Source organism: Pinus tabuliformis, chromosome X (assembly GCF_031772625.1).
Source record: "Pinus tabuliformis cultivar Carrire ecotype Pingquan chromosome X, CPIR1, whole genome shotgun sequence".
NCBI classification, from domain to species: Eukaryota; Viridiplantae; Streptophyta; class Pinopsida; order Pinales; family Pinaceae; genus Pinus; species Pinus tabuliformis.
In genome coordinates this window covers 517393477-517465565 of record NC_142308.1, presented here as the reverse complement: position 1 = coordinate 517465565, position 72089 = coordinate 517393477, and the positions used below count along the sequence as shown (strand labels likewise).

Genomic DNA, 72089 nt, shown 5'->3' with positions numbered 1-72089 from the left:
CTTTGTCTGAGACGAGTTGTCATCAAGGAAGATCTTGATTTTTATAGGAATAGTCCACAATTTTTGCTTCACAAGACTTCGGCCCAAAAGTTAATGTGAGATCTTTCAACCTCGTGCAACCTATTCTTAATATTTTTTGGACTTACTAGAATAGAGATAATTTTTGCCTCTTTAAAGCTGATGATTTTTGTCTTTTAGCATATGAATATAGGTTGAGGTCATTTGGATCAAGCATATTAATATTTATTATCATTTATTCAAGGCCTAAGGTCTTTAATAAGGACTTCAACCAAGAATCAGTTAGAAAAAATTCAACCTTCAGTTACGGATTTGAACTTCTTTCAGATAATTGAATTTTTCATCTTGGACTAGACATCTAACATACTTTTGATCTTCTTCTTTAATGAGATACTTGAACAGATAGATCAAAGCCTAGATATTTGCTTGAATCTTTTGAGACTTCTCTTACATCAAGCTCTAATACCATGTTCATTTTCAACGAGTCTTTTATATTGATAATTGTTCCTAATAATTTAATTATTTTCTCATTCTTATCCATAATATCATTATTACAAATTATATAGGAGACATCAACCATTCAACATTTATTAACAATAAGATCATGAAAATACATCCACACAAAGAAACACAATATTTTACCCTGGGAAAACCCACATGGGGGAAAAACCATCAACCTTTTTAATAGAGAAATCTTCAATTCAACAGAGATGCATATTTTTCAACAACTAGGTCAAACCTGGTCCATCGTCCATCCTCCTAGTCAAGTCAATCTGGCCACTAAAGTGATTGATTAGTTCTTCATAGAATTATGCTTTCTTCCTTCTATGCAAATAGCCCTTCTACAAGGATTCACTACTTATGATATTAAGTGTTCTTACCTCAAACCGTGTTGCCTTAGATATTCCCTATTTGTTGACTTAGAGATGCAAGTTTTTCTAGCCTCGGAGGAGGACAAAATGTCATATGTTTATATTCTTTTCTTGGAGTTTGAAGGGGTGCAACTATACTGGAATAGAACTTAACATTTGAGGGGACGACTTGACTAGGAGGAGGTTGACAGAACATGTTTTGGAGCTAAAACAAATTCCTTTCTAAAAAATCAAGTATCTCCTTTTTCAACCGACATGAATAACATGTCTTTACAATATTTTTCCTTTTAATTCAAGCATGAAGAACATGCATTTCAAATTTATCAAGGACAAAATAATTATGAAGACCGACCATAGTGACAAAATTCAACATGACAGAGGGAGAACCCAGTTAAGGTGACCAAAAAGCAGTCATAACACAACATGTGTTGAGGTACCAGCATTGTACAATTGGATATGAATTGAGAAGTACAGTTACAGAGATATACATATTCATATTAGGGAGAGAGCGTTGAAGACAGGAAGAGCACATCAAGATGATTATTTAGTTTGGATTCTAAGTAGACATATGTCACACTCAAGACATTGAAAACCAAGTATATTACAGCTAGTTTGGCGAGTTGTGAAGCAATGTGGCTTCAGAAGCTACTCGTAGTGTTGTTTGATCAGGTGCAAGAGATGACCGTGATGACAGGTCAAAGCACATCGAGATCATGATACCACCACATCTGGGACATGGTACATAAGGGAGTAGTGAGGCTCCAATGCCTTTTTATAGACAAGCAGGATGCAAACATTCTCACAAAGTCTTTGTCACAGGGTGAAGTTTGTATACTTCGGGGACAAACTTAGATTAGTTGAGAATGATTCCCTTAGTCAGAGGGAGTGTTGATGTTGTAGCATCAAGGGGCAGAAACTATTCCTAAGGTCAAAGGTATTGAGCAGGAGCCATGTAATGTGGCTAGGGATAATGTTCCAGAAAGCATGAACTCCCTTAGTGCTCCCCCGATCAGGGGTTCCCTAACCATATTGTCGAGGGTTAATTGGCAATGGGTTGAGTGACTACCTTATAGCATCAAGCGGGATAGTTACCATTCAATCAGCGTGCAAGAGGGGTAATAGCCTAGGGTTTCACCATAGGTCACAGGTGTTGACCAGGTTCCATGTGATGACTTGTTGAGCATTATGTTGATGAAGGATGTTTTCCACAAGTAGCGCATAGATACATCAACATAGTTGGTTCATTCAACCTTTTCCTAGAGAAATTTTTCAACAAGAGAACATCTAGATAGTCATTATGAATACCTTCCTAGCTAAGAGGGAGTGCTGATTTTTGTAGCTATGGTCAGTCTTCATAATTAATATTTTATCCCTTCAAATATATATGTAATAATAAATACAAGACATGCTCTTCATGTCATTTTTCAAAAGAAAGAATTTGAATATTTTTCCACGACGAAAGTCAAGTCGACCCTCCACATGATCAAGTCGGCCCACCTTGTTGTGCCACCCATTTGGCCTCGCAAGAAGTTTATATATATGACATTCGACCTCCTCCTCTTGGAACCATTCAATCACACACACAAAACATAATATCTTCTAATCTAAGTTTAGGAGAAAAGGACAAGAAGGACAAAGACAAATTCAAAATCTTCTCTCTCTAATTTGACCTCGTACGTGTGGCTTTCTCTCTTTATTGACCTCAGACATGCGGCCGAGTTTCTGGGCATATCTAGAAATAGATCTAAGTTTTTATGGGTACAAAAGAAGGCTGAAATTCATCCCTAGAAGAGCAGACTAGGCCGAGTCTTTTTGGGAAATTATGTGACTTGATAAGAGGGCAATTTGACTAGGTTTGACCAGGGATTTCTTGTTGGTCAATTTGACATTCATTTTGACTAGAAGGATTAGATGTATCTCTTGTTGAACTGAATAATTTCTCTAAGGAAAAGGTTGTTTGGTTTTTCCCCAAGTGGGTTTTCCTAAGGTAAATCTTGTGTTGTCTTTGTTGTCTCATTGTGATCTCTACTATCCCACTGATTTTTATGGTTGAATTTAAAGTATAATTGTTTAATGATTAACTAGAAGTGTTAAAAGATAATCTTTATATCAATGGAAGTAATTATTAGTTTCAAAAATTAGGTTTTGTATCTATTGCATTGGAAAAATCAACAATGGATATCTATCTTATGGTTGTACCAAGGTATGAGTGAGGTCAAGAAGTTGGTACTCAGAGATAAACTCAAAAATATCAATATGACTAAGTCTGAATTAGTGATTTATTACCTAACCGGATTCATCCAAGTGAAGGTCGAGTTAGTCGGGGTTGGGGAGAGATAGAGAACTTGTCATTTTTTCACTATTGGGATTTCCTAAGTCTTGGGAAGACTTCACTAATGCAGTTAGTGGAAAAGAAAAGCTTCCATATTGGGAACAGCTATCGAGTGATTGTGTGGAAGAGGAGATCCATAAGCAGGATAAATCTAGGTCTCAAGTAAAGACTAAGGAAGATGAAAACTTCGCCCTATCTCGCAAAGGGAGCAAGGCCAAGGGCAAGAAAAATCCAAGAGGGATCGAGTCCAGTTCAGGAGAAAAAAAAGAGGAAATATCTCAACAAAGTGAAGTGCTTCTCTTGTAATCAGTTTGGCCACTATTCCACCAAGTGTCCAAACAAGAAGAAGGGATCCAAGAAGGATCATGTGGTAGCATCAGCAAATGTGGAGGAGTTCACTTCTCAGTTTGAGAAGGACTTTTCGCTCATAGTTTGCATGGAAAGCTCAGTGGCCAGCAACATGTGGTATATTGACAATGGAATGTATTGTCATATGACCGAGAACAAGGGATGTTTTAGCCAGTAGATAGAAAAGGATATGCAGTTTCATATAGATATGGGAGATGATGGCAAGTACCAAGCACAAGGTGTGGGTAGACAAGTTTGAGCGGGAGTTTGAGCATCCTCTCTACCTTAGAGATGTCATATATGTCCCAGTGTTGAAGAAAAACCTTGTTTCAATCCCAAAATTGGAAAACAAAGGTTATGAGGTTATCTTCATCAAAAGAAAGGCTTTCCTCAAGTCCTTAAATTCTAGAGTTGTGAAGCATATTGAATTTAGGGTGAAGAACCTTTAATTGTTACAATTTGAGACAGAAGTGGCCTTGAGTAGTAGAGAGATCAATGCACATAGATGTGACCTTAGGGAGATTTGGCATAAGCGTATGGGTCACTTACACCATGGAGCGTTGAATATTTTGACGGGGATTGGCACAGTTTTACCATAATACAATGTAGATTAGCATGACGTGTGCAAGGGATACAAACTTGGAAAGTATGCTAAGACATCCTTTTCCCGCAAAGACAGTAGGGCCAAGAGCATCTTAGATTTGCTACATTCGGATGTATGCTAACCATTTTCCTCTCCATCCCTTATGGGATACAAATATTATGTCACCTTCATTAATGACCACTCAAGAAAGGCTTGGATCTTCTTCTTGAAGAAGAAAGATCAGGTATTCTCGGAGTTTGTGGAGTTCAAATCCATGGTGGAGAATCAGACTGGTTGGAAGATCAAGGCACTGAGGTTAGGTAAGGGTGGGAGTACATCTCCAACACCTTCAGAGACTTGTGTGCCAAGGAGGACATCATCAGAGAGCTCATTGCACCTCTAACCCTCAACAGAATGGGGTGGTTGAGTGTAGAAAATTTTAAGGTCCCTGTAGCCCCTCCAGTTTCAATTTCTTTTACACATGAATTTTAATGCACAAACCCATATTCATTTTCTAAGTTAAAACTTTAATATTAAATTTCAACCAAAACATTGTTAGGCTACCACTACATTCACTTTTACACTTTCAGATGATAAAATAATTAGACATGCCAACACACATAAATGAACACTACCTTTTTGGTCAATCTCTAGCCCTGGAAAAACCAACAAGGGGAAAACCAAAGTAGAAGGATTTTTATTGCTTATCTCAGACAAAATAATTATGTGTCATTAAATACACTTCAAGTACTTATCTCTCCCTTTAATTGTGTGCCACTAATAAACTTTGACTTCCTAAAGAATGTGCCATTGTTTAGCACTCCATATCTGGGAATTTGTGTCACTGCTCAACTCCTTTTCCTTCCTCGAAAAACCTGTTGATAAACTAGGAATATCTCCTAGTTTTCCATGCCATAGAATTTCTCTCTGCTCCTCAAAATATGTATCAACATTCTGCCCTCTTCAGCCCTGAAAAGTGAGTCATATGTCTACACTTCTACCACAAATTTCGGATTCTGACACCTCCATGAAATTCTTGAAGCCTCCTATATTTTCCGACCTCCACAAATTTCAGGTTCTAACACCTCCCCAAAATTTTCATTTCCTCCTATGTTTTCAAGCCTCCACAAATTTCAAGTTTTGTGATTGAGTTTTCTCCTTGTAGCTCTGTCCTCTAGCAAAGGCTATCTCAGCCTCCCTCCTTCTCCTTGTTGTGGATTCTCTCCACCGACATAGGCTATCTCAACCTCCATGTTCTTCTCCTATTGTTGTAGATTCTCTCTTCCAGCGTAAGCTATATCATCCTCTCTCCTTCTCCTCTTGTTGTAGATTCTCTCCTCCAGCAAAATCTATCTCAGCCTCTTCCTCTAAAAGTTATCTCGACCTCTTCTTGAAACCATCTTAGCCTCCTCTTGAAGCTCTCTCGGCCTCCTCGTCTCTTCTCATCTTCTCCAACTCTACACTTAAAGAATGAATGCTCTCCTTTGCCTTTTCTCCCTTTTTAGTCTTCTCTAATGAAGTGAAGCCCTAACCCTATGATTAAGGGTTGAGATTATATCTCAACTCTACTTGATCAAGGGTGGAGATATAATCTCTCGTTAACCCTCTTTTCATGTCTCCCCCTTCATTAAGAGCCTCCCTAGTCAGTGTAAAGTTTTTTTTGTACCTTGTACATTTTTCCACATAAAGTAACTTTAATAATATAAAGAACCGTGTACTTTTTCTCATAAAATCACTTTAAAAACATAAAGTGACTTCAATATTATAAAGTACTAAGTACCTTTTGAACCTCATAAAGTGACTAAAAGTCACATGAATTTAATAACTCGTAAAATCACCTACTATGTGTCTCACTTACAGATCTTTGGAAGCCTCGTTTATTGCCATGTGTCTTTTGATAATCGGAAGAAGCTGGAGCCCACAGCGGAGATGGCCATTTTTTGGGCTACAGCGAAGCATCTAAGGTGTACAGGGTGTATATTCCAACGCTCAGGAAGACAGTGATTAGATGTGATGTGAAGTTCAAGGAAGAGAGGGCTCTCAGGAAATCCTTGGAGTGTGAGCAGGGTGTAGTACGGGAGGAGGCGCAGCGAGCTCCCAAGAAGGAGACTCAGCCAACTCCTCAAAGTTCATCACAATGAGTTGTTGAGCAAGCCGAGCAACACGCATATGAGGAGAAAGCATAGGAACAGGAGGAGAGAGTAGAGTTAGAGGGGCCCACTCATCTAATGACTCCCAGTGTAGGGAGAGAACAAGCTAGGTGGCTAACTCAATTGATTAGGGAGGCTCAGGAGAGAATTGGATCTCCTAGTTCCACATTCAGACAAAGTAAACAACCACAAATTTATATCAAGTACATGGCACTTATAACTGAGGTGATAGACTCAAAGCCTTCTTGTTATAAGGAAGCAACTTCTCAGTAGGCATGGCAAGATGCCATGGTGGAGTAATATTCCTCTATCATGCATAATGACGTCTAGGAGATTGTGCCAAGACCAGTTGGCAAGTCAGTGGTTGGTTCACGTTGGGTGTACAAGATTAAGCATGTAATTGATGGGAGTATGGAGAAGTGTAAGGCTAGATTTGTGGCCAAAGGGTTCTCTCAGGTCAAAAGGATAGACTATGATGAGACATTCACACTAGTGACCCGATATTTGTCCATTAGGACTATTCTAGCAATTACAACACAGATGGGGTGGAAGATCCACTAAATGGACATGAATATCGCCTTCCTTAATAGAGTTGTTGAGGAAGACATATATGTTGAGTAGCATGAAGAGTTTGAGACTTTCAGCGGAGTCATGCATTTGTGCAGGCTAAAGAGAGCTCTTTATCGACTCAAGTAGGCACTAAGGGCATGGTATACCCAAATAGACAGCTACCTCTTGGATTGGGCTTCACAAAGAGTGAATTTGACCCTAAATTGTACTATATTATGGTTGAGGGTCAGCCTCTTATTCTTGAGTTATATGACGATGATTTGATATTAACAAGGGAAAATGACTCATTCGTGACTACAAGAGAGATCTTGCAGAAGAGTTTGGGATGAAGGATATAGGGATGATGCACTATTTCCTTGGGTTGGAAGTTTGGTAGGGTGATGGGGAGATATTCTTGGGACAGGGCAGATACACGCGGGAGATTCTCAAGAAATTCCACATGCGGGATTGCAAGCCCATGACCACACCCCTAGTCACAAAATGGAGGAAGGTGGTCGCTACTAGAGGTGAGAAAGTGGATCCCACTCTCTATAGGCAGCTCATAGGGTCATTGATGTATTCAGCGAACACAACTAGATATTTTCTTCGTAGTCAACCAGTTGAGGTAGTTTATGGTTGAGCTTACCAGAGTGTGTTGGCTCGCTGCCGAGCACATGTTGAGGTATCTCAGGGGCACAGCAAATCATGGGTTGTTGTATGAGAAAGTTGATGGAGTGAGTCTTCAAGGATTCACAAATGAAAATTGGGCAGGGGGTTCAGTAGACAGGAAGAGCACTTCATGTTGTACCTTCAGTGTTGGTTCAGTAGATGTTTCCTAGTTCAACAAGAAGCAGAGATCAATGGCGCTAAGCTCAGTTAAGGCCAAGTATATGGATGCCAGCTTGGTAGCTTGCGAGGCCATATGGTTGAGGAAACTACTTGTTGGGTTGTTCAGTCAAGGATTGGAGCCCATGGTCAAAAATTGTGATAATCAGAGTTGCATCAAGCTCTCTGAAAATCCAGTGTTTCATTACTACTCCAAGCACATCGAGATCGAGTACCAGCATATCAAAGATTTTGTTTAGAGCGGTAAAGTCAGACTTCAGTATGTACCTACAGAGGAGCAGATAGTAGATACCTTGACTAAGGCATCGGCAAAGGAAAGATTTGTCTACTTCAAAGATAAACTAGGTGTAGAACGGAACTCCTTCCTCTCTAAGAGGGAGTGTTAATTGAAGTTAGAGATGGAAGGGTTCTGCTAAATTTAGAAGTGCACTAAATTTGGTAGAGGGGCCCATGAGTGAAGCTAAGGCGCAATTTATCTTTTCTCATTTTGACTTAGGAAAATTCTAATTTTATTTTCCTATAGTCAAAAATAGAATCGATCTCAGTCGTCCATTGAGTTTTAATCTCAGTCGTTTGTGGAAGATGGATGGCCAAGTCGAACTTATAAAGAGAGGAAGGGCGTAGATTTAACATATCATTATGCACTAGAGACGTGTGTTTTAGCTCAGCGAATAAGGGTTTCCAGTTTAGCATATTAGAGCACAGACAAAGGTCAAATAGCCTCAATGATTTCTTTAGCTAGTGTGCTTAATAGGGTCGAGTTAGCTTGTGCAGGAGGGTCAAATAGCCTATACGAGTCTATACAATTGTGTACGCAGAGGCAGAGTTGGTCCGAAAGACGCAAAACAATGTGTTGAGGGTTAGTGAATTGAAGGGGAATTTTTCCTAGTGTTTGTAATTAAAATCTAAGACTTTTTTTTGTTGAGAAGAATAATAAAAACACATAAGTTGGAAGGTTTTCCCTAATTGGGGTTTTCTAGTTAATTTATGGTCTATTGTTTTATTGTGTACTTATGTCTTCATGAATTTATTTTCCACTAATATTTTTTGTTAGAATACTCAACATATTTAGTAAAAGAGTTTGTAGTTCAATTTTCAGTTTCTTCATCACAGAATTTATATTAAATTAATAGTTGAGTATTAGAAAGCTAAAAGTTCAAAACCTAACAGTGCATTGAGAGATCCATTTACTTTGATAGGCGTGAAATGCATGGATACTCTCGAGGACAAGTGGCTATATGGGAGGGGGTGGAGCTCAAGCTATAATTGGATTTTGATTGCTTTACATCCCTTGCCATTCTTTTTCATTTTAACTTTTGGGTTGTTCTTTTTCTTTTCTTACTGTTGCATCAACCTCAAGTATCTCCATACCCCCCTTCTTATAGGACAAGGCCAATAGGGAATGAATACAAGCAACTGACAACAATCAATCAAAAGATGGGATAGCAAAATTAGGGGAATGATTACATGTGTTAGGAATGGATAATGTGGAATATTACCAACATCAAAGCATCCTATTTGTGCCCCTCCTAGACAATGAATGAAAGACCCTAAGGAAGGTCACACTATACTAGGGGAAAAGGAAAAGTAGCAATGTGAAGCAACAGAACAAGTACACAACCAATAGTGGTCTATAATCCAATTTGAAACGAGTGATCCATACTCGAATGTCTTAAACATTAAATGAAAGCACTTCAATGTAAAAATGGTTAATGTACCTCATAATATGTGACCTGCGTTCATCAGACAAGTAAGCTACACCAATGAGTGTATTGATTGGGGAATGGGTAAGAGAGATCTCAGGTCTCCTATCTATGGATAAAAGTATGGGTTGTTGGTTGGCAAGCTACATTATAGGAGAAAAAAAAATTCCTAGGATACTCGTGTATGTGGAGGGGTAACAAGCACATTACTCCCTTATGGGAAATGACACCCCACCTCATAAGTTGTGTATAAATACACACCTCATGAGTCTTTAGTTATATCATCTAGATTCATTAATGATTGATTATTTTTCCTAAGGGCAGAAATATCCCTTGTCTTATTCATGGGTCACTTCTCTTCTTCATGCGATATTTTTGTTCCAAGTTTATGCTAGATTAAAGTTTGATCTGAAGTGCTCATTGTAGATCCATAGTCACTTAATCATCCGAACATGGTTTCCAAGATATCCTTAAAGCTTCCTTCTCTATCCATTGTTGTTTTAGGGACATTCCAATTTGAAGCTAGGGTTTTTTGGCACTCCTAATGGGAAAGCCACAATTTTCTAGGGATTTTTCAGCGCTCTTTGACTAGTGCCTTCCTCTAATCATTTTTGGTCTTTTTAGTGAATTTAAGGGGATATTTTGTAGGGTTGTGCCCATTTTAATGCAACGCTTTCCTTATATCCTTTGTTCAACCAAACATTCTAGTTTTTAAGGTTATTTCAAATTTGAAGCTAGGATTTTTTCAACAATGTTTTGGGGCCACATCATTTAATCTTTTTTTACCCTTTCGACTACAAGCACCCTCCTAATTTTGGTGTTTTTTGTTTCTCCCAACAAATTGAGGGATTCCTTTTTACAGATCGATGTTATTCTAAGGCATTACAACCTATCTTTTTCTCTATTTCCACCAAATTTAGTTTTAATTTTTTTGGAATAATGTTGGTATTGTGTGGTTTTCTCTTGTGCTTCACAATTTTCCCTAAGCTTTTTGTAGGTGGCACTATCATCGCGAAATTGGGACTTCTGAACATCTTCATTAGGACCTTTAAGGGGTTTGGGGAAGAGGGGGCGCAACTTCTCATATTTGATCCAAAGGTTTTCTTGGCAGCAAAATTTTATGGGTTATTCAATTGATCCATGAGCCTATTAACTAGTGGTGTTTACATTAAGGGTTGTGGAACTAGGATTTTTGTATGAACTTGCATTGTAGGGTTTCAAACCTGTTTTGGCTTCTTCAACAAGTTTTCTCGAGGTCTCCATAAAGACTTAATTTTGGACCTCTAGGCGTTGGGGGGCAACATCTCATATTTGATCCAAAGGATTGCTTGGCAACAAAATTTTATTGGTTATTCAATTGATCCATGAGCCTATTAACTAGTGGTGCTTACATTAAGGGTTATGGAACTGGGATTTTTGTACGAACTTGCATTGTAGGGTTTCAACCCTGTTTTGGCTCCTTCAACAAGTTTTTTGGGGTCTCCATAAAGACTTAAATTTGTTGAATTTGATGGACTATTTCTTTCACACATATATGGTGGTATAATTTGCAAATAAAGTCATATCGAATTCAAAAGATGATATCCTTAGTATTGAATCCAACCTTATTTGGAAACATCCTTTGTATTCAATGATTGGAACCTTTCTATTGGATGTTAAACTCAATGCTGTGAGGCTTACTTCTCAACTTCTGGTGGTGATTCATAGTGACTCTTAACAAGACTAAGCCTACTTATTTGCAAAGGGAGACCCCTCTCGATGCCTTTGATGCAATTTCCATCCCCAAGTTCACAAGGTTTTTCCCACTATTTAATTCATGACTTCATAGATTTCAGTGTTTTTCAACGGATCAACTCAATTGTGCATGTCTTTGTATTCCACGTTGTGTTATTTGTCCTTATCAAACATACTATATGGACAACCTTTTAACATCTCACATGGATCATGTCCTTCCCCATTATGATGTTCGTTTCTATGGGATGTACTTTCAATGGCAATGCCATTTTCATCCACAATGTGTGCTCCTTGGCAATCTTTGGATTTACCAACATACTTCAATGGTCTTGGTAGTATGGTGTTTTGGAGAGTTTTCATTTTTTTATGGTATACATTATGTCTAATGCTTTCTCTTCTCAAACCCCCTATCCACATTTAGGAAGGATGTTGTGCTTATGGCCAACCCTATGTTGATATAGGTATTCATTAACCCTCTAACTTCTTTTCAACGAGGGATGACCATGTTTTTGAGTTGGTTATCCACACACAAACTCTCTCTTATTTCCCACTACCTATTGTTTGCAAAGGAATTTAACCTTCCGAGAGGTGAAAAACTTGGTAGAACTAGGATGGAAAATATCAGTGCAACATCTAAAAGAATTTGCCCTTTAATATCACAAACAAACCCTTCTCTTTGTTTAGGTTATTACTTGCCAACCACAAGGGGGTGTCCCTAACCTCGAATGTACTATTTTCCCTATAAATTTGCAAAAGAAACACCCAAAACAAGCATGCAAAATTTAGATTTGACCAACAATTAAGTATGCAAAGTAGTTTTGAAATAGTTTGTAGATAAAGTGGTGGAATTATCTCCATTACCTTTTAACGACTAAAGAAAAAATAGAAAGAAATAGCTACAAATGGCATATTTCTACCAAGAAAAGGGCTTAGAACCTCTAAAATATTGCACAATTGATCATGAAAATGTCAATAAACTTAGAAACACAAATTAGATCAAAATCGAGCTTCATCCTACAAAATCCAAGAGGCTAGCAAAATAAAAGAAAACATTTACAAAACCAAGACGGTGATGTTCTTTCACAAGAGAATAAAAGCTAGAAGAGGGAAGGAGAGAGAGAGAGAGAGAGTAATTCACTGCTACCAAAGAATATCCAACCCTAAGCTAGTAGCCAGCACCTACTTTTGATGACCTTCACACCCTATGCACAACTAGAGAATAAGATCAAATTCCTTGTGCAAAGAAGATCAATGTGCATTTGTGCTCTATGTGGAGTCAACTCACTATCCAACTGCAATTGAATTGGAGAAAGACGGGAATGAAGTGGCTAATGCTTGAGTCTAATTAAAGTACCCCAAGTTGTCATGAGATGAAGCGTTCTCAAGGGTATTCTGAGTGGAATTGAGCACATGAGAAGAATCAAGGGTAGTTTTAGTGGAATTGAGCTACATGAGAAGAATCAATATGCATCAGTTTACTAGTGAGCCGCTTAAGTGATGTGGAATTTGGATGGATTTGGAGTAAAGAGGGAGAGAGATTAGTGTGCATGGGTAAAAGTAGAAATGTAAATAAGTTTACTAACGGGGAGTTAAGTGGCCATGTGTATGTGTGGAAGTGAAAAGGGACTAGACTTGGTTTAAGTGAATATAGGAAGAAGTGGAGGTTAGAAGATGGCACGCTCACTAAGAGAGTGAGAGAGGTTTTAAGTAAATGTGAACTAGACAGTGAAACCAATGCACACTAGTCCTCTTGAGTTGGAACTCACATCTTGTATTTAAGCTTCCTTTTGACCCACGCTCTTTCAAGTGCATCTATGTTGGGTATTTATACACCCGCACCCTATTATATTATAGTTTTCTTAGTTGTGTTTAAGCTCTCAAAGTATATTTGAGATTTCTTCTTAGTTGTGTTGTCTCCAGTGTATCTGTATTGGGGATTTACACACTCACACCCCCAGTAATTTTAAGCATTCCCAATGGTGTTTGAGCTCTTTTAGATATATGGAGTTGGATCTTCCCACTCTCATTCCATCAATGTCTAATCTTATTATAGTTGGGTGCTTAATCTCTTCTCTCTTGTAAGATGCTCCTCCTGATACTTCTTCAAATGGATAAATCAATGACACTAGTCTTTCACTAGCTATGCACTATAGTTGGGATATGTCTTCCAACACTCCTCCATTGAATGCACTTGTCTTTCACTAGATATGCACTATAGTTGGGATATGTCTTCCAACACTCCTCCATTGAATGCAGTAGTATTTTCCTAGATATGCACTATAGTTAAGATATGTCTTCCAACACTCTTCCATTGAATGCATTATTCTTTCACCAGATATGCACTATTGTTGGGATATGTCTTACAACACTCGTCCATTGAATGAACATGTCATTAGCAATATGTCTTCTAGCAAATTATTGAGTCCACTTTGGTGTTGAGTTGGGTCATCACAAACTCACATTCTCTTCTTCCATGGATGGTTAACTCTTCATTGAGTTGGGTATGCCCACTTGTATTCCTTCTCTCGTATTTATGCCTCTTTATGACACTTATTTATCAAATAGATAAATCGGGATCATATTGCCGAGATGATGAGCAAGTCAATGGAATATTTATAGCCCTTCCACATTTGCATTAAGGCCATCACAAGCCCACTATTATATTACAGCTACGATTGTGCCTCTGTTGAGATGGATATGTCCACTCCTTTTGTACTTCTATCATCTTTCTCCAATACCCCATGCTTAAAGAAGGGCAGATGTTAAAACTATGGTAATATTCACTTGTGGCTACTTGACGTCATAGCTAAGCATCTTCATTGTATTACTAGGTTATATTTTAATAGTCAACCTGGTCAATTTATTTATATATTATTCTAGGTGGCTAAGGTCGACTTAAGCATTTATATGAGCCCATAACCCCCTTATGGGGTAAGGCACCTCACTTCATAAGTTGTGTACAAAAACACAATGAGTCCCTTGTTTCATCATCATCTTGGATTATTTATTGATTGAATTTTTAACCAAAGGGCATCATATCTTGGATTATTTATTGATTGATATTTTTAACAAATTACGCCATATCCCTTGGTCTCTGGTTCATTGATTCACTCCTCTTCTTTTTGTGATATTATATTCAAGGTTTATGTGAGATCCACAATCTCTTTATTGTCCTAATATGACTCGATCAAACCCACAAATTTAGAGTGGAGAGTCAGAGACATGGTATCTCATGAATCTAAATATTTATTGATTGATTTTTTTACCAAATTACGCCATATCCCTTGCTCTCTGGTTCATTGATTCACTTCTCTTCTTTTTGTGATATTTCTATTCAAAGTTTATGTGAGATCCACAATCTCTTTATCGTCCTAATATGACTCTATCAAACCCACAAATTTAGAGTGGAGAGTTGGAGACATGGTAACTCGTGAATCTAAACATTTAGAGTGGACAGTCGGAGACATGGTAACTCATGAATCTAACCATTGAGTCCTATAGCTACGGCAGAAATACTAAAGATATTTGAATAAATATACAAATTTATATAAATATACAAATTTATATATGATTTTATAAAGAGAAAAATGTGTTACAAATAAATCCAATATGGAAGTATACATAGCATAGGTATTAAAAATATGGATTTTGTTCCATATTTTTTCAGCCAACGGAACATGTAATAAATTAATTAAATAAATAAATCATTCTTTGAAACATTGGTTGTTTAGTTTAAATTTATATCCATTTTAGGGTGTTTTATTAATATTTTTGACGTTTTTGTGCTTTTTTAGTCTATGCATTGACAGGTATAGAAGGCATGCAGTATATTATCAAAGAGAATAAAAAAAATATGTTGACCATAAGTATCGGTACTGTACAGGAAATTCATCAAATTCATCGGTATTGCTCCCAAATTTCCACAAAGCAAAGGCCATTACAGCCGAATCTTGCTACTATGATTGTACATACCATCAACCAATGACAATGATTGTACATACCATCAACTAAAGACAAGGTTGACCGTTTCCATGCTACCTCAATTCCTTTACCATTTATAGGGCTGTGACCTACCGAAAAGGAACAAATACAAATGAAAATTCATTTTTCAACCCCTGTATAAGCATGTTCAAATCAACAAGCATGTTCAAATCAACAGATTTTAGGTTATGCATAAACATCATATCTTTTTATAAATAGCCTAAACCAGCCTAGGTCCATATTAACTCTGGATCTACCAAGTGCTGAGGGGTCAAATCTCTTTTGATTCTAAAAGAGGTTCGCACCTCAAGAGATTTGATCCCTCTCAGTGCTTGGTAGATCCGGAGTTAAGATGGAATCTAGGTTGTGTGTGTGTGTGCATTCTTACATAAAAATACCATTAGCAAGACCATGGGTTGTCAAAACCTGGATCTCAAAAACCACCAATAGTAAATCAACTATTTTACCTCAATTTTATTTTAATTATTATTTTTTTATTTTCTTTTATTTTTTATTCTTTTATGTAATTTGACCAAGTCAAAATGTTTACATAATAGGACAGGACAGTACATGACATTACAATATTTCTTTAATACTGGGCTGGGGAGCGCCTCTCAGGGCAATCAAAAAATAAATTTCATAAGCACACTCAAATTTTCAACATCTTTCCCAGTGAACTTCCTCTAACTCGCAAGTAATACCGCTTCCTTCTACTGGAATACAAACATCTCTTTACCCAAATGATAGTTGGCACGAGAAGGAACAAAGAAGTTTCCGAATGTACAGTCACATGTCCTCACTCTCATAAATTGGGACATGCAATTGATGCAGATAAAATAGCTCATTGAAAAAACAATGAGGTGATCATAACGATACAAGGAGATAGGTATTTTCAAACAGTTATGCAGATGCAGCTGTGGCAGGACAACAACAAAAAATTATGACTTTACAACCCTGTTGCAACAAGGAAAAAGGAAGAGAGGAAAGGATACCATCAAGTGCTAATGATAGAAAAAATGTCTTATTTTTTATGCCGTGGGAATTTCAGCTTCCAGATCAGCATCTAGGAGATTTCTGACATGTCCAAATACTCATGGAAGAAATTTTGAATTCAAGTTAGTGATATGTAGTTTGTTGTTGAGCTGCATCCTCGTATTCAACCTAATACAAAGGCATATATCACATTAGCATCCACTTCTATTTCTTAAAAGCTCAAAACATGCATGGTTTCAAGTTTAACACAGTCAAAAAATAAACAATAATTTGGAATATATAACACGAAGGAATTAACAACATAACCTACATATAACAAGAAACATTAAATAAATTATTTGAACTAAAGACGTGGTTTCAACTTCAGGACACTCCTGCAAGGAATTTAAAGATATGCATGTACCCTGATGCAGTCTGACCTCAGAACTAAAAATGTAATATTCCAAATATAAGATCGCCACCAGCTCTGACTTCATAGGATTGAGTCGTTAACGGAAATTAAGAGTAGAATATTGTACACACATATAAAGACAAAATAGAACCAGCCTTCGTTGGTTGACCTTCAGGCTTGGTAGTTGGATGACGCGTGAGTATTAGATGTATTCAGTAAGATGAGCGAAACAAAATGTGTGAGAGGCAACTGTTCTAAAGCAACTACTAGTTATCCAGTCTAACAGTTGACTTTGAATGTAAAGGAAGAAGGCGATTAATCTGCAAGTGATGTAATGTTCATGTGATTGATTGTGCTTTGTTGTAATGTTTCCTTTGTTGCTATTCAATATTTAAAGGATGCAATAAACATTGGTTTTGTTTCCTAAAGAATCTGGGTCAGCCAGCAGAAGGCATAACGAGAATATGGGCAAACTGTGGGCAATAATGTGACTTGTAACAACTAGCATTTAGGAAGGAACCCAAGGAAAGCATAGGCAAAGAAAATTGAATAGAAAAAGAGCTGTTTTTGTAGCCTCATGGTGAGCTGATGTTAAGAGGAATTAACCTAAATAGTAAAGACAGATTAGTAGAACAGTGAAACACACGCCAGACAAGCATATCATTGGGCAGAAAAGGCAAAGAATGAGGAAGGCGATAGCCACAGAATGTCATCAAAGATGATCTGGAATTTTTTCGAGATCACAAAGCTTAGGAATCAAGTGTAATTCTATGCTTATTAGACACCCATGTTTTCAATGCAACTTGGGAGGTCCACACCCACCACTCGGAGCTTTTTTATCACCACAGTATTTGTCAGCGTGCAATTTCCCTTATAGCAATCCCAGTGACACAAGGCACTCTCCAAATCATCCCCCGCCCAATAAAAAGGGACCCAATAATGCTGTTCATAAGAAGGGGTAAGAGTAATCTCCTAATTTAGTATCTCTACTTTATAAATGGACCATGTTGTAATATTATATCCATATTTCGCCTATGCACCAAGTGTCACGGACCTTATAAAAAGGCACCTTATTATGTGAATACTGTACATACTATGTTATTTGTAAGATCATGTAAAGATTCCTACTAGGGAGCTCAGAGCCAAGGCCCTGTGAGTGAATGTGAATTACATAAGAATATTTGACATCCTTAACAAGAAGTTTGGTCTATATGAGTTTGCATTTTGGGAGAAGCAATTATTTTCAATATCAACACTAAGGGAGATGGACTTAGGATAATAATCATATTACAAGATTAGATGATAAAGATACTCTAAGTCACATGACACGAGGACACAAGACACGGAGGACACGTAAATATGAGTATTCAATACAAAACGCAGCGACCTGGAAACAGGGCACCAGGGACACGTTTTATATATATTTAATAAATATATATATATATATATATATATATATACCGAAATATAGTTTTTTATCCATATTAAATTGCAGGCTGCAGCTTATCTAATCAAATTAAAATATAATTACCTCAAAGTTCATAGTTCATTTTAAAAAAATAAATAGAATCAGAATTTAGTATTTAGAAATTAGAATGTGATATTGAATGATTGTTGCCCGAATTCTTTGCATCCTTATTTTATTTTATTGCTTGGTAGTTTACGAATGGAGAGAAAAATGCCAAATGTAATAATAATTACACAGTTAAGTTTTGTTAAGAGTAAAATATGGTTTAGATAGTCAAAATGACATAACGTCCAACTGAAGCACGGGATGTGATTTGACGATTAAGTTTTTTTGTTAAATATAAAAAGAGAAGTAGTTTGACAATTTACATGTGCTTCTAGATTCCAAATATGATAGAAAGTTGTGTGATAAAACATAAAACCAATTAGAAAATCGGAAGACCGAGAAATAGGAGATAAGCCATAAGCTAAATACAAAATCTACAGTATCAGTATGACGAAATATATTTAGATTAAAAATGAAAAGTCAATAACATAAAGTAAAAAGTAAATAAGATTGAGTCTCATCTAATTTTGGTTTTTTGGCGATAATAGTTTGATAGTGTAGTTTTATGAAATTAAAAATAACACTAAGCTAAATCATTTTCCATCCAACATTAAGATTAACGCCGAAAAAACCAATGCAAAGAGCCACAACGTGAGTGATTTAGGGCGTAATTAATAGCAACTAAAACAGAAAACAGAAGTTGCGTTGAAAACCATAACGCGTAAGCTGCAAACACATCTTCCAGCGTTCAAAACCGTAAAAGAGTATTTAGATATTTTTAATTTTAAATCATTTGAATAAAATATATGTCATGAACTGCAAATGAAACATGAAAAAGCTGCGGAAAGTGCCAAGTTTCCACACGTCACACGCTGCACACAACGGCTCCACAGGACGAATATACAGCGACGGCGGAGGAAAACGGTGGAAGAAAAGAGGAAAAGAACCCCGAAATAAAAATTGCGTAGGCTTTAAACTAGTGATTTCACATGGGGTACGTATTCAACAGGAGGAAAAACCGTTAGGGCAACCTCATTTTCCAAGAGCAGGACACGACTAAAACGCCCAAATACGTTTTACGTTTTAGAGGACACGACAAAAAACGTTTTCGACACGTTTTAGGGCCGTTTTCGTGTCCAGCACGTTAAATACAGGGCACGGGACCTTGGAGGACGTGTCGTGTGACTTAGAAGATACTTTATTTGTCATTTAAGTCACATTGAATAATATTAAACAAAATTAGGAGAAATAAAGAGTTAGTTTTTAACCTATGTAATAATGCAATAGGTGATTGTACACGCATTTGAGGTAAATCATCACATTCCAATATTAAAGAAGCTTTCTCAAGTATGTCCCCTACAAGACATTGAGTTGGAGGAGCTCCTTACCTTCCATTGTCTTGTGTACCATGAGATCAAGGGAGGTTTCATAATCTTATAGAGAGTTGGGAGGATCCCTTGCTACATTATTTTGATACTCAAACCAAAGCTTTCTAGCTCTCTTCCTGAGCAATGAACAAGGATACGAGAGAGAGATTTTATAGTGTCCACCCAAGAAAAAACCTATCAGTAAAATCACTCCCTTCCCTCTATATTGAATATAGATGACTACAAAAGGCATGTACAATCCCAAGAGACTTTGGATTCCAGATTGGTGTGACCCACTATTAAAATTGGCAACTAGGGCCAAACTCCATGTGGGTCATCATATTAATGGAAGCTAATATTTTTCTTGGATCCCTCTCATCGAGAAGTGTAGGATTGATCTAAAGATCATCCGATTCCGATAAGTATTCATGGAGATATTAATTTATTTGTGTTATGGGGCAATTCGTCAAGGTCGGCCAGCAACCAAATAAACTCCACTTGTGCTCAACGTTTTAGTATAAATAAGGTGGCCTTCAAGTCATTTCAACACACTTGGGATCTCTTCCTCTCTACTTGTCTTTGGGTTTTAGTAGGAGAAAAGATCCTAAGGGATAACGCTGCCCTAATCCAGAGGGCAGAAGCCGAAACTGCCGGGAACTGTCGAAACTGCTGAGAACAGCGGGAACTGCTGGAACTGTAAGAACTGTCGGGAACAGCGGGAACTGCCAGGAACAGCCGGAACTGCTAGAACTACCGGAACTGCCTGAACTGCGGAAACTGCCAAGAACTGCCGGGAACTGCTGGGAACTACCAGAACTGCCGGGAATGTCGGAACTGTCGAAACTGCCAGAACTGTCGGGAACTACCGAGAACTGCCAGAACTGTCGGGAACTACAGGGAACTGCCAGAACTGTCGGAACTGTCGGGAACTGTCGGAACTGCTGGGAACTGCAAGGAACTGTCGGAACTGCCGGGAACAATCAGAACCGCCGGGAACAGCCAGAACTGCCGAAACTACTGGGAACTGCTAGAGCATCTGTCTCCGAAGGAGAGCAGCATGCAAGGGACAACTAACTAACATTGGGACAGTTGTATGGTACTTAACAGCAAATACACCAAGCATGAAATGTTACAGCGAGCATGCAAGGGACAGCTAGCATGCAACAGCAAGCATGCTAAGGACAACAAACATGCTGGGGACAACAAGCAAGCAAGGTGCAGCCAACACATAGGTCAGTATGGCAACATGGTGCAACAATGGCACATAATGCAGTACAGTGATGGGTACAATCATGATTAATGACGCGTGATGAGATGCAACATAGTGATGATGGGTGCAGCGCGGTGAGGTGCAGCATGATGACGAAATGCAGCACAACGATAGGTGAAGGAGTCACCTTGGAGAATCAGTTGAAGCAGCATGTCTTCAACTGATCTCATGTATCATCTCCTTAGAGATGATCTATGCTCTTATCTAGATAAGTCAAAGTCTTTACTTCTGTTGTAAATGTACCATCTCTCTCTCTCTATTGAACTATTGAAGAACATATAAGAAGAATTGATCAAGGGTTTCCCCACATAGGGTTTGTCCCTGGCTAGCGCCACATCTTGTGTCCTCTTGTCTTGGCTTGTCTTCTGCGATTTATGTTTATGTTCTATCTGCCATTTACTTTAATGTTGATGTGATTGCTAATCTGGAAAAGATATTGAGCTAACTGTGAAAATTAAAATAAATTCCTCTAAGCATATAACATACCTAAAATTTACATGGTATCGGAGCTGAGGTGAAGACAAAGCCCAAGCAAGAGTGAAAGAGCAATCACTGAAGACAGTTGGGAAAGGACAAAAGGATCAATGGATTCCTCATCCCTCTTCATATTCACCGAGGGTGAAGTCGAAGCAGAGAATATTATCAGAATGGTGCAGCGGAAGTTTCTGATGGCCTCCCTAAAGATCACTTCATTAGAAAGTTCGGATCTAAGGGTGGAAGGAAAGTCAGATGCCTTGGTAGTAATAAGTCCTGCCATTATGTGAAGGAGTGTTCGAATGGTAGGGACACATCACTTGATGAAGATAACAATCATTCCAGGGACATCTTCAATGATCAGAGGAATGACAGGTAATGCAGGTCATCAAGGAAATGGCCGACTCTTCAGAGAAAGCAAGGAACCCCAGGTATGAAGAATCAAATGTTGTTTCTGATAAGATAAAGAAGCGTTATCTTGTATTGGCCCTCTCCTTCAGATTCTTTGGGAATCTGGCTTATTGATCATAGTGCTTCAAGGCACCTCATCGGATAGAAGGGTGCTCTCTCGAATTTGGTAGAGACGGAAACAACCATGGGATTATACTTGGAGTCAATGCCACCTATCCCGGAAAGGGTGTAGGGAGTGTTACCCCTCAATTGAATGAGGGTAACCCTATTCATTTACAAGAATCTCTTTTATGTACCTAATCGCAAGAACCTGGTGTCCATCTCAAAAATGAAAGTCAAAGGTTTCAGGGTGGCATTCATCGATGGAAAGGTACGTGTTAAAAAATAGAATTTTCAAAGATACTTTTTCTCATGGCTTCAGGGTTGGCAATTTGTATAAAGTTGCAAGATGGTCCATTGGGGATCATGTCAATTGACATATCGCATCTATAACATTCGAGGTCTACCTATGGGGCCCTACTCGATGTGAGTCAGATGGTGATAGGGATGTCTGAATTCAAGAAGAGCATGAAGGTACATGTCTGAGATGTACCGAAGGAAAATCAGGGGTCCATTCCCCTCATGCAGCAAGTCCACAAGTTTGGAACAACCCATGGAGTTTGAGATTCATGATCAGGAATCTCATGTATACAGGTGGAAGAAAGCCCTCTATGGCTTGAAGCAAAACACCCCGGGCGTAGTATGAGAGGATTGATAGCTGTCTAATGAAGCTGAGATTCACCAGGAGTGAAACTGATCCAAACCATTACCCGAAGGCTGTGGATGATAGACCTCTCATACCGGTACCTTATGAGGACAACCTATTTCTGACAAGTGCGGACCCTCTCATTTGCAGAAGTAAGAGGGAGTTGGATTCCGAATGTGGAATGATAAACTGCAATCCTGTCACTACCTCGAGGATCTTAACTTTCAGAAGTTATATGGTAGTGATGTCGGACCAGATTTGGGAAACGCCTCTAAGTTTCATAAACTCATTCGCGTTGATGTTCTTGGTGAACTTTCGTCCGGACATATCTTTTGCAGTTAGCATGGTGAGCTCATATTTGATTGAGCCTCACTGGATTGGTACCAAGAATCTTCTGAGATATCTTCGGGGCACAATCTCTCATGGACTGAGATACACTACTGGAAATATGAAACTACATGATTATTCGAATGCTGACTGGGCAAGCAGTGTGGAGGATCACTAGAGCACTTCTCATTGTTGGTTCTCTTTGGATTCTGCTTCGATATCATGGATGGGCAGGAAGCAGAAGTCGGTTGCTATAAGCACCGCCAAGACCGAATACATAGCTACAAGTATGATCTCGTGTGAAGCTACATGGTTGCAGAAGCTCTTAAGTGAGCTGTTTGTACAATGATGAATACCACTATGATTCTCGGTGACAACCAAAGGGGGGATTCGATTATTGAGGAATCCCTTATTCGATGATTCCTCCAGCAGATAGACATCAGATACTGCCTTATCTGGGATATGGTAAGTCGATGAGCGAGGAGGCTCCATCACATTGAGACTGATGTACAGGTCGCAGACATTTTGTCAAAGCCCCGGGAAAGGTCAAATCTGTGACTTCCCCGAACGACTTGGAGTCGTTGAGAGACCTTCTTATAAGGGTCCTGCATGTTGCATGCATTGAACTCTGGGAGCTCTGGGGGTCTTGGGGTACTTACTGGAGGAACATACGACCACAAGACGACTCACCCTCCCCTGGTGGTGCGCTATGTACAAGATGACAAGTTCAACCTTCCCCTATGATACCCCGTGGTGACTGTGGAACAGGATGATTAGTTCTCCTGTGGGCCGGAATGATTAGTTCTCCCGTGGCAACTATGGAACAAGATGATTAGTTCTCCCGTGCCAACTGTGAAACAGGATGATTAGTTCTCCTATGGGCTGGGATGATTAGTTCTCCCGTGGCAACTGTGGAACAAGATGATTAGTTCTCATGTGGGTTGGGATGATTAGTTCTCCCGTGGCAACTGTGGAACAGGATGATTAGTTCTCCTATGGGCTGAGATGATCAGTTCTCTCGTGGCGACTGTGGGGCAGGATGATTCGTTCTCCTGTGGGCTGGGATGATTAGTTCTCTCGTGGCGACTGTGGGGCAGGATGATTAGTTCTCCTATCGAGGCATCCTACCCATGCAGTCTGGGACTCATGGGAAGTACCTCTCATCTGATCACTGAGCAGGGAAATGGGGACCATAGTAGTACTATCGATGGATGCATCGTTGTATCTACCATACTCCCTATGCTAGGATGACCTCCATTGATCTGGGATCAATGAAACTGATATGGGATCAGTATGAGTGGTTTGAGACACTCTCTTGTGATATTGATCTGGGATCAATAAAACTGACTTCGGGTCAGTAAGAGTGATGTGACACACTCTCTTCAGATGAAACTGACTTCGGGTCAGTAGAGAATGGTATGAGACATTCTCGATCAATTCTTCTTCTTCATGGTTCAGCAAAGCAGAGCAAAGCAAAGCAAAGCTCAGCAGAGCAAAGCGGTGCAAGGCACTGATGGGAGAGATAGTATAGTCGGACATATGGATCAGCGGATGGAGTTCTCCCTAGTAGAGAGGGTGTTAAAATTGGCAACTAGGGTCAAACTCCATGTGGGTCATCTTATTAACGGAAGCTGATATTTTTCTTGGATCCCTCTCATCGAGAGGTGTAGGATTGATCTAAAGATCATCCATTTCCGACAAGTATTCATGGAGATATGACTTTATTTGTGTTATGGGACAATTCGTCAAGGTCAGCCAGCAACCAAATAAACCCCACTTGTGCTCAACGTTTTAGTATAAATAAGGTGGCCTTCAAGTCATTTCAACACACTTGGGATCTCTTCCTCTCTACTTGTGTTTGGGTTTTAGTAGGAGAAAAGATCCTAAGGGATAACGCTGCCCTAATCCAGAGGGCAGAAGCCGAAACTGATGGGAACTGTTGGAATTGCCGAGAACTGCCGGAACTGTCAGGAACAGCTGGAACTGTCGGGAACAGCCGGAACTGTGGAAACTGCCAGGAACTGCTGGAACTCTCGGGACTGCCGGGAACAGCCAGAACTATCGGACCTGTCGGGAATTGTCGAAACTGTCGGGAACTGCCGGAATTGTCAGGAACGGCCGGAACCGCCAGAGCCGCCAAAACCGGCGGGAACTCTCTGAACAGCCGAAACAGCCGAAACTGCTAGGAACGGCCGGAACAGCCAGAGCATCTGTCTTTGAAGGAGAGCAGCATGCAAGGGACAGCTAACTAACATTGGGACAGTTGTATGGTCCTTAGCAGCAAATACACCAAGCATGCAATGTTACAGCTAGCATGCAAAGGACAGCTAGCATGCAACAGCAGGCATGCTAAGGACAACAAACATGCTAGGGACAACAAGCAAGTAAGGTGCAGACAACACATAGGTCAGTATGGCAACATGTTGCAGCAATGGCACATAATGCAGTACAGTGATGGGTACAGTCATGATTAATGAAGCGTGATGAGATGCAGCATAGTGATGATGGGTGCAGCATGGTGCAGCACGGTGAGGTGCAGCATGATGACGAAATGCAGCACAACAATAGGTGAAGGAGTCACCTTGGAGAATCAGTTGAAGCAGCATGCCTTCAACTGATCTCATGTATCATCTTCTTAGAGATGATCTATGCTCTTATCTAGATAAGTAAAAGTGTTGACTTCTGTTGTAAACGTACTATCTCTCTCTCTCTCTCTGTTGAACTATTGAAGAACATATGAGAAGAATTGATCAAGGGTTTCCCCACATTGGGGTTTGTCCCTAGCTAGCGCCACATCTTGTGTCCTCTTGTCTTGGCTTGTCTTCTGCAATTTGTGTTTATGTTCTATCTGCAATTTACTTTAATGCTGATGTGATTGCTAATCTGGAAAAGATATTGAGCTAACTGTGAAAATTGAAATAAATTTCTATAAGCATAGAACATACCTAAAATTTACACCCACATACCTCTTTGCAACTTGGACCTAGCAGACCTATCCCCACTAAGTTCTCAAGGAATTTTACTAGAAACAAAGTGCAACTAGTCGCTCCATCCCCTTCTCAAGCACCCAGAGTTCCATCACCAGTTTCTTTCCAAGGCCCTTAAGTGTTAGGAGAGTCCCAGTGGATAGTTGACTTCAACCAAGGACCTATCCCCATTAAGTTCTCGAGGAAGTTTACTCAAAACAAAGTGCAACTACTCACTCCATCCCCTTCTCAAGCACCCAGAGTTCCATCACCAATTTCTTTCCAAGGCCCATAAGTGTTAGGAGAGTCCCAGTGGATAGTTGACTTCAACCAAGGATCATACCTCCCAGTCCCTTAAACAGCCCAAGCTTCTCTCCAATAGACACTATCAAACAATGTATCAACTACCTATTTGTGGTTGATGATTTTGTTTACGTGTAGTCCTCTTCCTCCCCTTGTATAACTTGTAGCTCTAAACATGACTAGAGATGCTCCCTCATCCCTCCCCCTTTTAAGGTTTTTGTAGGGGGCAATTGGTCTTTTTTCATCAACATGACTAGAGATGCTCCCTCATCCCTCCCCCTTTTAAGGTTTTCGTAGGGGGCAATTGGTCTTTTTTCATCATAATATGTTTTTTGTCACTGGCACTATATTTGTATTGATTCAAATTACTATATTTCATCTATTTTAGTTTTATGAAGATTAGTGATAGCAATTGCTTTTGCATTCCCATTATATATTTACACTGGATTGTACCTTTGATTCCCATTGACCTATCGTTATGGTCATTCATTGGACATTGATGAGATTATCTTATCTCTACTACTTCCCAGTAAAACCACCTCTCTCACAGTAAATCATTAGAACTTCGTGTCCCTACACACCACCTCTCTTATGACATATCGAGCCAATATTTAGTGAATGTTGTTGGACTTTTAGTACCTCATAAAGTGTCCAACAGTACACAAAGAAGATCTCGGCTGAGAAGGTACAATACAGCAGCACATACAGCAACCTTAATGACAATAATAGTAGCATACCCACCCTTCACAATTCCGTACAACAATGAATGAGGACATATGAGCATTTATGGAAGAGAGAGAGAAGACAGTGCAAATATGCTTTTCAATATGCCCTCCTTCAGCAGTTCCATACAGTAGTGAATGAGGGCAGAGGAGCATTTATGGAGGACAGAGAGATACACTTCACATGCATGCTATCTTTAGTTTAGTTCCAATTTAGATGCTTTTTATAATTGGCAGTTAAGTTCTATTTCTAAATTTGCTTGAGTTAGTAGTTGCATGCAGAATTAGGTAGGGCACTTTGCATGTGGAAAGTTTCCAAGAATAGATGGGGCACAAATCCCTAGAACAGAGAGATGCATACTTGCACTCTCCTTCAGTGGGTGCACCTTCCTAGGAATATTCTTTAATGTAGGACGAGGGCACTAATGCCAAGGTCAAAAATAGATCTAGGGTTTAGGTTTATGGAAGTTAAGGTGTTGTTGTGTATGTTTCTAGATTCATTGTATTTTCTAGTCTATAGGTTTTATTCATTTAGTTTTTAGGTAGGAAGTAATGGGTGAATAGTAGAGTTTAAAGCTTTCAAAGTAATTCTTGTTTCAAAAAGTAATAAACAATGATGTGATTTGAGTTTTCGATCGGTGTACTTGCTACCACTTTCTTCAGTTTGATGTGTTCCAATCCATAGTAAAAATCAGATTGTAGTGTTGACAGTTGATAGAGATTGCAGTTTTATGTTTTCCTACATAGGGAGGTTAGAAATCAATTAAAAGTGACATTCTCCTTAATATTCATTTTCATCCTTTTACTTAAATTTTTAACATTACCATGAAATGACTCAGGATGTTTGAGAGTGGTTCCGGCCTCATTGGATTTCATATGGAGAAAGTAGAATTTTAGATTTCATTCAAAATCCAGCATACTTATCAGTTTTTCAGGATTTCAGGATTGCAATGTTTCCATTGAATATTGTCATGTATTAGGGTATGGAACTCGTATTTAATCAAGAGCACCAATCCCTTTATGTACCTTGATGTTAGTGACATTGGTTGTCGAACTCCTCTATCATGACCCTCCTAAAAATGTATGCATCACTCAAACAAAATCTTGACTTGACATGCTATGCTTGTTCTATCTTATGTTAATGCTTAGAGGGTGATATTAATGACAAAGATCCCTATACAGATACAAAGGTAATGACAAAGATACCTCTGGATATTAATGCTTAGAGGGTGATATTAATACAATGATCCTGATTTTCCAACAAGACTAAAAAATTAGACATTTCTCGTGGTGGCAAGAGGCCCAAGCATAAGAAATAGATAATAGATTTACTGCTCTTTTCTAGTTTCTAGTAGCTTTTATAACTATTGTCTCTTTCATATTTATTATGATATTTTTTTAGACAATATATGACAATTTAAGTTTGAAGTTGGCAATTATAACTCATTAGTAATGAATTATGAATATGATGCTTCATGAAAGTTGAAAGTCGTTTCATTTCATTTCATTTTATAGCATTTCATTTCATGTTAGATATTATTTGTTGTAATGGTTACACTTAGCTTACAAGTACAACTTTGGTGATCAATGATGATAAATGTTATATATTGAATTTCGAAAGCTTGAAACTTTAATATTGATGAATCATGAGACTCAATATGTTGTATGTTACTATGTTACTAACTTGTGGACGTGGTTGATGAATATTATAACTTCTAGATGATTGTTGTTGTATGGTTCAATCTATGTGTTTTTTATGTTTTTTATATCTAATTCATTATTCTACATGTTTTTGTTGACATATATGTATCAAAATATAAAATATATATATATATATATATATATATTATATAAAAAACGCTCCGGGATTCGCTCCCAAACCGGGAGCTTCTGAAAATGTCGCTCCCACTCCCAAGTAACATTGATTTGAAGTCTTCTAGAATTCCATATATGGAGACAACAACCTTGAGGAAAGAGAGTTGCAAAGGGTTTGAAAGGGTGGTATGCTTATGTTACCAGGAAATGGATATTGGTATGGATCCAGATACAAATCCACTGGATTTTTGAGAAGTCGGGATACACATACATTGGGGACACGCCACATACAAAAAATACAATAATGTTTTTTTTTTTTTTTTTTAACAAAACATATAGTTAAAATAGAAACCATTCATCAATAATTTATAAATCTGACCACTAAAATCATGATGCATCATGCCTTATTCGAAAAGGATAACTGTAAATCTAAGTTACCGGAAACGGCTAGATAATTTGCCTGAAACGTCGTTTCCCATTTCTGAAACGGAAACGGGCACGATCCATGCACGATTCACCTTGATATGCCAACAAAACGTGTCTGATCCGTATCAACATTTCTTTAACCCCAGATCCAGTTTTGGAAACGGTTCTCAAGGATGTAATTTTTTTTTGGAAATGAATCTACCCAAAAAAATGCAAAATGCTGGGAACGTGGCGCTTTTTTTCACTGAAGAAATCAAGAAAGGTTTGCTTTGAGGGCCCAACCCCCTTTAACCTATGTAACCCTAAATTCCATTCGATTCATGCCTTTTTTGTTGGAGATGGTAGACCCTGGCAGCTGCATGGAGACTTGGAGTTGGAGGCAACACTGTTGGAGGAGGCCACCCGTGACCTGTCGCTGCTTGGAGTTGTAGGCGGCCCAGGCATATGTGCAGCAGTCATATAAAAAGAACTAAACAACTAAGCTACTATAATAACCATCATGGATAAAAATTAAAACAAAAGGAAGAATCGACAATCATATTTGGTAGGTGTTATTTATGATACGTAAAAGTATATTAGATATAAAAATTCATAGTTTTAATAATTTATTTAAATCCCTTATTTTGCGATAATAAAAGTGTAATCTAGCCTTCTAGGCTACGTAATGGAAAGAAGAAATAATTTTATTTAAAATAATTTTATTTCCTTAATTTATTAATTAATGATTTAATGTTTTATGGTTTTTAATTTTAATTTATATGTTTATGTTGTTATTACCTTCATTATAATTTTATATTGGAAGGCTTGTAATCTATCATTGATTAGTAAGGGTTTTGCATCATTTGAATTACTGCTTACTTACTGTCTTAATTATTTAAGCCTTAAGGTAGTAGCTTCTAATGTAAAGAGTTTTTTTATGTTTAATATACAATAACTTTATTATCTATATAGTATAAGGAAATGTGCTTATTTCTTATTTTTATAAGAGGTTCATCCACTTCATAATACTGAGGTTAAAATTAGTAATAGTCGGGAAATGAGAAAAAAATTATTGGCTAAATTAACAATGTTTATGCTGAATTGATGATGATAATTATGTATTTGTATGTATTTTTAGATATAAAATCTAGATTTTAAAAGATTACACCGTTTCTTTGCCCTATCGTATCCAGAATTTTTGAAAATTTGTCATATCCATTTCAGTGCAATTTAGCTGTAAATACAAAATTGAGTATCTCATCAATGATCTCTACTGATACAATGATGTAGAGTAAGTCTAACTACATATCCAGAAATGGTCTACATTGTCATCATCTGAATATTTCAATTGCACATCATGATCAACCTGTCATATTTCTTGAAATCTGCCTTAAAATCTTAAAATTCCTAGCTAATTACAACAGTAAATGAATGTCATACACTGTTTGAGAACGTGATAAAATCTATGTATAATATTGTTATAAGAGGAGTGTCCACCTAAATTTGGATGGGATTGATCTAATTAAATTATTAATCGAACGGCCATCCTTCGTACACCAAGAAAACTTAAAACTAAGTGTGTACTATATAGTATATACTATTATCTATGTATTGTCTGAAAGTTTTCCTAGAGCTTTCCCACTATACAAACTATAAGTTGCAGCCACAGGTAGTTAATAACTTACTTATACATCACTACAACCTACAGATTAATGAGTAATCTAACTAAAAGTCTAAATAGAATTTTGTTGCTTATGGTTTCAAACAGGTGAAAATACCCTTGGAAAATTAATAATTAATAATTAAAAATAAATAAACAAAACAAAACCCAAAATAAACAAAACAACAACAAAAACTACAACTCTAATGTTATTTGCTTGGGATCCAACATGTGAGGGCTAGCTGGCACAGGATCCATTCCAGCAGCATAAGATCCATTTCTAGGTTAGAAGGATCTGTTTACATGGATTTGGGTGGATCTATATCTGTATTCAGATCTGAAACGCAGATCCCCAGAACCAACATCAAGACCTTGTGGATTAAGTAGCACAGGCGATATGTCTAGGCTTCAGCGGTTGAAGCAAATATGTGCCAATACCAAGAATATGACCTCGACGATGGCTGTGGGGTGTGAAACCCTAGTTGTTCCAACGAGTGGATACTGAAGCTTGTTTAGTGGAGCTACAGTAATGGCTATTTCCAGCACGCAAGAGTCACCTTTTGGAGGGTGTCTCTGACACAAGCAGTTGAAGCAAATATGTGCCAAGGCCCAATACCAAGAATATGACCTCAAGGATGGTTGTGGGGTGTGAAACCCTAGTTGTTCCAACGAGTGGATATTGAAGCTTGTTTAGTGGAGCTACAGTAATGGCTATTTCCAGCGCGCAAAAGTCACCTTTTGGAGGCTGTCTCTAACTTCGTGTCATGAAAATGGAAACTACATAACATCTTAAAAGCAGAGTGAACCTTTGGTACATTGTACAGAAAGAGATCAAACCTCCTTCAGATCCCAAAGATCTGGCAGAGTACAACAATAATGCAGTGAACACGAAGTGAATCCTACTGGATTCCATGAAGGATCATGTAGTCGCTCATATCGTTGAAATGAACACTGCCAAGGACATGTATGATGCATTGACAACCCAATACAAGAGCGAAAGTATCCAGGAAAATGATCTTGAGGAACAAGCTCACAACAACCTGCATGTCCACATCAAACCTAGTAGCTAGCTATCTAATGAAGTTAGCAGCATGTGAGACCATCTCGGTGCAGTTGGTGATGAAGTCAATGATAATGAGCTAGTTCAGATTGCTCTATATAGCTTCAATTCATCTTGGCACAATTTGTCCAGGTCATCTGTGTTTGAGAGAAGTTATTTGACTACAATCAATTGAGGGATGCTTTCATTACAGAGGAGATGAGACTAGAAGAAGTCTCAGCCAATTACAAGGGTGAGGATGATATATTAGACATAGCCCTCAATAGTTAGGTAAGGAGAGGAGCTACGAAAGAAGGAATCGGGGAGTGCGTTGAAAAGGCAAGGAGGAAAGATCAAACTCCTCATGCCTAGGGAAGAAAGACTTGATCATATCAAGTGCAATAAGCACAAACATTATGCCTCTCAATGCCCCGAGAGGAAGAAGGGAAAGGATAAGTAACAATAGCAATAGGAAATTGTCAGGAGTACAAATGCTTTTTGTATGGATGATCTGACTGCCAAGCTAGATACCCACTGTACCATAGTGTTCAAACTTCAGTCTTTCCACGTACGTAATTTCAGGGATTGGATGGTGTGTGGAATGTTGATTTAAGACATATCACTGAGGACAAAAGGATCTTCAGCATGGTTCAAAAGCAAGAGGGAGAAATGTGTGTGGAGTGAAGTAATGATGCAACATATCTTGTGAAAGGATTGGGCTCCATACTTTCAAAATGCCTTTAGGTAATGTTTAGAGTTAGACTCTATCTAGTATGTTCTTTGATTTAACGAAGAGTTGCATTCAATTTCTTACAGAACAAAATTACATTGTTTGGTTAAATTTGATGGTCAACAAGTTATCATCACAAGTACCGACCATGGATTTGGTCAATTTTTGGCTATAGGAGTGACAGAAGGTGGCCTTTACAGGCTACTCACAAATTTAGTTGAACAGGTACGGAAAGATGCCATGATGAAAAGGGTTCCTTATACAGTGTGAAGGTTGTTATTGAAGGATTCTCTCAACAAGAGGTATTTGACCTTGCTGATACTCTTACTCTAGCTGTTACAAAGGATTCCCCAAGAAGAGGGAGTTGCCTTAGATGTGCCGATGTAAGCACCACCAATTTTCCATTTCATTATCAATGAGATTGTACTCATATTGGGTTGTTACAAGTCTGGCACAAATTTTGATTTGTTATTTGTTCCAAGTCTGGCACACACTTGTCTTGGCCTTGTATACAAATGAATTCATTATTGTAGAAGGTCCTGAACAGATCATAATGTGGTGTGGGAAGATTTTGACTAGTGAAAATGGAATGAAGGACAAATGAGGTTGGCAGGTTGCTAATGCAATATTCCCCATACACAAGCTTTTCACGTCAAAGATTCTGAAGAGTGTTTAAAATACAGAAGGAACCAGTGATTCAGATTTATGTTTCTTCAAGTTTGTTGATGGTCAACAATTTGACCAAGCCACCTAACAAAGGGGTGATTTCAAATTCAAAAGGAGTGACAAAGGGTAGCATTTGTGAAAATTTCAAGCCCAAGGTGATAAATGTCTTTATGATATCAATCAAACAAGTGGATTGCTAACTTTAATTAATGCTGAAATTAAATTTCAGACCATAGCATCAATCACAAAATAGCTAGAAATTAAATAGCATAAGCATAAAAATTACTTTCACACACACAAGCAGTTACTCCTTCAAAATAGTTTTTCTTTCCTTCAGAAAACTTACAAGGAAACCTCCACACACTGCCCAAAAAACAGCACTGCATGGATACCAAAAACACCTTGGACTGAGCAAAATGACTGCTATATAGATGTTTGGCCTGCCCATACGAACTGTACAGACACATGTATGGATACGAAACACACCTTGGACTGAGCAAAACGACTTCTATATAGATGTTTGGCCTGTCCATACAGACCACTGTTGATAATATCGGCGATATTCGCAAATATCGAGATATTTTCGGCAAAACGATATATCACCAAGAAAAAATCGCGATATCTTGAAAATATCGCCATATTTTGAAAATATCGACTACGTTTAAAAATCTGAAAAAATTGATTTTTTATGCTTGCCGATATTTTCGCCAATATTGCCGATAAGATGTTTTCTGGACCCTCGCAGATATTTTGCCAATACCGATATTATCAACACTGATACAGACTGTACTGACACATGTATGGACTGTCTATATAATTGTATGGATCCGGAGTCTGGACAATATTGTCTGCATGTATAAATCCTTACTGTGCTATCCATGCGACCATATGGGACTGAGTGCTTCTGGAAACATCTCTTTCCTAGTTACCTGCTCTCTCTCCCTCTATGTCGCTCAACCTGCTCAACTGCTCAAGTGTGTTGAAAGCCTCTACCTTGCCTTGTCTATGTACTTTAGCAGAGAATCTATTTTTAAGATTCCTCCTAGTCTAAGTCATGCATGAGATACAATCTTGGGCTCAAGTGCTAAACATAAGACTTCCACTTTTTTACTAAAGTGAATTACAAAATAGAATTACTTTTCCAAAAATAGAATTACTTTTCAAAATTATCTCGAACACTAAACTACTTCTCATGTTCATACTGAACCTGTGCAGAAGTTCATGTCCGAGCTATAGCCTATAATTCTTAATAGTGAGATTTTTAGTACCTCAAAAATTATCAAGTAGAGCACCATTAATGGCAACAATGAGCAGAAAAGATCTTTGCAAAATGCATTATGACTGTCAAATATGGTTAATAAGATTGATTGGCCAACATACATCACAAATCATTTAAGTTAAAAATTTATTTTTGACAGTTAATTTCTTTTGGAAACTGCCATAATAGTTCACTCCCGCATGTAATTACTACATGTAACCCCATTAAATCTGCTGGTGTGTTTAAGTTTAAGAGAGATGCATCACATATAGCTAAGTGATATACTTACGTAAACTAATCCCTACACAGATGAAATGTAAGGGATGTAGAGCTTGGTTTAACTCCTCCACTATGTATTCCTTTCCCTAGTAGACTGCTCAGAAGAATTTAGAAATGAGCTTCAGCAATTAGTCCACTGTCTCAATATAAATTCCCAGCTTTTTTTATGTAAATTCTCCATGGACTCTTTGCAGTCACATTGAAGTTTCTTCACATTTTTTTCTATATTTTTCATGAACTCTTTGCAGTTACATTGAAGTTTCTCTCAATAAAATTGCTAAAACATTGATGATGGGGTTTTAGTGATTTAAAAATTCCAAATGCCTTTGATTTCTGTTCTTTCTTGAAGCCTAACTGTACTGAATGTTGGAACAAAGGGTAAAGCACGCACACTAAATCTTGTGTGCATTTTTCTCATTGTTTGCAGCACCATGTTTGCCTCAGTGATGTGGTTTTAGCAATTTCGATGGGTACTTCATCTTGGTGTATTTTTAGCAATTTTGATGGGAATTTGTCCTGGTTTACTTTTAGCAATTTTGTCGGGTATTTTGTCTAATTTGCAGACAGCAAGGTCATAGACTGGAAGCTGGTCGCTGTATTAATACTTGCATGGAGCACTGGCCTATCTCAAGTTTCAATTGTTGGCTAGGATCCCTTCACTCAAATTTTGATACTGCCCCTGTTCTGTGGGATGGCACTATGAACAGGTAAGAATAAATTTATCTCAGCAATAAGGAGCAAATGTATTTAGCATCTATTCTTAAAGATAAGGCTTTTACTGAAACTTGGAATATGTTTTGAATTTGAACTTTGAGCTAAATCCATAATTGCACATAAATGGTAAATGGTAGTGTTTCCATACAACAACAAAAAATCAAACTGATTGTGATAATTTGATTGGAATATAAATGCTATCAAATTGCAATACCCTATGTAAAGTGTGTGCTAAGGAGAAAAGTGAGAAAATATAAATAAGTAACAATGTTAATCTTAGTGTCCCTATGGGATGAGTTGAATGTGAAGAGTTTTGGGAGGTGAGATATGTTTTTTACATCTGTGGAAGTGTTAATCAAAAGAGAAGTGGCACTATCTCTAAAACTCAGTGAAAATTATCTATTTTCTAATGAAAGAGACAATAATAGCTCCAAAACAAGAGGCTTTTGTTGATAGTCTTCTCAACCTGAAAAATCATGTCCCTGATGCGTATTGGCTCCTTATACGTCATTGTTGGCTTGGAAGAGATGCCTTCAGCTTCCTCCTCCACTTACATTATTGCTTCTATTGTGACCTTGAGAGTGTCTGTTTATGATGGGGATGAGTATCTCTTATCTTGATGTATATGCTTTTCTCCTTGACAAATAACACAATTCCAAATGTAGATCACTAAAACCATGAACCTCATCTCTCCACAACTCTTGGCACAAGCTAGTTGCTTGCCCCACCACCCCCTCCCCAAAGGGCAGTGAAGCATGAGTCTTATAAGACTCGTGAAGACTCATGAATCTTCACAATTCAATAACTGAAACGAGTCTAGAGGTCAAGACTCGCCCTTAAGACTTGTCCAAACTTGCCAAGACTCGTGGACTCGCATAAGACTCGTATATTGGAAATGTCATTAGTTTCTTTTTTGTGCTTAAAATTTACAATATTTTAAGTATTTTCTGTATTTTGCTGAGTCTTATACAAGTAGTTCCCGACTCTTATACAAGTTGCCGAGTAGACAAGTCTAATACGAGTCTGAGTCGTGAAAAATTGCCCAAAGCATCAATATGTGATCATTGAGCTCTTTCCATTACCTCAAGTGTCAAGAGAGTCATGGTCAATTGCCCCCATCTTCCTTCCAAGAATTCTCAAACATGGTCTCGTAAACACACTCTATAAAAATTTTGTGTGTGCATGTTATGTGCAACTTTAGTAAAAAGAGGGCTTGAGCAAAGATTACTGACTAACCAACATCTTCCTCACAAGCAAGCTTAGAGAAGAAAACCTCTCAGATAGGAGGGAATGCATTGTTCAAAAGCTTAGTAGGAAACTCCTCCCCCACTAATATTTCACCATTAGAGATTGATCTGGATTAGATCATTATATTGTTTGTCATCCATCTCGATACTTTCCGAGTGGAAAAAGTGGAGGAATCGGCTCATGGGACCGTTTTTACCAGTGGCACCCAGATTGGCAAAACGAGGTTTGAAACCCTCCGGGAGCATTTTTGAGGCATCATTCTTTTTTGAGGGTAAAACTTTGTTGCTTTAGCGCCGCACCTATTTTATCAGTTTTGTTGTGACGAACTGTCCAATGAAATATCCACGACAATCTACAGATCATATTGGTATCAGAACCAGGTTTCTTTGGGTGTATTGTGGAGATTTGCAGGGGATTTAGTTCGACTGGGCCAAAAATTGTAAAACCTTAATCATGGTCGACGAATCTGTGAATAACCCCTGTGATCCTGCAAAGGAGAGGTTTTCACAGTTGGAACAACAAGTCGTTGATATTAATCGTAATGTAAATCTCCTCATGGCATCCCTGACCAATAAGCTTGGAATATTTGCAGAGGATGGGGGTTCAAATGCAAAGGACAAATCAGAAGGGGGATCAAGAGATCGGGAAGAAACAAAAAACGAATCGAAGAAAGAACCCATAAAAGATCAACCCAGTTTGAGTGTCGTGAATCAATCATAGCCCCTATTTAAGATGGAAATGAAGGTCAATATCAAGTTGTACCACAATGAGATTGATGCTTTGAAGTTGAATCGCTAGTTGCAGCAACTAGAAGTGTATTTCAGCATCCATCAAATTGAGGAAGAACAAAAGATTTCATTTGCGTGACCGAAATTAGAGAGCCATGCCCTTACCTGGTGGGAGAGCCACACGGAGACCCTTAGGTTGGAGGGAGAGCCTCCAGTGACTCAATGGGAGGATTTTAAAACCTTCATTAAGTCACAGTTTTACCCTATTGGGTATGTAGAGGTTCCGTGGATCCGGTGGCACTACTTCAGGGAAAAGCAGGGGCAGAGCATGCAAGGGTATACCACAGAGTTCAGAAAGATGGCCATAATGTTGGGTATCTCCCTAAAGAACCCAGATGTACTCCTCAAGTATTTAAATTTTGGGGGCTCTACACTGCCATCTGCGGGAGCAAGTGATGTTGTTAAATCCCAAATTGGTGGACGAGACTTGTGTACAGGGGCAATACCTAGGAAACATGGACTTGAAGAGAGTGCAATCAAGTGGATCGAAGCAACAGGACGCTTCTAAGGAGGGGAAAAAGAAGCAGAAAAGGGGCAAAGATAAAAAGACGGCAACCACAGCACACCAGTGCAAAGATCCCAACAACCATTGCAACCACTGCAATATTGACAACCATATAGAGAAGAAGTGTTGGAAGTTGCATCCAGAGCTAAACCCGAATAACAAAAAGAAGGATAATAAAAAGAAGAATCTCATGTACATTGATTCGAGCAACCAAGTTGAAAGCAAGTCGGATGTGGATGAGAAGATCGTCTGTATGTCAGTGCAGAAGGAGGTGAATTTGAGTAGACGTCAACAACAAGAAGAGAAAGAAATGACCAAACTCTTCCATATAAACATCCAGGTTAAGAAGACCAAGATTGATCCTCTATTTGACTCGAGATCGCAAGCGAATCTCATTGCAGTAGAGTTGGTTAAGAAATTGGGATTGGAAGTTCGTGATCATCCAAACCCATATCCATTGGGATGGGTAAACAAAAGGATGCAGAACTGAAGGAAACAAAACAGTGCAAAATTAGATTTGCCATCAGTGTTGATTTTATTGATGAAGTAGAACTAGATGTAATTCCCCTTAATGTATGTGGAGTTGTGTTAGGGAGTCCCTACATGTACATACGAGATGCCATATTCATGCGAAGAACCAACTAGTGTCGGCTCATCAAGGATGGAAAATCATTCACCATCAATGCACACAAAGGCAAGTCAAAAATTTCGCTAGTAAGTGCTAGCCAAGCCAAGAAATCGATTAGTTCCAACAAGAAATATGTTTTATTGTTTTTAAGAGAAAATCAGTCTATAGAAGAGTTAGTAAAAGGCAAGGCATCCCTGGAGGGGTGTAATAAGAAACAAAAACAGCAACTGGAAGAGTTGCTACAGGCATACAGTGATGTGTTCCGAGAGCCTAGAGGATCACCACCTAAGAGGGAAGTGAAGCACGAGATCCATCTATTGGCAGACTCCCCATTGCCAAACGTTGGGTTGTACAGGCAATCTTTATCGAAGCAAGTGAAGTGAAGAAATAGCTGCAGCCGCTACTGGAACGCGATGTCATTCAATTGAGTACATCACCATGTGGGTCACCCATCGTCATTGTGCCAAAGAAGGACGGGACTTTGCGGATGTGTACAAATTATAGGGCATTAAACAAAATCACGACCAAGAACAAGTACCCCCTGCCCAGGATAGATGATCTGTTGGATCAGTTACGGCAAGCAAAATACTTCGCCAAGTTGGACTTAAAGTCTGGATATCACCAGGTTCGAGTCAAAGAAGAAGATACCTGGAAGACCGCCTTCAAAACCAGGGAAGGTTTGTATGAGTGGTTAGTCATGCCATTTGGCCTATGTAATGCACCAACTATGTTTATGAAATTAATGAATGATGTACTATGCACTTTTATAGATTCATTTGTTATTATCTACTTGGATGATATACTAGTATACAATGCTACCTAGGAGGGGCACATCTCACATTTGACGCAGGTGTTGGAGACATTAGAGAAGCACAAGCTGCTACCAAATCTCAAGTGCGAATTTGCACAACAGCCTTTGGTGTATCTGGGGTATCTAATAGGTGGAAGCGAGCTGAAGATAGATCCTCCCAAGATGGAAGCCATCATGAAATGGTTGGTGCCTACTAATGTTTCTGGGGTCAAGAGTTTCATTGGGACAACATATTACCTGAGGAAATTCATAGCCTCATTTTCAGCGGTAGCAGCAGCACTCCACGCCATAACAGAGAGTGGCAAGAGTTTCCAGTGGGGAAAGGGTAAGTAGAGGGATTTCGAGGAGCTGAAGAAGAATATCAGTCAAGCATTAGTTCTGGCATTACCAACTTGCAGCGGAACTTTGAAGTGGAAACAAATGTGAGTGGGTACACTATGGGAGCAGTCTTGATGTAGGGAGGAAGGCCTGTATGCTACCATTCTAAAGTATTTCATGGGGAAGTTCTTAACTACCCTACGTAAGACAAGGAGCTCTATGCCCTGGTGCAAGTTGTGAAGAAGTGGAAGCACTCTCTAATGCAAAAGGAAATAGTAATTCACACAGATCACCAACCACTACAGTACTTGCAGGCCCAGAGTAAAGCTACAACAAAGGGCATTACAAGTGGATGGGGTTTCTACAACAGTTTCATTTGGTGATCAAGTACAAGAAGGGCAGCATAAACAAGTTGATTGGCATGCTTTCAAGGTCACCCACACCAAAGATGACAACTTTGGGAACTCTTATGCACATGGAGCCATTCACCCATGATGCATACAGAGAGGCATACTAAGAGGATGAGGACTTCAAGAAGGTGTTTCAACAGTGGCAGAGTCAGGGTCATGTGCACAATGGCAACAGCACTGTTGACTACCATCTCCAGGATGGGTTACTCTACATGTTAGATAAGTTATGTGTTCCTAAAGGTGAGCAATTGCAACTGATTAGAGAGCCTCACACCTCCAAGGTTGCAGGGCACTTTGGTGTAGGGAAGATCGTGGCTAACTTGCAAAGGTATGTGTATTGGCCCAAGATGCAAGAGCGAGTAGCTAGGTTCATAAGAGGATGCATGTTTTGTTGTACCAACAAACCTAGCAGCAAGAAACAAGGTCTATATCATCCCTTACATGTACCTACTCGTCCTTGGGAAAGCATTTCCATGGACTTTGTGGGCAGTTTACCAACAACCAGGAAGGGAAATGACTCCTGTTCGTGGTAGTTGACAGGTTCAGCAAGATGTGTTAGTCTATAGGATGGATAAGCTATGTGTTCCTAAAGGTGAGCGATTGCAGTTGATCAACAAGGCTCACACCTCCAAGGTTGTAGGAAACTTTGGTGTAGGGAAGACCATGGCTAACTTGCAGAGGTATGTGTATTGGCCCAAGATGCAAGAGCAAGTAGTTAGGTTCCTAAGAGGATGCATGCTTTGTTGTACCAACAAGCCTAGCAACAGAAAACAGGGTTTATATCATCCCTTACCTATACCAACTCATCCTTGGGAAAGCATTTCCATGGACTTTGTGGGAGGTTTACCAACAACCAGGAAGGGACATGACTACATGTTCATGGTAGTTGACAAGTTCAGCAAGATGTGTGCTTTGATGCCCTGTAAAAAGACCATCAGTGGAAAAAAAGCAGCGAACGTGCTCTTAGGACAGGTCTAGGTGCACTTCGGGTTACCAAGGAGCATCATTTCAAACAGGGATACAAGATTTTTAAGTGCATTCTAGACTACACTGTGAGAGAAAATGAACACGAAGTTGAAGAGATCTAAGCATTCTATCCACAGACAGATGGACAGATAGAAAAAGTCAACAATACTTTGGTGCAACATCTGAGGGGATGCAACCAGAAGCATCTGAAGACCTGGGATGAAAACCTAGTATATATACAACATTCTTACAATAGAGCAGTTTATACTTCTACAGGAAAGTCCCCATTTGAAACATGTTTTGAATATTTGTCGCCTTCACCTTTGGACATTGCATATGGGCAGCGAAGAGTGAGGGAAGATCTTACAGGAGACACCTTGAGGATTGAAAAGTTTGTAGAAAAGATCAGGCAAATCCATATATAGGTACAAGATACATTGCAGAAGTCACAGGAGAAATATAAGGCCAGGCATGATCACCATAGAACAGAGAAATCGTTTGAGGTGGGAGACAAACTGTGGATATAGTTGAACAAGGAGAGGCTACAAGGGCCTGGTAAGAAAATCAAGGCTCTGAGGTATGTTCCCTTTGAGATACAAGAAAAGGTGGGTGATAATGCTTATCGACTCAGTTTACCACCATATATGTGCATTTACTCAGTTGTGAATGTAGAGAATTGGAAACTCTGAGCCTTCCATGCTAGATCGGGAAGAGGAACAAGTCCTACCTTTTGTGGAGGATTTGGCATCAGATGCTCAGGCAAAGTTGATAGACGATACAATTTTGCAGAAGAGGTCCAGAAGTACAAGACAAGGGCAGCATAACCTTTAGCAGATTGGGTTGAAAGGACAACTTCCAAAAAAAGCTAAATGGTACACCAAAGAAAAGGTGGAGGAAAAATTTCTTCACCTCATTCAATAAAGGCTTTTGGGACCAAAAGCCTCCCAAAATGGGCAGGTGTGATCCGCATTGGATTATTATATTGTTTGCCATCCATCTCGATGCTTTCAAAGTGGAAAAAGTGGAGGAATCAACTCATGGGACCATTTTTACCGGCAGGACCCAGTTTGGCAAAACAGGGTCTGAAACCTTCTAGGGGCGTGCATTTTAAGGCATCAAACGATGTGTTTTGGGGGGTAAAACTTTGCCACTTTATCGTCGCCCCTTCTTTTTTATTCTACACACACAGACCATTACAACGGTGTAAGAGTCACGTCAATCGGAGTCCTTATGCAAAAGTTATGGCACTTACAAGTCGACCTTCCTGTTTTCACCACCATAATTCGAAAGAATGCCAAATTAGACCCCATTATTCATGGAAAAGGGGCTAACCATGTGATTATGATGTAGAAGACTCTAGAAGAGTCTATATTGTAACTCTAGTTAAGAGTTGAGGTAGTCAAACCTATCCACTAGTAGGCTATCAGGTTGTGTTATCACTAGGCCACTAGGAGGAAAAGGGGTTTCATTCATTCTTGTGCATTTGTTCCATAGCTGAGCAAAAATGGCCAAGAGGGATAGGAGATAGAGCACACAGAGAGGATTTGTGCACTGTAGTAGCCCACAAGCCATACTTCTTTGTATTCGCAGCCATATTTCCATTCAAAGAAAGAGAGCGAAGCGACCTCACCTTCTAGATGGGTTTTTCTCCTGAAAGGGTTTCCCATGTCATATATTGTGTCAAATGTGTGTGAGAGCTCTTATTTTGCCATTCTCTATTTTCTGCATAATTTTCTTTCGCATGCATGAGTTCTTAACAGTAAATCTACGGATTCAGAAATCTAATAAAATTGTAACAGTGTAGAACTTCAAATTTTAAATATAATATTAACATATTTCTTGTGACAAACGGTCCAGTGGAATATCCACGGCAGTTTACAGATCAGAAATGTAAACCAAAACACCTTAGAAATGCCTCAAAAAGTCCTAGAAACATTTCCAAGGCACATATTGCTCTTTCCAACCTAGAAAGGGTGTTTCCAATCCCCCTAATCGTTGATTATGCCTTTGTTTATAAAAAGAAAGAAAAATAATAAGAAATAAAACCAATGTTCCACCAAGACTCTGGAACGAGGGGACATGGGTGCGAGGAGATGCACAGGGATTTAAAATTTAAATTTATCATTAAAGATTCTAAATTGATTTAAAATTAAAATTCATCATTCATCATTCTAGAATCTAATTAGTACCAAGCAAAATAGACTATATTAGATATTGAAATCTGAAAACTAGAATAGTAAATTGATATAACTAAAACTCAAAAATAGTAAAGAGTGACGATTAAAAGAGTCAATCTAAGGTACATAAAGGGCTTGGTGCTCTTAATTAAATACTAATTCCGTACCCTCATACATGACACAATCCAACAAAAACATTGCAATCGCCCCTATCATGAAATCATGAAAAACTGTTAAGCCTGTTGGATTTTGAGTGAGATCTAAACTTCTACCTTCTTCATATGAAATCCAATGAGGTCAGAACCACTCTCAAACATCCTAGATCATTTCATGGTAATGTTAAAAATTTAAGGATGAAAATGAAAGATAAGGGAGAAGTCAACATTACCATTACATAGCATTAGTAGGGCCCTATGGTTGAATATTAAGCTTCCCCACTCATCAATCATTCTTTTCAAGAAAAATTAAGGGGGGGTACCTAGCCCTTACTGAGGGGGGTCACCCACAAGCACCCCTTTTAGGGAAACACGTCCCCATGTTGGGGAAACATTTCCCCCTACATCTCTCGCGTCTCCACAAAAGAGGGATGTGGGGAAATGTTTCCCCAGGCATCCCCCCATCCCAGGTGCATGGGAAGCGTGAGGTGCATGCACCCCACCCTGGGGGACGAATCCTAGTGGAACACTGAATAAAACCAATTACAATTTTTAATGACACAAAAAATACCCTACAAGTTAGAAATTCAAGCATTTTTGGCATCTTATGTTCATTTATGAACAAATACAACAACCTACATAATTACCACAAAGCCCTACATATGAGGAAACAAGATACATATTATGGAAAATGTTAGCCCCTAAGTGTGGCAATGTTCGTAATAAAGCAAGGAAGCACTTTTTGGATAACTTCAGTAGAATTTAGCCCTAAGGTGGAAACTCTTAATGATTGTTACACTAAGTTTATTGTCTTCAATTTTTGAGAACTAGGTGAATTTTATATTTTGACATATATAGTCAAATAATCTATAAGGCTAATTTTGGACATTGTACAATGCAAGGATATATGCTCAACATATAAATGAGATTTTTATTAATTTTTCACTATGTTTATCTTTCTAATTTTCTTGAGGATTTGCTATATATATATACACACACACACACACACAATTTCCCCGTTTCCTGAGATTTTGAGGAGGAGGCCATGTTTCTACATCGTCCCCATTTCAGAAACCACAATCATTTTCAAGTTTCATGCAGCTCAGTCCAAGAGGCTATGAATAAAGGAAGGGCACAGTATGCCTGAAATAGAAACAACAAAGAGCACAGATATGGACAAAACAAGAAACATAGAAGACCAAAAACCCAACAGTGCCAGCAACTGATGACACTTCGAGAACAAAGCACATAGGGAATAACACGTGGTGACCAAAGGCCCAGGTATGCCTCCAATGCCTAGTTAGGTTATTTGTAGGATCCTAAGTTCATTGGATATGTCACAATAGGTTTAATTTGTTCTATCAACATCAATGTTGATCTAAGAGACCTTAATTGGTCAAATGATGTATAAGAAAGCAATTCAAAGGTCAAGAACCTTTATTAGGTCCTAATAGGCCTTAAATATAAGGTGTTGCACTAAATGAAGGATTTATTCTACCTTAAGTACCTTTGAATAAAGGAACAACAAAGAGCACAGTAAGCATGAAATAGGAATGATAAAGAGCACAGGTATGGACAAAACAAGAAACATGGAATACCAAAGACCCAACAGTACCAGCAACTGATGATAATTCAAGGCCAAAGTGCATAAAAACATGCAGTTACCAAATGCCCAAGTTAGGTCATTTTTAGGATCCTAAGTTCAATGGATATGTCACATTAGGTTTAAAATGTCCTATCAATATCAATTTTGATCTAAGACACCTTAATCGGTCAAATGATGTTAAAAAAAAGCAATTCAATGGTTAAATAGTTTCAGAAGTCATTAAAATCCTTAAATGGGTCCTAGTAGATCTTAAATATAAGGCGTTGCACTAAATAAGGATTTATTCTACTTTAAATAACTTTGAATGGCCTATAGTTGTGTTAAGATAATCAGAGCCTTCATTTAAGTGCTATTCAGGCCTTAATTGAGGGGAAAGGAAGTATGTTTTTTCCATCATTCACCATTCCCTCCATCCCCCACGCCGCATGCCCACCCCCTCCCCCTCATCCCCATGTTTTTTCCATCATTCACCATTCCCTCCATCCCCCACGCCGCATGCCCACCCCCTCCCCCTCATTCCCACTCCCACACTTTTTTCCTAAATAAATCTCTCATTTCAGTATAAAAAGCCACTCTCTTCCATTTGCAGGGCATTCAGTCATCATGCAATAAATTACCATTCAGTCCTTGAGGGTTCTTCCCAATCCATAAAATACACAGGTAGCCCATGATGATCTTTTATACCGAATGGACAACCCACTTCCACTTTAGTTAGGCAAGTGCATCCGTATCTCCACTTTTTATGTACTTACATAGTCTGGATTAATAAAAGATCACGTTTTCAATTATTCTCTGTTACATATTTTCTTTCTTTTCATATTAAACATAATGCATTTGAAAAATGTACCTTTCAAGTACCTAAAAGCTCCATCATCCACAATCAGGATACAACTATAAGTACAATCTCAAATGTTATCATATTTTATTCCAGATGGTACATAAAACCATTCTAATCTAAGCAACGGAGGAAAGATCTTTCTTATCATGCTGTAAGGAAGAAGAACAAGTAGCACAGGAACCATGTTTGAGAATACAAATACTAACATATTTCTTACCCTCAGCAGGCAATAAGCAAAGAAATTTCATTGGCTTCATTGCAGAAAAAATCCAATAGATCTACGGGAGGCTAGAACAATGAAGAGACATTGAAAGAAGAAAAAAAGCAGTAAAGCGATTATCTCAGCCAAATATACACTCACGACAGACCATGCACTATGTGCTTCAAGAATCTTTTGGTATGCAAGCAGCAAAGAAAGGACTAGAATGAGCTCTAGATGAAATCTAGATATAATTAGCACATTTCTTATCTATTTTCAATAATTAATCAGAGGACATTTGCGGCTTACCTCCACATGAGGTCTGATTTTCCTCTTCAACTTCGTTCTGATGTTATCTGTGTCAAGCTTTTGTGGAGCAGACCCTGACTCTGTGCGTGACTTTTTTGTCCCAGCACGCCCATCCATATCCATTTCTTCTGAACCTTCATCATCGTCTTCTGCAAAATATGGAAGAAAAACAGATCCAATAAACATAGTGAAAAGAATGGATAAAATATGTGGTTTGCAGTACAAAATTTTGATTTATCTTCATTATTGCAATTCACAGATATTTAAATTTACAATGATAACTGGTTTGCCAAACTTATATAACCAGGACAAAAATTTTATTTTCCTTAATGTTTCATTTGAAGCAAAAACATATCTGGTAAAATATGACTGCTTATTCTTCTGAGATTTTTCTACCTTCATCTGCATCCAATAGATCAGCATCATCAATACCACCAACATTGAAATCTTCAATGTCATCTTCTTCTTCCATTTCATAGCCTTCCACAAACTCTACTTCAGGCTCCAGCTCCTACAAAGAGAGAAAAATAGAGAAATGTTTAAAAGAAAATCAGAATACAAAACAATACATTATAATAATCCTTATGGGTGACAAAGCAACTAAAATAATTGTGAATCAAGCAAGACGGATGACTATTATTTAATGGCATAAGCTTATTACTGTACCATCATCTAACAAATCATTAAACAAAATAGATATTACAAACCTCCTCGCCATTATCTTCTTCCTCGCTGGCTGCCTGCATTTCCTCCATTTCTAGTACTTTCTCATATTCTTTCACTGGGAAATTGTATATGTCACCGTAAGTACCACTTTGCAACCTCTCCAACAATTCTTTTTCTATGGCCTGAACAAGATACAAAAGTCATCACTCAATTCCCATCAAAACGAATAATGAAGAGATATGCGGAAAGGAGACAGGGAATCAAAATACCCTACTCTATCTAAAACAGCTGCTATTTCAGCTTTTGCTTCTCTCCTAGCTTCCCTCTTCTTTTGTTTTGTAGGCACAGCCATGACTTTCTCCCTGTAGCAGAAGAAAACAATAGCCATAAGATTAGAACTGTAATCTCTTTTGACCCAGTACTTGTGGGAATTTACTTTTGCATATGGGAAGTTGGGAACAGAAAGTTTTCATAGGCTGTAAAGCAAATGATGTGTTACATTATCATGGAAAAAAAAAGGCTGAAAGTTGATCATTTTTGTTGAGAAATCTATAGGGCAATGATTAGAGTGATTTCTCTTTTCTTGATCACTGCTTGTGATGTCTTTTTACTTTTTCTTATTAGCTTCTTTACTTGTTATTATGTTTGTGTATCATCAAACAGCTACCAAAACAAGAAGAACAATAGTACACAAGAACACAGAATGTAGGCTGCAAGCCAGGGCCAAAACCTCTCCACTTGAGAGGAAAACCCGTAAATCTCTTCTCTTCTTATAGATTCTTCAATTGATGAATTCCACGACCTCTAGACCAAGACCAATACCCTCCAAGACCAAGTCCAACCCTTCCGGATGATGTGCTTCCTTAGATCAAGTCAAACCCAGTCAAATCTCTTCCAGTAGCACAACTTCGACCCCTAGCTTCAGAATTTCGGCCTCTACTGCAGGTTTGAAATTTCGGTCCCCCAGCAGCAGCTGCTGCCACACGTGTGAGCTTGTTCTTGCCTCCCAAGGCTTCCTCAGACCTTTGCTTGGATTTCTCCTTCTTCTAGTGCTTGAGGATGACTCAATGTGACCTTCACTGACCTTCTTTCTCTTCCTTCTTCAAGATTGAACTTGCAAAAGAAAAACCCTAGTCCAGCAGCAGAAACCCTAGCCTTCCTTCGCACGTGTGAGAGAGAAATAGCCCAGAACAAGTTTTCTTTGTCCTCTTCCTTCTTCGCTACCTTTCTTGCTCTTCTTCTTCACTTGGATGAGTGAGTGAATGAATGTCTTCCAAGGAGGTCGAGTTCCCTCCTTTATATAGGCTTCTTAAGGTGGACGTGGCTCCTCAAATTAGGCCGACTTCCCAGCTGCCAGGCCGACTTGGTCTTGAAGGGTATTTTGACACTTTTAATGACAAAAATAATTTTCTTTACAAGTTACAATGTGCCTAATGGGGTCTTCAACTTATGACAATGACTCTTTTGACTTCTTGACCTAGGGCTAATCCTAGAAGCACTCAATGGGTGCTTGACCTCTAAAATAAAAGACCTTGAGCATGAAACCCATGCTCCAAAAACTAATAATATGTTTTCTTTCATTTTACAAATATACAAGAATCAAAAGTACATTTCACATTTATGAAGATGGAAGCTAGTTACAAATTTTTCAACAATTCTAACCTGAAAAGGGTGAACTTCATTACTTTAAACCAAAAAACAAAGGCCAAAAAATTCAGAACACTTGTTTCGAGTTTCCACATACTTTGGAAAGACAGGATATGGAATATCCATCATCAGACTACATAAAAGTATTTGAAACTATAAATAAATGAGATATCGATAGGTAAAGCTCTGTTAGTGGAACTATAGTAAGAAATTACCCCAGTAATTGATTATTCATGTATCTACTATCTAGCTGTCACCAAACAGCAAGAGCAGCAACTATATCAAAGAGAAATCAACCAAAGAGATGTAAACTACATCTTCGGCATGTGAAAAGACAGCCTTAAAATTAAACAAAAAATAAACATCTTTATAAGAAAATTAAGAAAATATTTTAAATTTCTAAGGATTCAGAAAAATAAATATGGGTGTTAGGAAGAGCCAGACTACCCTAAAGTAGGCTACTGCTGAAGTTTAGCTTATCAACTTTCAAAATAGTGTTATGTCTACAGTACCATTTGTCTATGTACAAACCACATGGTATACCATGTGTAATAACAAGCCATGCAAGTGATGTGTACCGCAATGTTATTAGAACCGTACTTGTTTCAGCAAAACCTGGACGTTCTGACTGGTTCCAGGGCCATACCAGTATGGTTGAAGGCTTCAAACAAGTAGCAGCCAGTTCCATACAGAACTGTACAGCTGGTAATGGGAACCAGTTAAACTCAATTTTTTTTAAATCAATAAACTAAAAAAGGGTGAAACAACAATTGATATGTTGTTTGATGTGGAGAGTGATTGATGAGCGATGGAACAGTACACTCCATCGTCCCATTCATGCTGCAGGGATCTTCCTCAACCCTGCATTTTCTTACTCTGGTTTCAGATTTGAGGATGAGGTGATAATTGGATTCTTTACTTGCGTTCATAAGATGGTGTCATCTCTGACAGAACATGCAGAAATGTCTAAAGAAATGGATATAGGATGGCAGGTGGCACATTTATCTTTGACATGGCTATCCACAATAGGAAGACCAAAATTCCACGTAAGCTTTAGTTTGTTTCAAATTTCATTGTCTCTTCATACTTTGCTTCAACTTTCAAATTTCATTTTTTTCTTATGTTCCTCTTATTTGTTATTGATGCATGGTGGACAAGCTATAGTGGCAGAGTTACCCAATCTCCAATAGCTTGCCAGTTGAGTGCTCAGCCAAACATGTAGCTCCTCCGGATGTGAGCGCAACAAGAATGTATTTGAAAAAATACACACCAAGAAGCGCAGCAGGTCAAAATTTTTCAAATTAATATTTTGATTTCATTATTAAGTATAACTTATTATTTTCATAATTATTAATTTATAATTTATGACTCTCATACAGATTGGATTCCCAGTGCCTTACTGATATGGTCTACATCTACTACAATATTCGATTGTGGGTGAGGCAACTTCAGCAGACACCTGACATGGAGGCCATTTCTTTGGATGGGAGTGACACCACTGTTGCATGGAGCGTTGAGGCCAAGAGGCCTGTCATGGAATCAGCCCTTGATTAGTTAGAGGAAGGGGCACTGGAGGAGGTAGCAGCTATAGGGGAGAGAGAGGTAGAGAAGGAGGAGGAGGAGGAGGAGGAGCTGACACCAGTAGAGGACATAGTCTACCTGCTCCTACTTCTTATAGAGGACATCAAAGTCCAATGCCAACCCAAGGGCCTCCTTCATCTTGAGTAAAAGCAATTACTTTTTCTCACAAAAGGGGCAGAGGAAATCATTAGTTAGAACTTAGTGGTTTACATATCTAATTTCATTGTATATGACTCATGATATGAGATACATTTATTATATTTTTTGTTGATATTTTGAGACTGAGTCAAAACTCAAGATTCAGGACATAATTCATTGTTATGTGTGATGTAGCACTAGACATCTTATACAGTAGTTTTCTTTTCATATTTATGTGTCAATGCATTTATTTTATGTTGTGGATGCTTTAGATGCTAAAAAAATTGAAAAATTGAATATTTTTGCATTTTTTTTTAATTTTGTCATTGTTTTCGATACTTTCCCGATTTTTTTAACTTCCGAAACCTCGTCAATATTATCCCAATGCCGATGTTTGCAACACTGATTAATATATATTAATTAAAATGAATATTAAAATAATTTATTTAAGTCTTGTACTGATATAATTTTAAAGTATAAGAATTATACATCTTCCTCACACACGAATGAAAATATAAGAATTTTTTTACTCTCAATTAGACTCTCTCTAAAGTTGATATAAAATTATGTTACTTCACAAGGACATAGAAATTTATTACGTATGGCTGAGATTAAAGTGAAATATTTTCACACCTCCTTCATATTGGGTTGTAATATCAACAATGACCCTAGCAAGCATAATGAGAGTGGGATTATTGATGTTTTATAATGCTTTTAATTAAAATTAACCAAATATGTATATTCATTTTTGCTTTTTATTATAGTGGACTTATATTTATTTAGAGAATATTTTATTTTTATCATAAAGTGGGACATGTGTCAACATGATGTTGAGCACGGAAGGAATTACACCTCCCTCATATTGGGTTGTAGAATGGACCCCTCCGTGCAACAAAAGAGCAAGAATATTCATGATTTCTTCACCCTCTGCTTCCACTTCTACCAGTGGCAGTCAAGCTTAACCCACCATTGATAACCAGTGGAAAAAGCGATACAAGGAATTTGATTTTTGAACACATGACTAGAAGGTGTAGGATACAGATATCCCCTTCAACGCTTCCCACTCACCTTATTACCAACCTCTGTTAGATGCCATAGTTCCCATCATTAGTAAGCGCTTGAAAGGGCCTACTATCATTCTATGCATAACCCAAAGGGGTCTCCTTCATAGAAAGAAGTCGAATCCATAAATGACTACTTAAAAATTTTTAAAATATCATGGACCAAAATGGGATGTACAATCATGTCAGATGGGCATAACGAAGGAAAGTTTCTCACCACTTTTTATTTCCTTGTTTCTTGCCCATAAGGAACCATGTTTTGGAGATCAAAGATAGCTTTTGGTTGCTCCGAAAATGTTTTCACTTAGCTAGGGGAGCACTTTATGGGATGCAAAGGGTTTGTGGTCTCCCAACCCATTTGTTTATTTTTAACTTACTTTTGGAGAGCTTAGATCAAGTGTATAATTGCCTTGGGATCAATGCTAGAGAAGCACACTTCTTGATGTGGTAGTTGACATGTGGAGTATTGGCATCTTCTACAAGGGTGTACTTGTTGGGTGGACAATGGGCACTCAACATATGTGGAGTAACTACTTTAGAGGAGGGTGTTCGACACTTGGAGGTTGGGTACTTAGCATTAGGAGCATGTAACCCATTTGTTTATTTTAACTTACTTTTGGAGAGCTTAGATCAGGTGTATACTTGCCTTGGGATCAATGCTAGAGAAGCGCACTTCTTGATGTGGTGGTTGACATGTGGAGTATTGGCATCTTCTACAAGGGTGTACTTGTTGGGTGGAGAATGGGCACTCAACATGTGTGGAGTAACCACTTTAGAGGAGGGTGTTCAACACTTGGAGGTTGGGCACTTAGCATTAGGAGCATGTAACCACTTTACATACAATTTGAGGAGGAATGCAGGAGTTAAAGAGTTATAGATTGGAGAGTGCACAAACTTGGAAGAGCGCTTGAGATGTGTTCACCTAGCTTGGAGGGCGCACAACCTTGAGGGTTAGACAAATCCTAATGTCACGTGTGGACACCGTGCTTTGAGGAGAGTTCCATTTGGGGTTTTGTTTGTTGACTTACCCTAGGGTTGCTTCTAGACTTGGTCTATGTTTTATTGTTGGCCCCCTCAACTTAGTCTACATAAAGGGCGAAAAGTGTCCTTATTGAATAACAACTATTTTCTATCTTGGAGATTGATAATTGGTGTGAAGCTAGCTAAGAGAGCGTTGGAAGACCATGTATTACTCTTGCAACAAAGGATCAATGTGTGTGCAATGCTAGCGCTAGGGTTCCTTGGTTCGTGAAATGCAAGTGTTAGAGTAATGTAGCTTGTGGGATGCCTTGGTGTGCTGTTGGCTTGTTTGGAAGTTTCAAGGGTTGGCTTGTAGAGGTTCATGGGATGCCTTGCTGACCTCTATATTGCTGGTTAGGTTTGCAGTGATTGTGGATGTCCTACTAGGGTTTGAGATGCATTGAAGAGCCCATGCATGGCATAAGCTGAAAGGACTTGTATTAGCTTGGGATTAGCTGAGGTGTTGTATTTTATCATCAATACAGTGAAAATATGAAGTGCACTATTGCTGTCCTAAATTTGTGATTCAATATATGATTTCCAATCGGATTTTTCTCGTGTTTTGAGAAAGTTCCATGGCTGTTCTAGTATGCTGATTTTTAGGACAGCGGGGCTGAATGCTATGTTGCTCTAACATGTTTAATGAAACTTTCAAATATGATCTGTCACTGTTATATTTTTTCCATAATTGGAGTAATTTTCAGATCTGTGTATTGAGAGCAGTGTTGATAATATCAATGTTGGCAAAATATCGGCAAGGGTCCAGAAAACATCTTATCGGCAATATCGGCAGAATATCAGCGAAAATCGGCAAGCATAAAAAATCAAATTTTTTCAGTTTTTTAAACAGCAGATATTTTCAAAATATGACGATATTTTGCCGATATTTTGAAAATATCACTATATTTTGAAAATATCACGATATTTACTAAGCGATATATCGTTTTGCCGAAAATATCGCGATATTTTCGAATATTGCCAATACTATCAACACTGATTGAGATAGATCTTGCTCCAAGGACTGCTGAAATGATCCATGTTTGAAGTCTTTGTGGTGTCTACATTATTAAGTTTGCTTAGAAGTACTGTTGGGAAGATATGAAAGTTCTTGCAGGGCTGTTAAAAAATTTAGTTTCAGGACTAAGGTTGAAAACTCTATGAAGTAGATCAATGACCTCATAGGAGGAAGGTGGAAATTTCAGATTGGGGAAATTTTTAAAATTTGTACAAACAGTGCTAACTTATTTCAGCTTTTGTATGGGATTGTTATGTAGACGGGGGTGGTGAATCGTATTCAGCTGCTAAAGTGTTAAAGGCTGCTAACCTAACAATTGATAGTAGATAATTTGTGAGGTTCCCAATGTGGTTCGCATAGGATCTTACATATGGATGCATAAACATGATAAAACAAACAGTGGACACATATAATCGGAGAGAATAATCAGTGTCACTAATACTAATGATGACGATGCATCAAGAGGTGACAAGTGCATAGGGCTCATTCTATATCCCGAAACAGTAAAGAAGATCAGGTTTGCTTGGGGTCTTGGGTGCACCACAAATAATGAGGTAGGGAACCTATCAGCCCTTCAAGGGCTTGATTAATCCAAGAATTGAATCAAAATAAGTTATAATTATCAGAAACTCTACTATAATTATTCGGGGGCTCAGATTTGTGCAAAATCCCAACTCCCTGAGACCAGCAAGCATTTATCAAAGAACATTACTTCTTGTAAAGGTGTTTCAGCCAGCCTGCTTTCTCCAAGTTAAAAATGCATCTAAACAGGGAAGCTGATGGAATGCCCAACCAGGAGTTCATGAACTAGAAAGTAATTTAAGGATTTAGAAAAAGACGCAATATCAACAAGCTTGCCCCAATTTGAAGAATCTCCTCAGTCTTGTGCTTTGGAGGGACTCACGCACATGTCACCCCCCAAAAACAACCTAGAAGCAAAGATGTTTTACATGTTTTATGGCATACCAAATCAGAAGTTTCCCTAAGGCTACACGTTTATGAGAGCAACTCAATATTTGTTAGAACAATCAGAGTATGCATGTAGCCGTAATGGGATGTTGATGGAGAATCAGGTAATAAGGTCAATTTTTCATGCTTGGATGTAATGGCAATCTCCTGGGTTGGTAAGAGCATTAAATTCAGTCTCACTAATATGAATGGAATTCTCATTCTATCACTTTGTAGATCATTTCTCTCCAGGTTTCTTCCTCCACAGTGATGGATCTCAGAGTCTGACCAAGGAATTTAGGATGATTTCAACAGAGTCTAGAAGCTCTTAGGCATCATCAAGCGATATGCCTACTACCCTGCAACCCAGGGGGGATGTTAGTGAGGTTTATACTTGTATGCTAAGTCACCGGGTTCGGCAAACTTCAAGCTTTAAGTTCAAAGTTCGTTAAAATTCAATATAATTCAAACATATTCATTCTTGTGCGTAGAATTTTAAATTGCAATGAACATGGACTCAAAAATGAACTGATTAGACAAATAAATTTGTGGGAGTTTGTCCAAATTCAGTCAAATCAGCTTAAATTACTATATTTATATATTTTCTATGTCAGATTTATTTTATTTTTGTTATTTATTTATATTGAATAAATTTTATTGTATATATTTTGAACATTTTAAATTTAAAATTATTGAATCTAATGCCAAAATTTATGATCAAAATTTAGAATGTTGAACTTTTGTCAATTTTTAAGCTCGTCGAACACGAAGTTGAACCAGGTGACTAAGCTTGTACGAAGGCATGCTCAGTAGAACTTACAGCCATAGAGGATATCCTCGCCATAGCCATTGAGACATTTAAGGCATGGAGTACCCAATTTGAGGCCATGCACTCAAAAACAGAAAAAGCCAAAGATTGGATGTGCATTAGGGTTACTAAGCACATTCTGGGAAAGGAGTCCAGTGCAGCTCTCATCATCCTTAAAGACTACATGACTGCAACAGAAACCTCTCTCCAGCTGTCAAGACCTCCTAAACTGAAAAGCTGCTCACATGGATCTTCCAATTCTATATAACCCCTTGAAAAATCTCTGAGAGCCAAGGCATCAAAAAAAAATCTCAAGAATCAATGATACATCTAGCCAGGATACCAAAATTTTTGAGTGAAAATGAATTTCTTTCTAGTTAAATTATGCAGTGTTTTTGCATATTTCTACTAGACCAGTTTATTAGGTTTTGTTGACATTTGTAGCATTGGAAAGGAATTTCCACACAGGTCTAAGTGGCTAGACATGTGAAAGTCATCCAAAGTCTTCAACCTCGGAAAATTCACTTTAATTAAAGGAATTATTAAAGTGAGGTGTTTTTTATAAAAGTGAGTTTAATCGATAATCAAATGTAAAGGTTTTTACATTAGTGAATGAGATGAATCTTAACCATTGATCTCAAGTGAGATGAGATCCAATTTCAACAGTAGATCACTTTGGAGATTAGGGTTAATGGATTCAGTCATAACTCAAGATTATAAAAGAAAGACTAGGTGAAAGAGAAACACACGAGACATTAAGAGATCGACTCACGAAGGACAGCAATTTAAGGAGATCTCAGCTGATGGGATGACAAAGGAATTTCATCTAGTAATCAGGTCCAAGAAGACAGCAAGAGAAATTTGCAGCAAAAGAATCATCCCCACATAGGCTGTACAGAAGATCTGCAACAACAAGAAGCAAACTATACAAAAAATCTGCAGCAACAACATGTAGGCAGCCAGGTGTGTGAGGCCATACGCTGGTAAAGGGGGTTATAGGCCACGTGAGAGCAACAGAGCCGGCCACACATGCCACAAACAGACCAGCAGGTTCGTACAAGTGACATACAGGCCATACACAGGCCACAATTGTCCCGCAGATTGAGCAAACAGCAGGCCAGAGATACATGTGTTGAGCAGGGTTTGTGCAGTAGGCCGAGAGGTACAAGTGCTGCGCAAGGTTTGTGCAACAGGCCCAGAGGGCAACCAGTGCGGAAGGTTGATTCAGGAGTTTCAGGTGGGCTGTACAGGTGCTTAGTAAAAATCATTTTTTTTGCTATAGCTTGCATGTATTTCACGTGAGCCATTTCCCTAGGAAGTAAACCCTTGTATGCTAAGATATTATTTTAATGAGCAATAAATTTTAAGGGCATATATATTTTGTGTGCATGTGTGAAATTGGTCTCATTTGCTTCTGCTCGTTATTTTTGTTACTAGTTAAAAATCCCAGTGATGCATTTTATTAAGTAAGTTGTAATTTAATTAGTTCACAACAAGGAAATACTTGAAAATAATTTGCCAGTTTCCTGGGATTAGGAAAAATTAAAAAGCTTTCACTCTGAGAGGAAGGCCAATTTCATGTTTGTACAACAGATCAGCCAACACTGAGATTGGGGGAGATCGTACACTCCAGACGGAGTGAGGGAGGTTGTACCAGTAAAATCAATTGACAAAGGATCTAATAGTTTGCAGCAATAAAATTTGTGTGGGTGTTTAAAGGACCATCCACAGCAATTTGCAGAAAATCTATTATATCTGCAAGGAGATCTTAGCAGATCTAAGATATGTACGTTGGTTTGCTTCTGAATAGTCGCGTACATACGCGGATCTATTTCTGGGTAGTCGCGTATATATTCAGCGATGTGTTTTTCAGTATGTTGAGATTTGTATGCAGGAGTTCCACATCATAAGCACGTATATATGTTGGTCTGCTTAATTATAAGCGCATATATATTCTGAATCAGATTTGGTCAGGGCTTGCAATGTTGCTTGATGATAATTATTGATGATGTATGTTCTATTTGTTGTTGTCTGTCAATGATGTCTTGATCTGTATCTGGCAGTGTTGCTTGGGTTGATTGCTATATTGATCATTAATGATGTTTGGGTATGGTTCAATGATCTGTAATTGGTTCAGTACTTGATTCATTGGATGATTCAGCGTTACAATGATTTTGTTAGCCAAAAGATTCACTGTTCAGTGATATGAGATATGTACGCAGATTTTATGCAAAGGAAGTGCATATATATGCAGGTTCTATTAAGGACAGTCGCATATATATTCTGAAGTTTAGTGTTCTAGTTGGGATCTATATTCAGTAGTTTGATGCTTCAGAAATTCAGTTGATTTACAGAAACTCGGTGATTCAAAATTGTATTTCAGTATTTCAGTTTGGATATCGGTTTGGGCTTATTGTTGATCCAATATGAAAAGTTGATGAAAAGTGGCCTACAAGTTGTTTGATGATTGCTTGACAGGTGGATTCAATCTGAAACATCCTGAAAAGTGATCCACAAAGGAGTTGAGAGTTGCAGCGTTCAATAAGGGGGTAGGATCTCCCTTTCAATAGGTGCCGATAAACGAGTTCAGGGGGTTGTAGCTCCCTTCCAGTAGGAGCTGGAGAACGAGAGTAGGTTGTAGCCCCCTGCAGGTGGTTGTCTACGTGCTAGTAAGAGTCTGCACCAGTACAAAATGTAATGGAAATTTTCTTCATATAATAAGAAAGAAGACAGAGACAGTGGTAGCGGTGGTTTTCTCCCACATTGGGTTTCCACCTAAAATCCTGGTGTTCTATGTGTGTTGATTATGTGTTGTGATTTTTTTGTCCTTTACTACATACTGGAAAGTTATTGATTTAATGATACAATGGTTAAAGATAAACATTTGATGGAATACATGAAAAATTAGTAAATTGGATATACGTTGGTTTCCTTCACTAAAATCGCGTACATACGCAAGTTACTTTAAGAACAGTAGCGTACATAATTTTGTATGTGAAATTGAAAGTTAAAGTGAATTAAAATACTGATTCACCCCGCCCCTCTCAGTATTTTTCCTAACAATTGGTATCAAAGCAGGTCCCTCAGAAGAAGCTTGATTGCTTAAAGGGAGATCCATCAATATGAGCAATCAAGAGGGAGTATCTTCCATTAAGCCACCTTTCTTTAATGGCACTAAATTTGTATTTTGGAAAGTCAGAATGAGAGCATATTTGCAGGCACTAGGAGCCAATGTTTGGGCAATTGTTGAAGGTGGACCAACCTCCATTCCCACAAAGGATGTAGGTAAGAAACAATATGAGATCAATGCAAAGGAAATCAATGCTATCTTCGGAAGTTTGGTTGAATATGAGTTTGTGAAAGTCATAAAGTTGAATACCACAAAGGTAATATGGGACAAGCTTGTTCAAAGATATGAAGGTGACACTAAGGTAAAAAGTGCTAAACTTCAAACGTTTAGAATTCAGTATGAGACTCTTAAAATGCATGATGACGAAAGTATTGCAAGCTTCTTCCTTAAAGTAGACGAGATTGTTAACTCAATGAAAAATCTTGGTGACGAAATAAAGGATTCTATTGTTGTTGAAAATATTTTAAGATCTCTAACCTCAAAGTTCGATTCCAAAGTCTCCGCCATTGAAGAAATGCAGGATTTGAAGAATCTCACTGTTGAACAGCTTCATGGGATCTTGACAGCTTATGAGATGAGAAAGGGGGTACATCAGATATTAGAGAAGTAGCATTCAAAGCCATAAACAAAGGGAAAGAAAAAGAAGAGCCTAAGGAAATAGATTATATTACAGACGAAGAAGCAAATTTTGTGAAGAAGCTCCAAGTAGGAACAAGCAGGTTCAAAGGTAAGCTTCCTTTTAAATGTTTTTCCTATGGAAGAGTAAGTCACTATCCCGCTAAATGTCCTTATAAAGGAAATAATGAGAAAGAGAAGAATGTTCCAAAGAAAAATGTTAAAAGAAATTTTGATAGCAAGAAAAGTTTCTATACTCATGAAGATAGTGAATATTCTTCCAATAATGAGGATGATGAATCAGATCAAGATTGTCAATTACTTATGGCATTTGAAGAACAATGTGTAGATGAATCTGATGATGTCTTTATGGATGCTCTAGAAGAAATTGATAGACTCAGGGTCATAAACAAGAATCAAGAAAAGGAAATCAGTATGTATAAGGAAAACACCCTTGTTGAAGAAATAACTCAGCTAAAAATTTGCCTAGAAGAAGCTAAATTAGTTGAAGAAGCTTTGAAGAAACAAGTCCAAGAAAAGGAAAGGCACTGTGAAAACTTAGAACTTGAAATTGTGGGCCTAAGAAAGGAACTTGAGAAAACAAAGGCTCTAAATCTTAGATTTGCTAAAGGATCTGAAACTTTAGAGGAGATCATTAAAGTGCAACGCTCTCCTCTAATCAAGACGGGTCTTGGATACAATCCAAATGGTGAAACATCAAAGCCTATGAAATCTTCTAAAACAGGTACAAGAAGTTATGTCAATGCAGTAAAAGGAAGCAATCATCAGAATTATAAAACTCAGCAAAAGAATGAAGGATCAAATCCTTCTCATACAAAACAACTTTTCCATGAACAAAGGGCAAGCTACTCAAGAATGTATTATACTCCCAAGTATTCTTACTTCAATGGTCAATGTTTCACTTATCACAACTTTGGTCACAAAGCAATTCATTGTGTTGCTTATAAAACGATTATGACTAGAGAAGAAAGAAAGCAACAGAATGTTATCGGAATAAAGAAATCTTCTTATAAAGTTTTCTCACCTCTTCAGAATGAAACTAAATGTTTCATTTGCAATAACTTTGGTCATGAAGAAACTAAATGCAGAAACAGGTTGAAGTCATCTTATCAACAAGAACAGAAGACAATACCACACAAGGTATGGCAAAAGAAAAATACTTCCTCTGAAAATTATGGTCTAGCATTGTATGCAAAAGATCAAGAGAATCTATGTACATTGACAGCGGAAGTTCAAAGCATATGACAGGTGACAGAGATAAGTTTGTTTATTTTAATGAAATAAACAGAGAAAAGATTGTAACATTGGTAATAACTCACCTGCTGCTATTAAAGGAAAGGATCCATGTTCTTAAAGAAAAAGGTCAAGGCTGAGAATGTATTATTTGTTGATGGGCTAAGACATGTTAAGTGTTGATCAGGAGCATGAAGTCACTTTCAGATCAAAGAATTGCATGGTAAGAAATTTGGATACAGGTAAGATCATAATCAAGGGAACCAGAACTCCAGGCAATGTCTATATCCTAGAGGGCGGCAAAGAGCACTGTTTTTTGAGCAAATCTGAAGAAAGTTGGCTTTGGCACAAAAGGTTGGGGCACCTTGGCTTTTTCTCAATTATACAAATCAAGCAAGATGGGAGTAGTTCATAACTTGCCCATAAGTTCTCCAATTGAAAATAGCATTTGCAAATCATGTCAATTTGGTAAGCAATCCAGAGTTTAGTTTAAAGCTAAAGAAGGTACTTCAAGTAAACCCCTTGAACTTGTTCACACTGATTTATGTGGACCTATGAGAAAGAAGTCTCCTCATGGTGAACAATACTTCATATTATTTATTGATGACTTTACAAGAATGTGTTGGATTGGTTTACTAAAGTATAAAGATGAGGCATTTGATAAGTTTAAAATATTCAAGGCTTTGGTAGAAAATGAATTGGATCTAAAAATCAAATGTCTTAGATCTGATAAAGGAGGAGAGTTTATATCAAATGAATTTTTCAATTTTTGTGAACAACATGGAATCAAAAGACAATTTTCCATAGCTAAAACTCCTCAACAAAATGGAGTGGCAGAAAGAATGAACAGGATAGTTCAACAAATGGCACGTGCCATGCTTGATGAGTCAGGAACACCTCACACCTTCTAGGGAGAAGCAGTACATACAGCCGTAAATATACTTAACAAAGCGCTGATGAATGAATCCTCCTTGGATACTCTTCTAGAAGCAAAGGGTATAAATGTTGCAATAAAAGACTTCAAAAAATTGTTAAATGTGTGGATGTTGTGATTGATGAAGCATCCACAGGTACCAAAAGGGAAGCACAAGCAGATGACGAACCTCTCCCTACTACACTCCAAGAAGTTGTAGGAGAAGAAAGAGAAGCATCAGAAGAAGGAAATGAAAACACAGATATGTCAAAAAAGACACCATCAAGGTATGTTTAGAAAAATCATTCTGAATCTCAAATTCTAGATGATAAGGAAGCAGGAATACAAACTAGAAGAACTTTTGTTGGGACTTCTAGTCACTTAGCCTTACTATCCACAATTGAACCTCAAAATGTGAATCAAGCAAGCAAAGATGAATGTTGGGTTATGACAACGCATGAAGAACTTGATCAAATAGAAAAGAACAATACATGGGAACTAGTACCAAGGCTTCATGATAAAAATGTAATTGGGACAAAGTGGGTGCTCAAGAACAAACTAAATGGAAATGGAGAAGTCATTTGAAACAAAGCATGACTTGTATGCAAAGACTATGCTCAACAAGAACGGATATGCTTTGAAGAGACATTTACGCTTGTTTCTACACTTGAAGCCATAAGAATGTTTCTTGCATTTTATAGCTTTCATAACTTTAAGGTATATCAAATGGATGTTAAATCTGCATTTTTAAATAGGGATCTAGAAAAAGAAGTTTATATTAAACAACCTGAAGGATTCATCCTTGGCAATGATAAAAATCTTGTTTGCAAACTTAAGAAGGCATTATATAGGTTAAAACAAGCTCCTCGTGCATGTATTATCTTCTTGACATGTATCTTCAGCAACAAGGGTTCAAGAAAGGATTTACAAATAGCAATTTGTATGCCAAAATTGACAAAGACAAATTGTTGATAGTAGTGGTTTATGTAGATGACATCATATTTGGAAGCAATGTTGAATCTATGAGTCAAGGATTTGCTTCAATTATGCAGCAGGAATTTGAAATATCTCTACTTGGTGAGCTAACATACTTTCTTGGTCTTCAAGTTCAACAAACTAAAGATGGCATCTTTCTTTCTCAAACCAAGTATCTCAAACAGATTATGAAGAAATATGGAATGGAAGACTGCAAACCTATATGCACACCAATGGTAACAGGATGCAATCTCAGCCAAAACAATGACTCTCCTACGGTAATCAACCAGAATACAGATCTATGATCGACAGCTTGATCTATCTTACAAATACAAGACCAGACATTAAGCATGCAGTTGGCATAGTTGGACGATTTCAAGCAAATCCAAAGGAAACTCATCTCCAAGCAGTAAAGAGAATTTTCAAGTATCTACAAGGCACTCAAGATTTTGGTCTATGGTATCCCAAAAATGCAGATTTTGCACTTCATGCTTACACAGATGCAGATTGGGCAAGTAATATTGATGACTGCAAAAGCACTAGTGGAGGAGCATTCTATTTGGGACCTCGCTTAGTTTCTTGGTTCAGTAAGAAACAAAGTTCTATTGCTTTATCAACTGTTGAAGCAGAATATGTTGTTGTTGCCTCTTGTTGTACTCAACTTCTATGGATGATCCAAACATTGCAAGACATTCAAGTCACCTGTCCTCAACCTATACCTATTCTCTATGACAACATTAGTACCATAAGTATCTCTAAAAACCATGTCATGCACTCAAAAACAAAGCACATTCCAATCAAATACAATTTTCTTAGAGAACAAGTGCTTGAACAAAAGGTTAAATTGGAGTATGTTCCTTCAAAGGAACAAGTTGCAGATTTATTTACCAAGCCTCTTCCACGTGATTCCTTTGAATATCTCAGACAAAAATTAGGAATGATTCTTGCTTCTTCACTCTGCTAATTGTTCTAACAGGTATGTCATGTTCAAGGGGAGTTGTGGTTGTAAACACCATCAGTTTACTTTCTGTATGCAGATTGTATGAAAGGTAATCGCGTATATACGCGACTTTTGAGCTAGATAGTCGCGTATGCCTCTCAATAATGAAGATGGAGTGGCACAGATTCAGGGGGAGCTTCCCATATGCTTCCATCATTTCATTATTGGTATTTTGGTTCTGACATTGGTTTGTTGCAGTCTGTTGGTGATGCCCTTATGATGTTTTAAAATAATGATTGATTCATATAAGTTGATCTTATATTGTTGTTGTTGAAATGGTTCTTGATGTATTTGTTGGTTGTTGAGATGGTTCTTGATGTATTTGCTGGTTGATAAGATGGATGTGATCAAAGGTTGGCACAGGTTCAAGCGAAGCAACTATTATGCTTCTAAAAGTGCATTTTCGGCATTATGATTGCTTGAGTACTTCTTGTTGCGTGATGGGTTTATGATGAGCACATATCATTACTGCTCTATCGTTGTTATTGTTGTTACTACTGAAGATACTTATGTCGTTGTCATTATGTCAGAATGCTTGGGTTACTTATGCTACAGTTACATTATTGATTATTAATACTTCTTAATACACTTTGATGGAGAAATTGATGATACATTGCCTCATCTTACATGATGAGGATGTTCATGCTGCTATCTATGCTGCTGTTATCAGATGTTTATGTTGCACAGTGGTTGTTGATGCCTATTATTATTGCAATCCCTGTTTTTGGTTATTTGTGTCATATGTGTCTCTTGATGCAAAGGTCATGTTGTAAATCATTATAAAATTTAGTCATATATGGGATATTGGGGTCAAGTCATGCTATGTTATTTTGGGACATTGATGTAAAATTTGGGTCCAATATGTAAACCCAATATGTTGGGTATCTAATGTAATCACAAGTCGTTGGTGATAGGAAAGGTCGTTTTTGGTTGAGTCATAAAGTATTGTCCTCTATTGAATATCTTCAGAAGATTCAGCATATGCTCAAGGGGAGCATGGTCAGTATGCAGACTTCATAATTCATATTAGCAGATCAGTCTCACAGCAATGAATACTACAAGGGAAGTACTTCATTCAGCCTGGTTCCGCCCTTTGCCCTTCATGTCAAAGGGGGAGAGAAGCTTGGTGTTTAGAGGGAGTGCTTGGAGAGAAGACTTGGTGATTGTCGGTGTGTTTTCAGATGTTTGCAGGTGGTGTCCAAACACCAAAATGGTTGCCATCAAAACCCACAGGGGGAGACGACTGTTGGCATTATGGCTAATGTGTTGTTCTTGGTGGCAGCCTGCTTTATAAAGATGTACTTGATGTCAACAGTGTGGTAATATGATGATTATGGAACTCATGTAGATTGGTACAGATGCTACAAAGGATATGGACAGAGAAACGACAGTTTAGTGAAGTTTGAGAAAGTATACGCGGTTCCTCTGAAGAAGGGTTGCGTACATATGCAGGTATTGTGAATAAAAATCGCATACAAAATCTGAACCATGGAAATCTAGATATCAAGGGTCATTACCATGGTATTGACCCGTAGCACTTGAAGCGGCAACGTTCATTTGATCTCGTCAACAAATACTAACGACATTACCAAAGGATTTACCTAAAGTATTGGCTAAGGCAAAAGCTATATAAAGAGATGGAGATCAAGGTGTTGTGTGTGCAAGTAAATGGTTTATTTATATGGGATTTGATCTGAAACAAGTGTGCACCAGAGAGCAAGGAGAAGACTCATATCTGAAAGATCTGAAGACATGTTGAAATATATGATTGTTTGATTTGCTTGTTTAATGATAGATCTGTTGTTATAAGTGATGTTGTGATCTGAATGTGCTTTCAGTAATCTGATGATTTGATAGTAAGGTATGCGCAATATGTGTTGTGTTTGCAGCGAAGGATTGATTTAGTGATTTAAGATTTGTGCGTCGGTTTGCTTCTGAATAATCGTCGTACACACGCCGATCTGTTTTGGGGTAGTCACGTATATATTCAACAATGTATTTTTCAGTATGTTGAGATCTGTACATGGGTGTTCCACAGCATAAGCGCGTATATACGTTGGTCTTCTTAATTATAAGCGCGTATATATTCTGAATCAGATTTGGTCAAGGTTTGCAATGCTGCTTGATGATAATTGTTGATGATGTATGTTTTATTTGTTGTTGTCTGTCAATGATGTCTTGATTTGTATCTAGCAGTGTTGTTTGGGTTGATTACTATATTGATCAGTTATGATGTTTGGGTATGGTTCAATGATCTATAATTGGTTCAGTACTTGATTCAGTGGGTGATTCGGCGTTACAATGATTCTGTTAGCCAAAAGATTCAGTGTTCAGTAATCTGAGATATGTACGCAAGTTCTATTAAGGAATCAGATACGTATGCAGAGGAAGCACGTATATACACAGGTTCTATTAAGGACAGACGCATACGTATTTTTAAGTTTAGTGTTCTGGTTGGGATCTATATTCAGTAGTTTGATGCTTCAGAAATTCAGTTGATTTACAGAGATTCAGTGATTCAGAATTGTAATTCAGTGTTTCAGTTTGGATATTATTTTGGGCTTATTGTTGATCCAATATGAAAATTTGATGAAAAGTGGCCTACGAGTTGTTTGATGATTGCTTAACAGGTGGATCCAGTCTGAAACATTCTGAAAAGTGGTCCACAAGGAGCTGAGGGTTGCAGCATTCAGTAAGGGGGTAGGAGCTCCCTTCCGATAGGTGTCGGTAAACAAGTTCAGGGGGTTGTAGCTCCCTTCCAATAGGAGTTGGAGAACGAGAGGAGGGTGTAGCCTCCTACAGGTGGGTGCCTGCGTGCTGGTAAGAGTCCACACCAATACAAAATGTAATGGAGATTTTCTTTATAAAATAAGAAAGAAGGCAGAGACAGCAGCAGCGGTGGTTTTCTCCCACATTGGGTTTCCACCTAAAATCCTGGTGTTCTATGTGTGTTGGTTATGTGCTGTGATTTTTCTTTCCTTTTCTACATACTGGAAAGTTATTGATTTAATAATACAATGGTTAAAGATAAACATTTAATGGAATACATGAAAAATTAGTAAACTGGATATACGTTGGTTTCCTTTGCTAAAGTCGCGTACATACACAGGTTGCTTTAAGAACAGTAGCGTACATAATTTTGTATGTGAAATTGAAAGTTAAAGTGAATTAAAATACTAATTCATCCCCCCCTCTCAGTATTTTTCCTAACACACCAATGAGAATTCCTTCTCGAACCTAGTGGCAAACTCGCTCACCTATGTGTCTATTGAAGCTACTATATGAGTCTTCCCCTTGCCCTTCTTCTTGTTCAAACATTGACATGCGGCCAAATTTGTCACATACAAAGCACTCCACTTTGCTCATGTCCTCCTCTCCATCCCCTGAGTTACTCTTTCCTCATGTGCTCTTCTTTCCCCTACCTTCCTTGCCTGCTAGCGAGAGCAAGGTTATTCTCATCACACTTATATTGGATCCCATGAAGAGACTCCACTCGAATCTCTTGTTGTATGATGCCATCCCATAACCTCTCCCAGTTAGGTAGATTATCAGGTGTTATGATCCCTTTGACGAAGGATGCTCATGGCTTGGAAAATCCATTAAGGGTTGTCTTCACCATCTCCTCATCTAACACTTTCTCCCAAACTACAACCAACTCGTCTTGGACCTATGTGATCCTAGTGAGATATGTACCAACTATATCTGGTTTGGACATCTTGGTGTTTCTCGGGTTCTCCTTCAACACCACTATTTTGTTTGCATTGTTGCTTTAATATAGCTTGGTCAAAGCCTTCCACATTTCCCTAGCTGATTTCTTCATGGAGAGATGAGGGATCACATGATCCTTCACACCATCCAGAATAAATATCCTTTCCTTCACATCTTTTTGGTTAAAGATGGTCAGTTTTGAAGCATTAATACGAGGAGTGAGAGTGCTACTCGCAAACTCTCAAATCCTTTTCAGTACTAATGTTATTTTCTCCTTCCATGGACCAATTGGATGCCCCCTCCAACCGGTCTTCATATCTTAACCTTGTCACACCCATCCTTGCATACCTCCAAATCAAATACCAAAACCCCACAAAATATACTGCTAGAAAAAGAACAGTTTGTTGTTGTAAACCCTCGTGACAATTTGATCTTCCCCTCAAAGTTTCTAGTGCTCCAATACATGTTAATTTGTAATAACAAGTTTGATTTATTTCTCTCCATAATTGTTTTATAACTTGAAAAATATTTATGCTAAAATAAATTCTAAAATTGTTGGAAAATAAACACATTGGTATTTATAAGTTCACAAAAAAGTCGATTGGGTTTAGTCCGAGTCATTGGGAGAAATGTTGTCATCCTCCCCACACAGGTTCAATCCCTCGAGGATTGAAACATGTATAATCTTGATATGAAATATAGAAATAATTCTCATGGAAAAAAATAACTTCACAATAAAAATCATGCAGTGGGAGTTAATACGAAAATCAACCACAAGACAACAAGAATTTTCTTCCCACAAATCTTCCTTCACTTTTATTAATCTAGAAAATTTAGGGCCTTGACCCACAGAGAAATACACAAAAATTATAGCAATTATTTGAACCTGGAAATGGCCCACTAGATTTTCACCCTAGAGGAAATTCGACCCCTAAAATCGACTACTCTGGAGAATAATTTGGCCCCTTGCAAAGTCTCGGCCTCCAACTGTATGACTATGCCCTAGAAGAAACTTGGTCCCTCTAGCTGAAGTCTCGGCATCTTCCTTAGCTCTCGGCGGCCAGCTAGAAATCTCAGCCTCTCCCTTCAATTCTTGGCCTACACAAAATCTTGGCCCCCTTCTCCAAGTTTCTCAACCTCCTCACTCAAAATTCTTGATCTCCTCAAATTTCATCTTAGGAAAATACTTTCTACACACTTTCTTCTTCTCTTCAATCACTAAGCCTCCACTCTTTGAGAAAATTGTTTCCTCAATCACAATGTGTCATTCACATCTCCCTTAGGCTTAACTTATAATTTCTTCTTGAGCTAAAGCCCTAACCCTCAATCTCCAAAGTGATAGACGGCTAGGATTAATTCCTAACCCACTTAAATCAGCGATGGAATTAGATCTAAGTCACTTAAATAATTAAATTATCAATCCTTATAAACTTAGCCCAATAGCCAACATTAATCAATTAAGTTAATTAATGTGTTTTTCCTAAATTAGACTTAAGAAATAAATCATAATAACACTTACTCCTCTCAGGCAAGCACCTAAAAAGGCAATCTGACATCTTCTGCATGCTAAGACACCAAGCCTATGCAGAAGCACCTGTTTGAGCTAATAACATCAACATTCCAAACATAACTAGATCCATTAGAAAAGTGCTTAACATTGGAGATCAAATGGCCTGAGGGAACAATAAATCTATTTAATCATTCACTGATTTGAGACATGCTTTGACTGACACTTTGTTCAATATGTTGAAAGAATATCCCTAAAACACTATTACCAAAATACAATAACAACCATGAACAGAATTAATTACCTGACTTTTATATCAAGTTTCTGCTCTAAAACACTGTTGCCAAAAAAACCATGACAACCATGAAATGAATTATATACCTGACTTTTAAAGCAAGTTTCCTTCTGCGTATTAAGTATTGTGTCATTTTTGTCAGACGCTGTTTGTTCTTGTGTACAAGAAATTTTGGCCAATATTGCTGCCAATCCAAAGAATAAGCCACATAAGAAACCTAAAATGCATGTCAGAAAATAACTGCAAACTCAAAGTGCCTTGAACAACGAAATTTTTCAGAAAGCCTTCTCATTGAGGCAACTAAATAACAACAGAAACTAACAACACATACCAAAAATTTGTCAATGGTTTCCAGCGCTTTTTCATAATTCCTTGGAAGTTTAACTCTTTCCCATAAATTTTTTGGCATATGAGCTCTTTCAATTGACTTCATATACAAGTAAAGCACCCCTGTAAAAGAATGCAATGAAATGCCCATGTCCATCACAATCTCAAACTCAACAGACCAGTCACCAATTCCAAAACAGTGAAAATTATGGTTAAATCAATGCAAAACTAACCAAATATACATTGTCCTAGAAGATAACTGAAGCTTGAATCCGTTTTTAAATAACTCACTTTATTTTTCTATAGGTTTGGAGCCAGGGAAGGCACTAACAACAGAGATGAACTGTGTGCGCTGTGGCTTTTATTGACAGCATCTGTAGACAGAGCCTAGAGGTATTGGAAAATTGCAAATCCTGGGGGATTCAAAACTACTGATTGATTGGGCCAATGGGCATAATATGAAAACAAATCCGATACTGAATCCAATCATGATCGGAGTTTTGGAGGTAAAATGAAATATGGAAGCAATTTCCTTTACTCACATCTACAGGGAGTTCAATACAAAGGCAGAACAGCTCTCAAAAAATGCTGTCTTTGCAGGAGGGAGTCCTAATAGAACAGAGAAGGAGTTCTTGTCTCAGAGTCAGAAAAATCCCTTTTTTAGTTTTTCAGGAAGATGATGAGATTCCTGTTTAGTTTTTGAATAGAACAACCATGATACTTAGGGGCTGGTAAGACCAAGAATCCACGATATGTTTTTGATGATATGAGATGTCCAGGTAAATCCTCATGGAAGATTATAACAAGTGTCTTCTAGGGCAGTCTGTAGATAAGGTTCAGCACCTTTTTGGGCCAAATGGCTATGACAATATATATTTTAATTTCCTCTGTGAACTATCAAATATAAAGTTTTTTCATGGAAACGAAAATTAAATTAAATAAAGAATAAATAAATAAACAAAAACTCAAACTCGAATCAAAACTACCAAATGCACTAAGGGGCATGGTAGGCTTATTATTTTTTCTTTTTCTTTTATTTTGTTTTTTTTGGGCAATAGTTGTAACTTGTTCATATCATGATGTAAAGCGACAACAGAATGATGTGTGTTTAAGGCAGTAGCATATAACACCACTATTGATCCAAAGTAAGCAAGTTGGATGAATGGGAAAAATCAGAGCTTTTGCCGAACTTTAGGCAATCGCTGCTAGACTGATCCCCAGTTAAAAAACACCGATGGAAATCTATCTCAAAGGTGGATTTGTGTAGCATTATAGATCAGAAGAGATTTTGATACAATGGGTATTTAAGTAGCAGTCAACTACCGGTTCTCGAAATCCCCAGTTTCCCAGCATAACGTAAGATGCATAAAAAAAACACAGGCCCCAACATCCGGGTGGATATACCTTGAAATTGGGAAACTAAGGCCTATTGCAGCTAAGCAACATAACATGTAGAAAGTTGATAACATGAAATGCATACCCTCGTGTTCCCGAATAGTCGCATACCGGCTGTTGGCAAGTGGGCATGAGCTCCGGTTGCAGAGTCCAGTAACATTGTACTCGTTTCGACAAAAGTTTTGTGTTTCCGTTCTGTACACAAAACAAAATAAATAAATAGAACACCACCGTTTAGAGATTGTTCCAGCACTCTAGCTTCATTGTTGTCAATAAAAATTCACCTTGAAATAATAGACTGCAGGAACATGCCCTAATGCCTCGCACACATAGATATTTTATTTTATGGTCAACTTAATTGTTTTTTCTAGCGGATACGAGTGAGTTTTCACTTACTTTGACATAAAGCTGCAATGGCTATGCCTGATGATCTGCCATATTACTTCGTCGTGCTGCATAGCTACCTTCTACTACGTCACGTATCTGAAGCAACAATTTCCTGCTACCCAACTCCTAATTTCTCAGACAAAAACAATTCCCCTGGTTTATTTGGAGCGCCACAACTTTTCTACTTAAGCAGTCAATGGATTGGATTTGCTCTGGATAATATGCCCCAACAGACAACATTAAAATTCTGCTTTCAACCAAATGGGGTTTTCTTCGGTGGCTTTTATTATTGTGACGGCTTCCGATTGTGAACTACACAGCATTGTTACCTCGGGACTTTTGTTGTGTTCCAAAAAATCTTGTCGTTGTTGAAATGACTTTAAAACCTCAAACCCTACCGATCGTGAAGTAGAGAAGGTTTGTATTTATGTATTAAAAACCATTTTTTAATCGTGAAGTAGAGGTGGTTTGTATATATGTATTAAAAACCATTTCAATATATATATATTTATTTTGTTATATAATTTTTCTTAATTATTATTTAACTCGTAAGTTTAACATTGTTTTATACTAGCACAGCTATATTTATCAAGGTAAATATGGTTGATATATGCCAATAGGTTTATATCAACCACATTAATGATTATTATGGGTATTTAGGATTATTAATAACTATATATAAATTACTATATAGAATTATTAATAACTACTCCAATATATTAACAACCAAATTATTTATATATATTTGCATATATATTATAATAATTGTATAATGTAACATAATACAGCAGTTGTTTTTATGGAAAACGCAGGAAAAAGAGTTGGAGAAAGGTAAAAACATTCACAAGCAGGAGCACAGAGGTGTGAAAACTATGAAATCAACTCCAAGATTAGCGACCAGAAATCTAGGAAAGAAGAGGGGCAGGAAAAAGCAAAATGAGCTCTTAATGGAGTGTGGAAAGCTAATGATAGATTCGGGTAAGATGAAAGATCTAACCAGTTACTCATTTACAAATCTTTAATTATGAAGTTCATATCTTGGAATATCAGAGGTCTAGGCAGTAAAAGAAAACAAAGAATGTTAAGTAATAGAATGAAAATAGCAACACCAGATATAATCTTCATTCAAGAAACAAAATGCTCCATTCAAAAAATAAAACAAATCCATAGCAAATGGCTAAATAGATTTGAGTTTCTTGAAGTTAAAGCAGAGAACACAACGGGAGGCATTCTCACTCTCTGGAATTCCCAAAAAGTCAGCGTATTAGATGTGGAGGCATCAAGAAATTATTTATTAGTAATTATTCAACCAGTAGGGGTTGAGGATACCTTTCTGGTCACAAATGTTTATGGTCCTCAAAGAATAGATGAGAAACTCAGATTCCTAAACTCCCTAGTAGATCTTAGACGCAGACATGAAGAAATACCTGGGGTCATAGGAGGAGATTTTAACATGATTAAATCGCTTTCGGCACCAAAAAAATAAAAATAAATAAATAAAAATACAAAATAAATAAAATAAATAAATAAAATAAAAAGTACCAGATTGCTAAGTAAAGATTCAGAAACATTTCACT

The 72089-nt window shown here is 37.9% G+C and overlaps 1 protein-coding gene across 1 annotated transcript; it reads right to left on the bottom strand.

Moving 5' to 3' along the window:
* Window positions 1-15717: 15717 nt before the first annotated feature.
* Window positions 15718-70909, bottom strand: LOC149140958 (MAK16 protein-like protein). The gene is made up of 9 exons (XM_089447636.1): window positions 70522-70909; window positions 70211-70320; window positions 68735-68853; window positions 68490-68587; window positions 47063-47150; window positions 46830-46970; window positions 46519-46633; window positions 46123-46271; window positions 15718-16277 (listed from the first exon to the last, which is right to left on the bottom strand). Exons 1-9 carry the CDS (start codon window positions 70581-70583, stop codon window positions 16233-16235), a joined length of 927 nt encoding a protein of 308 aa, XP_089303762.1. The 5' UTR covers window positions 70584-70909; the 3' UTR covers window positions 15718-16232.
* Window positions 70910-72089: the final 1180 nt, after the last annotated feature.

Bases quoted from the DNA above. Each gene is read 5' to 3' on its own strand.
- LOC149140958 (XM_089447636.1), bottom strand. From the start codon at position 70,583: ATGCAGCACGACGAAGTAATATGGCAGATCATCAGGCATAGCCATTGC. The intron at 70,321-70,521 runs GTAAGTGAAAAC...TTTTGTGTACAG, and splicing joins CATTGCAGCTTTATGTCAAA to AACGGAAACACAAAACTTTT. The intron at 68,854-70,210 runs GTATGCATTTCA...ATTCTTTTACAG, and splicing joins GACTATTCGGGAACACGAGG to GGGTGCTTTACTTGTATATG.